Source organism: Apium graveolens, chromosome 4, assembly GCF_009905375.1.
Source record: "Apium graveolens cultivar Ventura chromosome 4, ASM990537v1, whole genome shotgun sequence".
Classification (NCBI taxonomy): domain Eukaryota; kingdom Viridiplantae; phylum Streptophyta; class Magnoliopsida; order Apiales; family Apiaceae; genus Apium; species Apium graveolens.
In genome coordinates this window covers 114,901,307-114,973,395 of record NC_133650.1, presented here as the reverse complement: position 1 = coordinate 114,973,395, position 72,089 = coordinate 114,901,307, and the positions used below count along the sequence as shown (strand labels likewise).

The 72,089-nt window shown below is 37.2% G+C and overlaps 1 protein-coding gene across 1 annotated transcript; it reads left to right on the top strand.

The window, feature by feature from the left end:
- The first annotated feature begins 56,258 nt into the window (after window positions 1–56,258).
- LOC141716862 (abscisic acid 8'-hydroxylase 4-like) lies at window positions 56,259–59,126 on the top strand. Its single transcript, XM_074519033.1, has 9 exons — window positions 56,259–56,484; window positions 56,678–56,999; window positions 57,195–57,344; window positions 57,424–57,672; window positions 57,779–57,871; window positions 57,963–58,041; window positions 58,434–58,540; window positions 58,629–58,747; window positions 58,841–59,126. The coding sequence occupies exons 1-9, from the start codon at window positions 56,285–56,287 to the stop codon at window positions 58,956–58,958; spliced, it is 1,437 nt and encodes a 478-aa protein (XP_074375134.1). The 5' UTR covers window positions 56,259–56,284; the 3' UTR covers window positions 58,959–59,126.
- The last annotated feature ends 12,963 nt before the right edge of the window (window positions 59,127–72,089 follow it).

Below are 72,089 nucleotides of genomic sequence, written 5' to 3'. Positions count from 1 at the left end.
TGGTGACACTATAGCTAGTATGTAGGTGCTTATTATAGAATAAGTTTACTGAACATGACTCACACAGCTGAACAACTGATGAAGTTCACTCACGTGTCAGCAGTTGTTCATATAGTGATAGTTGTACAAGTATCCTTAGACTTGAGGTCATCATAGTCATCTTGTGTATACTGAACTATGCTTTGGTTTAGTTCTTAGTCTCCAGGGACAATTATAAGGGCTCTACTGGGTATAGGAATTTGTACACGAAGATAGTGTATGATCAATAAAGGATCTACCCCTTCCAGTGAAGGAAGAGAATGTTCAATGCTGATCTACTTATGCTAGTTCAGGAATCTCTGGCCAGAGTGAATGAAATTAGAAAGCATTTTCTAATTTACATTAAATAGAACTAAGCATAGTGAATGGGAAAGCAAGTGATTAAATAAGATAGGCTTGACACAAGTTCCATGCCTTGTATTTAATCGTGACATTGCAGGGTAGAAGGAATTGATTGTACGGTAACTACTCACTGAATAGGTTCTTGGTATTCTAAGCAGTGAATTCGTATTATCCGGATAGTCGCGATATGCTGAAAAGTATCCCTCACGATGTAGAATAAATATGATTAATTAATTAATCATTTTTAATGAATTAGAGAATTTATATAAATAATGATAAAATAGTTTTATTATTATTTATTTCTACTACCGGCTTAATATTGAACCTACAGGGTCACACCATAAGAGAGAATGATTTAATGGTGGAGGAATTAATTAATAATGGTTGATAATTATTTATTTATGAAATAAATAATTAATTGGAAAATTTAATAATTGATTAAATGAGATTTAATTGATTATAAATTAATTAAAAAAAGGTTCTTAATATTATTAATTAAGAATTTAATTTTTGGAAATTAAATCAAGTGAGAGAATTATTTCTAAAGAGTTTAGAAAAAGGATTAATAATTAAAAGGTGTTTTAATTATTAGTGAGAATAATAAAGGGTCAATAATAATAATATTTTATGGGAAAATTTTCAGCTGAAAATTTTGCCTATAAATATACTATTATAAACCCTATTTTTGCCTCAACCAAAAGATTTACAAAACCCTAATTCTCTCCACCTCCTCCTCCATTACATCATTTTCTTGGTGGATACCGGTGGAGTGTTTCACACTTGAGGAGCAGCTGCTAAGGATCTCCACTCGTTGTTCTTGGATCGCTATTATAGACCTCCATCTGAAGCCCGAATAGCTGGTCTCAGCCTAGCAGGGACACTGAGAGTCAAGAACTTAAAAGTCTGCGGGGACTCGAAATTGGTCATATCCCAGGTCAAGGGAGAGTTTGAGGCGAGGGATGATACAATGGCTAAGTATGTCGGCCTAGTAAGAGCTATGATGACTCAATTCGATAAATGCCATGTTGAGCATATCCCAAGGGAGGAAAATGCTAAGACGGATGTGTTGTCAAAGTTTGCTTCATCTGAGATAGAGGAAAGTTCAGGAAGCGTGTACTTTTATGTTTTGAGAACAAGGAGCATTGATGTTAAGCTTGTAGCTCCTATAGGGATGGGGACGTCATGGATAGATTTCATTAAGCCCCATATTCAAACTGGTTGGCTGCCAAATGATGTGACTGAAGCACATAAGTTGGCTGTTCGAGCACTAAGATACTCCTTGATTGATGGAATTTTGTATAAAGATCTTACGTGGTTCCTTACTTAAGATGTCTCAGGCCCGATGAGGCATGTTTGGCTCTAGAGGAAGTACATGAGGGAAGTGGCCAACACTGGGGGGTAGAGCACTGGCTCATAAGATAACCCGACTAGGCTTCTATTGGCCAGAGATGATGCCCGATGCCAGAGAATATGTGAAGAAGTGTGATCGTTGTCAGAAACATGCGCCTGTTGTTCGAAAACCCCCCAAGATGTTGACTTCCATCAACTCTCCCATCCCCTTTACTATGTGGGGAGTGGATATACTTGGGCCTTTCCCCATGGCCACAACACAAAAAAAGTTCCTGATTGTAGCTATTGATTACTTCACTAAATGGATTGAAGCCAAGCCTTTGGCCAAGATCACGGCTAAGCAGGTTGCACAATTCTTGTGGGAAAATATCATCTACCGATATGGAATTCCCCGTATCCTAGTTACCGATAATGGAACACAGTTCAACAATGAGGAACTCAAGAAGTATTGTGAGGAGAATGAGATTGAGTTTCGGTTTACCTCTGTAGCACACTTGCAAGCCAATGGGCAAACGGAAGTGGCAAATCGCATAATCCTGGATGGACTAAGAAAAGGATCGAGAAATCAAGGAACAACTGGGGGGATGAAATACTCCCAATACTATGGGCTTATAGAACTACTTGTAAAGTCACGACTAGAGCCACTCCCTTTATGTTAGCATATGGGGCGGAAGCAGTTGTTCCCGTGGAAATATCACACTCATCTCCGAGGATCCAAGCTTTTAACGTTGAAGAAAATGAGGAGTGTTAGATATATTTGTGATGTCATGTGTAATATGATTTGTGTTTAGTTTTCAGATCTTAACTAACAGGACAAATCAGTACTTAACTGAAAATCAGCACTTATATTGAAGACAGAACTTAAGATATCAGAACTTAAGTTATCAGAACTTAAGTTATCAGAAGATATTTATTAGGAGATAATATCAGGATTTAAGGTGACTTTCAGATAAGGCAGGCGGCTGATTGAAATGAAAGAAGATCGAGACTAAGACATGAAGAAATATGCATAAAGAAGGAATTCTATGAAGAATAGAATACTTGGAAGAAAAGATAACTAGTTGATATATTTTAGGAAGCAGAATTATATTCCCTATCAATTAGAACATTATCTTGTAACTGTGTAGTATATAAACACAAACATAGGGTTTACACTATATGTGTTATCATTATCGAAGTTATTATTCAATATAACCCTAGCAGCTCTCGTGATAATTTGTTCATCACTGAGAGAGAACAGTTCCATATTGTAACAAAGTTTATTATGTTGAATAAAATCTGTTTTCTGTTACTTGAGTTCTTATATTCGATTTGATTATAGTAAACACTGTATTCAACCCCCTTCTATAGTGTGTGTGACCTAACAAGTGGTATCAGAGCAATCTGTTAACACACAAACAGTTTAAGATCCATAAACAATCATATCTGAATAAGAAACTCCAACCAAGCCCACCAAAACTGAAGAACCTCCAAAAACCATAACCCATAGTCGATATGAGACTATAAGAGTTCCTATGTTGAAACCTTCTGAGTATTCCATATGGAAAGTGAAGATGGCTATGTTTCTGGAAGCTACAGATCCAGAATATCTCGACAGGATTAATGAAAGACCACATATGCCAACCAAACTCTCTGTGGAAGTTGCAGGTCAGCCATCAAATCCTGTACCAAAGGAGAAAAGTGATTACACTGCTGAAGATATCTCATCGATTGCGAAGGATGCAAAGGTAAGACACTTGCTGCATAGTGCCATTGATAATGTCATGTCAAACAGGGTAATTCAATGCAATACTGCAAAAGAGATATGGGATGCTTTGGAAACAAGGTGTCAGGGAACTGATTCAATCAAGAAGAACAGGAAGACGATAATCACTCAAGAGTATGAGCACTTTGACTCAAAACCTGATGAGTCATTAACTGATTTATATGACAGATTTGTCAAACTCTTAAATGATTTGTCATTAGTTGACAAAGAGTATGATATTGAAGATTCAAATCTTAAATTCCTGTTAGCTCCTCCTGAAAGATGGGATTTGAAGGCCACAATAATAAGAGACAACTATAATCTTGATGAAACAACTCTTGATGAAATTTATGGGATGCTCAAGACTCATGAACTTGAGATGGAACAAAGAAGCAAGAGAAATGGAAGAAAGTCAAGGACAGTTGCCTTTGTGGCTGAGGAGGAAAGTCCCAAAGAAGCTGCCTCAAGGAAAGGCGAGGGAAAAGCTCTCATCACAAAGTCTGATACTGAGTCATCAAGTTCTGATACTGATGATGACTCAGAAACTAAAAGTATACCTGAGATGGACCCTGATGAAGAGATGATGAAGCTATGTGCTCTTATGGTGAAAGGAATCACAAAGATTGCATAAAGGAAATTCAGGAGAGGAAAGAAGTTTTCCAGGAAAGGTGCAAGTTTTGATAAGAAAGGTTTCAAAAATCTGAAGGCAAAGGAGGAAAGTCTGACAGAGGAGATTACTCAAATGTTAAATGCTACAACTGTGGTGAGAAAGGCCACATATCTCCTGATTGCAGAAAAGGGAAACGTGACAAAGGCAAGGCTCTTGTCACAAAGAAGAAAAGCTGGTCAGATGCTTCAGATTCTGAGGGTGAGGAAAACTATGCCTTGATGGCAAATGCTGATAGCAGTTCTGATACTGTTGACTTAAAGGTACCTCAAACTACTTATGCCTTTCATACTGTTGATATTAATGAGTTGAGAAGATATCTTAAAACCATGTTCATCAGTTATAAAGATCAAACTTTAACATGTGAAAGATTAACTTCTGAAAATCTTGCTTATAAAAAGAGGAATGATTATTTAGAAAAAGAGTTAGTCATGTTCCAGTAAACTCAGAAACATAGAGATGATGCCTTTTATGTTAGGGATGAAGTGCTAAAAATGAATGAATCTCTAAAAACTGAGTTAGAAAAGGAAAGAGAGATTATCAGGACTTGGACTAACTTTGGTAGAGCAACTCAGGATATTCTTAGTAGTGGAAACTGGAAAAAGGGCTTAGGTTATGGAGATGATAAGAACAGTAAGGGAACTGTAGAAACTGAGCCTATAGTTGTTAAACAAAAACCAAAGGTAAATCCTGTTAAGTTTGTAACTGCAAAGTCTGATATTGAGAAATCAGAAGTTAAGGAGAAAGTAACTTCTGACAAACCTAAACAGGATAAGCCAACTGAAGTTAACATAGGCTTAATGACCAAGAAGTAGCTTAAGCATAAGCTGAAACAGGTTAAAAATGTAAACAAGGTAAAGCCACCTAGGAAAAATAGGAATGGAAAGGAAGGTGTGAATAAAAGTAACAATTGTAAGCCTGTTCCTAATGCTCCTAGAAAAACATATCATAACTGTGGAAACTCTAACCATCTGGCTTCTTTTTGCAGGAAGAATAAGAACATAAACTTCTTACCTTCAAAATCAGGAGTTAAGAGTCAGTCTGTTAGATATAAGCCACAAAATCCTTGTTTTCATTGTGGTAGTTTATGGCATTCCATTTATACTTGTAAGGAATATCATAGTTTGTACTATGATTATTATCAAATAAAACCTTCTGTAAAGAAAGGTAGCATTATTCCTTCTAGTGTAAGTTCTGATGCAAAGTCTGATATTGTAAATTCTAATAAGAAAACTGTTAACATAAACTCTGATGCTAAATCCACTGCAAATGTTAACAAACTTAATAAGGACAAAGGATCCAAGCAAGTCTGGGTCCTTAAAACTAATCATTAGTGGTCTTTGTGATTGTAGGGTAACAGGAAGAACATCATAGTTCTGGATAGTGTATGCTTAGGACATATGACTGGAAATAAAGCCCTGCTATCAGACTTTGTGGAGAAAGCTGGCCCAGGTGTTTCTTATGGAGATGGCAATATTGGAAAAACTCTGGGATATGGCAATATCAATCTTGGGAATGTCATCATTGAAAAAGTAGCTCTGGTCTCAGGACTTAAACACAATCTGCTGAGTGTTAGCCAAATTTATAACAGAGGTTATCATGTGGATTTCTTTGAAGAACACTGTGAAGTTGTAAGCAAATCTACAGGAAAAGTTATTCTGAAAAGATACAGGCATGGTAACATTTATGAAGCCAAGCTTTTAACAAGTACTGATGGTTCTGCAATATGTCTGTTAAGTAGAGCATCAATTGAAGAAAGCTGGGATTGGCACAAGAAACTCTCTCATTTAAATTTCAACAATATAAATGAACTAGTCAAGAAAGATCTTGTGAGAGGACTGCCAAAATCAGTATTTGCTCCTAATAGCCTTTGTGATTCCTGTTAGAAGGCAAAACAAAAAAAATCTTCATTCAAGAGCAAGATTGAATCATCAATTCTTGAGCCTTATCATCTACTACATGTTGATCTATTTGGTCCAGTGAATGTCATCTCTATTGCAAAGAACAAATATGATATGGTCATAGTGGATGAGTTCACCAGATACACATGGGTGTATTTCTTGCACACAAAAAGTGAAACTGCATCTATCTTGATTCATCATGTCAAGCAACTGGATAAATTGGTCAAAGATTCTGTGAAGATCATAAGAAGTGATAATGGCACTAAGTTCAAGAATTTGATCATGGAAGAGTTCTGTAAAGACCATGGAATAAAGCAGGAATTTTCTGCTCCTAGAACTCCACAGCAAAATGGAGTTGTTGAAAGAAAGAATAGAACTCTTATTGAAGCTGCACGGACTATGCTTGATGAAGCAAAGTTATCAACCTACTTTTGGGCTGAAGCTGTGCAGACTGCTTGTTTTACTCAGAATGCTACACTCATTAACAAGCATGGAAAGACACCATATGAGATGGTGAAGAAAAAGAAGCCAAATCTGAAGTATTTTCATGTATTTGGATGCAAGTGTTTTGTTCTTAAGACTCATCCCGAACATCTATCCAAATTTGATCTAAAAGCTGATGAAGGAATTTTTGTTGGATATCCACTTTCCATAAAAGCCTTCAGAGTCTACAATTTCAGAACAAGGGTTGTCATGGAATCTATCAATGTCTCTTTTGATGATAAGAAGATTACTGGACTTGAAGATTTCAATGATCATGATCAGCTGTGATTCGAAAATGAAGTGTTAAATTCAGATTCTGTAAATCCTGACAGTCTAAATCCTGATACTACAAACTCTGATGGATTAAACTCTGATGTTATTGAAACTGTGGTGACTACGCCAAAGCAAGATGCACCTGTGCAGGGGAGCATACTGAAGATACAACCACATCTCAAGAAGCATCAGAACCTACAACAGGCTCTTCAAGTTCTGATGAGCCAAGTTCTAATAATTCTGGAAACTCATGTTTTGATATTTCTGGAAACTCAAATTCTGAAGGATCCAACTCAGAGAGTATAATTTCAGGAGGATCATCAGAAAATATTGATGGAGATAGCATGGATCATGGGAGAGCATCCATCTAGAGGTAACCTTCCATCTGAAAGGAAGTGGACTAAAGCACATACACCTGACTTAATTATTGGAAATCCTGATGCAGGTGTCAGAACTAGAACAGCTACATCAAATGAATGTCTCTATCATTCTTTTCTTTCTCAGACTGAATCAAAGAAAGTGGAAGAAGCTCTTCAAGATGCTGATTAGGTGCAAGCAATGCAGGAAGAGTTAAATGAATTTGAAAGAAATAAAGTCTGGACCCTAGTGCCAAGACCAAAGAACAGGTCTGTTGTTGGTAGAAAGTGGGTGTTCAGAATCAAAACTGACAGTGATGGCATAATTACATTGAATAAAGCAAGGCTGGTTGCAAAAGGATACTCTCAACAGGAGGGAATTGATTATGATGAAACATTTGCACCAGTTGCTAGATTGGAAGCCATAAGGATATTTTTGGCTTATGCTGCTCACAAGAAGTTTAAAGTCTTTCAAATGGATGTGAAAAGTGTTTTTCTTAATGGAGAATTGGAAGAGGAAGTATATGTTGAACAACCTCCAGGCTTTGTAGATTCTAAATTTCCAAATCATGTCTATAGGCTTGATAAAGCACTTTATGGCCTTAAGCAAGCTCTAAGAGTATGGTATGAGATATTAGCTCAGTTTCTTCGGGAAAGTGGATTTAATAGAGGGACTATTAACAAAATATTGTTCTACCTCAACCATGGAAAGGACTTACTTTTGGTGCAGATATATGTTGATGATATCATTTTTGGTTCTACAAATGACAGACTTTGTAAGAAGTTTGCCAAGCTGATGTAGTCAAGATATCAAATGAGTATGATGAGAGAACTTAACTATTTTCTGGGCCTTCAAATCAACCAGAATGAAGAAGGAACTTTTATTTGTCAATCTAAGTACCCCAGAAATTTGTTGAAAAAGTTTGGAATGCAAGATTGTTCAAATGCATCCACTCCTATGGCCACTGCAACAAAGTTGGATAAGGGTACTGGTAAATCAGTAGATATTACTGATTACAGAGGTATGATTGGCTCTCTACTCTATCTAACTGCAAGTAGACCTGATATCATATATGCTACCTGTCTTTGTGCAAGATTTCAAGCAGATCCAAGAGAACCTCACTTAACAACTATGAAAAGAATTTTCAAGTACCTTAAGGGTACAGCTGATCTGGGATTGTGGTATCCTAGAGAATTAGACTTTAAGCTAATAGGTTACTCAGATGCAGATTTTGCAGGATGCAAAATTGACAGGAAAAGCACAAGTGGAAGCTGCCAATTTTTTGGAGACAGATTGGTTTCTTGGTTTAACAAGAAACAGAAGTCAATTTCCACATCAACTGCAGAAGCAAAATACATTGCTGCCGGAAGCTGTTGTGCACAGATTCTTTGGATGAAGAATCAGTTACTGGATTATGGGTTAGAATTTTCTAAAATCCATATTTACTGTGATAATGAAAGTGCTATTTCTATGACAGGTAATCCAGTTCAATACTCAATGACAAAGCACATCAGCATTAGGTACCACTTCATAAGGGAACATGTGGATGAAGGTACAGTGGAATTATATTTTGTTCCAACAGATCAACAACTAGCAGATATCTTCACAAAACCACTGTGTGAAGCTACTTTTACAAGATTGGTAAATGAACTTGGAATGGTTTCAGGTTTTTTCTCTAAATCTGCCTAGTTTATGTTCTGATACATCAGACTTTATGATCAGTATTTACAGATATTACTATCTTTGTGTATTCTGTGCTTAAATTAAAATTTTCTAAGTGCTGATTGATTGTCTGATGTGAATTCTAAACTCTGATAGTGATATGAATATTTCTGTGACTATTCAATCCAATGAGGATAACTGTGCTAGATGCTGACCTAATAGTCTTTAATATACTAAAGATCCCATGTTTGAAGTAATTGTTTATATGGAAATCTTTTAACACAAGCAAATTCTAATATTGAGCTTAGTTAAGTTTACTTTGTGTATCTTATTACTAAGTCAAAAACTGGAATAGTGCTTCTTATCTGTTAAGTTCTGATGTTAGTAAATCTGATGGATGTACTAAGTGCTGATAAGCCTCACTTATCAAAAGAAAAAAAAGAATAAAAATAAAAATCAAGTACTCCTTTGAGATCTAGAGTAAAAATGTGGAAGGGAAGACCCAAGTGCATTTCTGGTATTAAGTAATATGCATTAGAAAAGTAAAATAAAATTTTCTTGGTGACTTTTCACACTCTATGATTACTGGAAAAATACTCTGATAACAACATAAATTCTGATAAGCAGTCGTGACTCACTTACACTGAGAAGCCACTGTAAAATAGAATTTCAAAAGATGCATAAAATGAGCACAAAATAGTTGAGGTGGACTCATGCATGAACTCATTCTAAAGTAGACTTCAGAATGATGACAGATTCTGAGCAAAATTCTTAGTTATGCCTTATTTCGAAGATGTACTGAAGTGAATCAGACTTTACTCTTTGTCTGATATTTAGCTTAATACACACACATACACTCCATATGAATGATGAAAATTACTGTGGTGATAAATGTTGTTTTAGATGAATAGTTTATATTTCAGATTGCATAAATTCTGAGGACAAGTTCTGATGATTAAGTTCTGATGAAACCATATCAGTATTTATGTGAAGAATTACAGGAATAAACATTCATTTTTTGAGTTAAAGAGCCATATTCTGATGACTTTTAAATCCTGATAATAATCAAGTTCTCATGCTGACGTGGCAGTATTTAATTTACTTGATTTATTTTTGGTCATTACTTGAACGATAATATTTTTAAAGAATATTGGTTAATATGAGATAAAATAGTCATAATCATTATGGGTTAGTGGTTAACGTGTATGTCCTGAAAAACTGCATGTGCACGGTAATTATTGCTTATTTTGCGTGCCCATTAACTCTTGTTCTAACCATTTACTGACTGTTCACATGGTGCTAGGTGTAAAGTGTATCTCATGCTTCAAAAATACAACTGTTGAGTGGAGAGAGTATATATATGAGAGATAAAAGATTTTCTAATCTTTTACTTACTTTTATATTCTAAATCTCTTTTATTTTCTCTCTCTCTCTCTCTCTCTCTCTCTCTCTCTCTCTCTCTCTTATTTTCTGAAGTTGTTTTCTCTCTCAGGACTTTTTACAAACACTTTGCAAACATACTCTTATTCACTTAATTTCTTACAGAGATGGCACCAAAAGACATAATTTTCAATGGGGCTAAGTTTGTTCTTAATAACTTCTCCGCTATTCTTAACAAGTCAGAAGCTCCATCAGAACTTCACTTCATTCAGGACTTTCTTACTAGTTCTGATATTGGGTACGCTCTGACCGAACCGAATGAAGTCTCTGGTACTCAAGTGCTGGAGTTCTGGAGAAGTGGAGTATATGATGATGGTGGTGCTCAAGGGTCCCCAAGTTTAAGTTTTTCATTAGGGGAGGATGAGCATGTCGTGACATTGGCTACGGTTCGACAAGCACTACAGCTGCCTGAGAACTGTGTTTTTACTTAACTGTTGAGGAGCCAGTTCTTCAAAACATGATGGCAAGTCTGGGGTATGAGAGGACATTGGAAAAACTGGGTCAGTTGAAGAGATCTTACATAAGGAGGGAATGGAGTTTCTTCTTTGACTGCATAACCAAGGCTTTTGCAAATAAATGTTCTAATTTCGATGCAATCCCCATATTCAGCCAACAAAACGGGTATGCTCTCATTAATCAAACTGATTTTGATTATGCAAGTGTTGTCTTAGGTTTCATTGGGGATTGAATGACAGAAGACATAAATATTGTTTACTTTGCTAGATTATGTAAGCTTATCTATAGTTTTTGTTGTGATGATAAGCCCCAATCAGCTAGTGAATTAATTTCATCATTCAGACTAGCTAAAAGAGCTTTTAATGATTTATTGTCTACTGATAATAAGAAGGCTGTGTTAAGACCCCTCCAAGTTCCTTTATCTGTCAAACAAGCCTTAATAACCTATGATCCAGTTAAATACACTGAACTATATCCTGATGTCCAACCATCAGAACCTCAACCATCAGCACCTACAACCTCTACACAAACACCTCAAACTTCTCAACCTCAACCTTCAGCACATACTGTGAAGCCTTCATCTTTCAAACGAAAGAGGACAAAGGCCGTGCCTCAGTCTCAACAGAAGAGGAGGAGAATGATTCTGAGAGATGAATCAGATATTTAGGAACAGGTTCAAATATCAGAACCTGTTGTTGTAGAAGCTGAGAAGGTTTCTTCTAAGAAAGATACTGTAACTGGGAATTCTAGGCCCCTCAAAAGGCTTAGAAAGTTAAATTCTGATGATAAAGCTCCTAAAGTGTCTCCACCTTTGAAGAAATTAAAGAAACTGATAGCTCACAGGGACATAGTTGCGTCAGATTCAGCGGATGTAGTGGAAGCAGCTAAGGAAGGGGATCAGGAATCTCTGATCTCAACAGAACCAATTGTTATTAAATCACTTCCTTCTGCACAACCAGAAACTGCTCAAGACAGAATACATACACCTCATATGTCACCTATAGTTGATCAAGTACATACTGAAGAACCAGGTACAAGTGCTGAAATTGATATTCATAACTTGATTATGCCTGAGGTTCTATACTTGGAAGCTCCACAAATTCAACTCACTCCATCAATAACACCAATTTTGGATGTTGATCAGAACCTGGCTGTAGATCAGAATTTAGAGGATGATGTTGAAGCCTCTAGAGCCTCACATACTGCTATTTTATCAGAGAATGCTGATACTACAGGATCTACAAGTTCTGATGCTGCCATGAGGATATTACTGGTGAAGCTGCTGTTAATTTAGATGTTGATGCAGCTGGTCCATCAGGACATGCACCTCAACAAACAGTTAATAAAGCTGATTTAGTCAAGAAGTTTGTTACAAGGGAAACACCAGTACCTTGGAGTGAAACTCCTAGAGGAAAGGAGTGGACTAAAGAATGGAACTCATTTAGTTTTTTTCCTTCTGAAAAGATTCTTGCTGAGCATCTGGCAAAAGCTGATGAAATGCTGATAAATGATGATTTTAAGGCACAGCCGAGAGTTACTATATTGAGTACTGGGAACCTTCAAGGTCAACACTCAACAACTCATGCCAAGGTGAATAAAATTCAAGAAACCTTGATCCAGCAAGATATGAATGTGAAACTTGAAAAGAACAGATTTTTCAAGCCAACCTTTGACAGAATTGCCTACATTGAGAAAATTCAGGAGAAGCAACAAACTCAGATTTCTGAAATTCTAAAGAATCAAGCTTCTCATCAAACTCAACTCAATGAGATCCAATCCTTAGTGGAATTTATTGTCTCACTTCTTTTACCTATTGATGACAAAAAGGGGGAGAAAGTGATTAAGTCCAAATGCAAATCTATACAGACACTGAAGGGAAAAGATGATGGAAATGATGACCAGGGAAACCCTGATAAGGGTAGAGGTCAAGGTCAAGGCAAAGGATTTTCATCAAGTAAAGCTAGAATTACAAGTCAAGGAACAAGTTCTAATACTGGGAGAAGAATAAGTTCTGATACTGGTAAAAGGATAAGTTCTGGTGAACATCTAAAACTTGATGAAGAAATTTCAAAGCAGTTATTTCTTAAAGAAAATCCAGAAATGGACTTTGAGAGTCTAAAGGAAGAAGAAGCTAGACTCAAAGCAGAAGGTGTCAAGACAAAATCTAAAGCTTCTGTTGTTGAAAAAAAAATTCCAAAGCCTAAGGGTATTGTGATAAAGGAAAGAACAAATTCTGAGGCGACCAAAGCCAAATCACAAGTGGAAACTGATCCAAGGTCCAAGGGCAAAGAAAAAGCTGATGAACCTGTAAAGGTTTATATGCCAGTCATGGATGAAGAAATAATTGATGAAGAAGATACTAGTCTTGCTCTATTGCAAAAGAAGATTTCTCAAACAACCTCTGACATGGCTCATGTTGTTCAGAGTCAAGACTTAGTAAGTTCTGATATGACGGTGAAGCAAGCAACCTCTGACATAGCTCAAGTTGGCTTGATATCAGAAGATAAGGAAAAGGAAACCTCTGACATTGCTCATGTTAAATCTTCAAAGATACTCCTACCAGGATTCATCAAAGCTAAACAGACTCAATCTTTGAAGAATGCAACAAGTGGTTTTGAATCAATAATTGTTACAGGAAAGGAAGCAAGAGATAAATCTGGATTGGGTAGTTCTGATGAAAGAAGAGTACATAACACTACCAATGATCCAACTTCCTTAAGTGAACCAGGTGTTGGAGCAACTCCTGAAAGATTGAATCGACTTAAATTTGTACAAATGGTTTACCATACCTTTTTGAAAGAACATATCTTGTTATATTTTATGACATATGGAAGGGTATACCATATCAGGGAGAATGCTATACCACTGAAGTATTTTGAGGAACTGGAACATGTTCTATTCCTACTTCAAGTGAAAGACAGATTAACAGATAGTGTTGTGGGTTATTTAAAGTCACAAATTCAAAGACAGAAGAAGCTTTATTCTGTAAAGTCTGACAGCACATACTGTCCCAAGTACAGAGATCACAAAGGTGATATTGTCGAAATGAAGCCTAACTCTGCTAAGATTATAACTACTTTTCTGGGTTATAAGGCTGTGGAATTCAATTTAGAGTCTGACAAGGCATATCTGATTAGACTAGATCATGAGATAATAAAAGCTAAGATAAATGATCTCAGAGCAGCTATTTTTCAAACTGGTGAAGATACAGCTGAATCGATAAATGCTAAAAGGAGGATGGTCAATGAACTTGAATATGCTGAGAGATGTTTGTTGAAGAACTATCTCAGAACAACTCCTGACATCAAAGATATCAGAAATTGAAGCCAAGTTAAAGATCTACAACTGCTTAAATTCTAAAGTGTATACAGACTGAAGCTGTTATCAGAAGTTAAAGATGGTAAAGCTGAAAGGACTGTAAGTTGTAGTTATCTAGTCAAATTCTCATGCATTTGTACTTAATGTTTTTGACATCATCAAATATCTGTTGAACTTGTATATTATGCTAATTTACAAGTTGGGGGAGATTGTTAGATATATTTATGATCTCATGTGTAATATGATTTGTGTTTAGTTTTTATATCTTAACTAACAGGACAAATCAGTACTTAACTGGAAATTATCACTTATACTGAAGACAGAACTTAAGGTATCAGAACTTAAGTTATCAGAACTTAGGTTATTAGAAGATATTTATCAGGAGATAATATCAGGACTTAAGGTGACTTTCAGATAAGGCAGGCAGCTGATTGAAATGAAAGAAGATCGAGACTAAGACAGGAAGAAATATGCATGAATAAGGAATTCTATGAAGAATAGAATACTTGGAAGAAAAGATAACTAGTTGATATATTTTAGGAAGCAGAATTATATTCCATATCAATTAGAACATTATCTTGTAACTGTGTAGTATATAAACACAGACATAGGATTTACACTATATGTGTTATCATTATCGAAGTTATTATTCAATATAACCCTAGCAGCTCTCGTGATAATTTGTTCATCACTGAGAGAGAACAGTTCCATATTGTAAAAGAGTTTATTGTGTTGAATAAAATTTGTTTTCTGTTACTTGAGTTCTTATATTCGATTTGATTGTAGTAAACACTATATTCAACCCCCTTCTACAGTGTGTGTGACCTAACAAGGAGGGGCAAATATTAGCCTAGGATCTAATCGATGAAGTACGAGATGAGGCACATGAGAAGATAGTGGAATATCAGAAGAAAGATTCATTCTACTATAACCTAAGGGTTAAAGAAAGGTTCTTCAGGCAAGGAGATTTAGTCCTTAGAAAAGTGGAAGCCTCTGGAGTAGGGCAGAAAGGAAAGCTCGCCCCAAATTGGGAAGGGCCATATAAGTTTAGGAGCGTTCAAGGGAGAGGAACTTATAAACTAGAGACTATAGAGGGAGAAGAAGTTCCTCGGACTTGGCATGCTCAAAACCTGAAAGTTTACTACCTATAGTTTATACATATTGTAGGGGAAACAAGGTTGAAAAGCACCTTGAAGCTTTGCTTGCTTAGGATTTCATGTTAATAAGACTATTGCTTTAGATTCTAGTTCTACACAAAATTATGTAAGGGATGTATCCCAAGAGTTTCCATAAACTTATTTTAGAACTGTTTGGTTCATCTCATCCTAGAACTGTTTGGTCCATATTATATATGGTTGAGTTTAAGTACGAAAAAATGAGAGGGAAAGCTACGAAAAGGCAGGAAAACTATCTAGCTCTCGTAAATAGTGCAAGTACTCGAAAAAATTAAAAGGCAAATAAAAAACTGGGAAATGACATAATAAATCCCCGAAGGAAATAAGTTTGAGGTACAATAAGTTGATAAAAACAACAAATATAAAAAAACTACTCCTCCGGGTGGGAGCCTTCCTTCCCCTGCTCCTTCTCAGCACCATCCTTTTCAGCATCCTTCGCGGGAGAAGTAGGAGGTGAGGTAGTGCTGGGATCCAGAATGCGATTATCAGGATAAGGGGAGTTAAAGAGGGCATCCAAGCTATCCTCCGTCTCTGGCTACTCGGGACTTATAAAGTCCTTAGGATCAACTAAGCCAGGATGCCTCTCCGAAACCGCCTGCACGGCCGTATCCCATCCCTGGGTAAACTGCAGAGAATAAAGACCCTCATTATGAATCTCCATGAGATTCTTGAATTTATTCAATGATGGTTTCCTTATCACTCCGAAGCTTAACCAACTCGGAATGAGCCTTAGACAGCTCCCCCCCCTTGGTCGCCAGCTTTTTCTCCAGAACCTCAGCCCTCTCTTTCCACTTCTTCATCTCCCTCTCGAACTCATCTGAGTTCCCCTTCCAGGACCTAGCCTGATGGAGGGCCTCCTGAAAGTAGGTGTTGCTCTGCACAAAGAAACATGAGTTAACACAAGTTTATAAAAATAGGGAAGTTGGAACTAAAAGAGAAAACAAAGGAATGTTACCGCATCTTAGGCTTGAGAACCTAGAAGCTCAATGGACTCAATGTCACTCACCGTGATAATGTCAGTGAAGTCGTGAGGAGTGATGGAGTGATACGATCAGTCCTTGACATGTTTGGTGGATCCAACCACCGTATCACTTTTCCTGAAGCCCCAATTGGGCCTAAAAGAGTGTGCCCTGAGTGGAGGATCCACATCATCCCCAGCTCCACCATCGGGATATGGGGCCTAAGGAAGGAAGGAGCATCAGGCTTGCTCCTGGGGTCTCTGTTCAGCTTGGCCCTCTTCTGGTGGCCAGATCCCCCTCCTTAGACCTGTTGATGTTATTAATGACCTCGCAAATTGAAAGAAAAAGAAGGAAAGTATTAAAGTTCTGGAAATAATAGAGTTGCAATAAAAGAGGGATTGAAATAGTTGCGCAGGTAAAGTTACCCTTATCACTAGCCTGAGAGAGATCAACTTTCTTCAAGGAGAACTCCTCTAAAAGGGTCAAAGTATATGTTTTCCTATCATCTGAAATAAGGGCTTGATAGGCCACCTCCTCCTCATCAGTTAGCCTAATGCTACCGGGAATACCATCTGACACTTTACAATAAGGCCTACGGAAGAGCGTGGCCCAATCACCCCCAGCCCAGGTCAGGCTAACAAATTTATCTCTCCATTTGGGGTTATTCTCACCTATGGAGTTACCATCGAAAATATGGGGAATTTTGGGTCGTTGACGTATTAAAACCCGGCCCGGTTGAGACAAGGAACTGTTATTAAATTGGAATTTTTTCCTAAAGACAACTACGGAAAGGGAAAAATTATTCCTAAGACATAGGATCATAAAACAAAAAATATTCCTCCATGCATTAGGAAGTAGCTGACAGGGGTTTATTTTTACATCTGCGAGCAAACGAGGAATAAATTCATGAAATGGGAACCTAAGACCTGTAGTCAGGGCTCCTCGATAAATTAACAGAGTGTCACCCTCCCAATTACATGTCCAATCCCCAGGGGCGGCCGGGGTGATCCTAAGGTGGGGAGGAAGTCTATACGTGGTGTTGAAAGCCTCAATTCTACCCTCAAACTCGTGAAAAGTGTTATCATGATTGTATGAATCTAAGTCAGATAAAGAGGGATATTCATCACCTCTAGAATTTATCATATCAATTAGAAAAGTGTAGGGAGATTGGATTTGAATTGCAGTACCTCTCTTAGAAGAGTTCATCTTTCCCAGTCGAGCTAGATCACGATCCACCATTGAAATTCTTGGGATGAAGGCTTGAAACTCAGAAAAGTTTGAAGATGGTGGAGCTGCGGTGGCTGAGATCGCCGGAAATCGCCTTTTCTAGAAAGAAACTTGAGAGAGTTTTGAGAGAAGTTTGAGAAATGAGAAGTGAAATGAGGATTCTCACTTCTCACTTCTCTTTTATAGCCGAAAAGCTTGGGATACGAAGCGCCTAAAGCCCATAATGCAAGGCCCAATTTGAGAAAAGCCCACCAATTGAGAAGCTTCAGGGACATTCTAGAAGCAGGAAAAGAAACTGAAAGGTCAAAAATCGACCAGAATCTTGAAGAAATTATTCGATCAGAGTCCTGATCGAAAAATGGAGCACTGTGATTGAAATTTCATTCGATTACAGGGGTAAAAAAATCACTTAGTTCGATCAGAGTTCTGATCGAAAGAGGGGAGCACTGTGATCGAAATTTCATTCGATTACAGGGGTAAAATATCACTAAGTTCGATCAGAGTCCTGATCGAAAAAGGGAAGAATTGTGATAAAAAGTCACTTAGTTCAATCAGAGTCCTGATCGAAAAAGGATAAATTCCTGATCAAATTTTCATTCGAACAAAAAGGAAGAAGCATGTTTATTTCGATCAGAATCCTGATCGATTTTGATCGGGATTCCTAGCCTACTCCACCTCGGACCTCACTGTCAAAAATAGACTCAATTCGATCAGGATCCTGATCGATTTCGATCAGGATTCCTGGTCGAAATTTCATCGACTAAGAGCGAGGAATTGTAAGCTAGTTCGATCAGGATCCTGATCGATTCGATTGAGATTCCTGATCGATTTTACAGAAATCCTGGTCGAAATTCCATCGACCAGAGGGATAGATTGGAAGCTAGTTCGATCAGGATCCTGATCGATTCGATTGGGATTCCTGGTCGATTTTGCAGAAATCCTGGTCGAAATTCCATCGACCAGAGGGACAGATTGGCAGCTAGTTCGATCAGGATCCTGATCGATTTCGATCAGGATCCTGGTCGATTTCGATCATGATCATGAATCCTGATCGATTTTGCATATTTCCTGATCGATTTTGAGTCAAAAATTGAGAATAAATCCAAAAAATAAGGATAAATTCTGAAAATTAAGGGAAAAATTCCTGGAAAATACCAGAAAAATTCTAAAAAGAGGGGAAAAGGTAAGAAAATAATAGGGAAGTTCTAAAAATAACCCTGAAGCTGTGTGCAAGGCAAATCGTTGTGAATGTGTAGGTCGCTCCACACTTTACGAAAAAACGATACCTTGTCAGGGAACAAATGAACTTAACTTCTGCGAAATCTTTTACGGTTTCCCAGAAGTTGGGGGCAAATGATATGGGCCTAAGTATAGCCTAGAAAAATAATTAATGTTGAATTAATTAGACCTGATATGGTCCAGTAACGAAGCCTAGCTAACAAGGCCCAAAAACCTGAATATTAATTAATTTCGTAATTAATTAATAAGGGTAAAAACAGCTATTAAGATGAGTCCTAGTACGGATAAAATTCTTGTAGATTGGTCTCCAAGAAACCTCATGGGATAAGGAATCAGCTTCCTATTTCATAGGACTCCAAAGTCCATTCTAATTCAGAGACTTTCCCACCAAGTCTCCTAACTCAAGTCCAATTCAAGGACCCCCAACGTCTATATAAGGGACCTCACCCCACAAATCAGAACTACGTTTTTGGCTTGATTCTCTAATTCACAGAGATACGTAGGCATCTCGTAAAGGTAAAGTTAAGATACCAAACACGAGAGCAGCCATTAAAGGCCTTGAGCTCCCGAACCTTAGTAATAAATACAGCAATTAATATACCTTAGTTTTTAATTCATAATAGTATCCCAAGTCACTAAACAGAAAAAAGGTAAATAAAATGGGAGTTTCCACTAGCACTAGGCCACACAAGCATTCTAATAGTTGTAAACAATACTAACACAAGATGATATATAAATTAAATATCTTTATTTTACAATATTAATGTGGGACAAAATCCTCATAACTCATGTCAAACAAGTAACTTTATCTCAATATATTCATGGATTCACTAAAAAAATATCTTATATCCAAATATAAAAGTTTAAATTCTCATGCTAAAAAACAACAAACTCCAAGTATTAGTTTCCGAAAATCATATTAAGAATATATATATATATATATATATATATATATATATATATATAATATACCCAAACTTCCAACATTTTACGTACCTCAGAAATGAAAATTTAAATGTATAGTGACTTTTTGGTCATATCATGTATTTCACAATCAACAATGACAATTCAGTCGAGTTAAGTTAAGCCGATCTAAACCACTAAATCAAAGTTTCATGGGCCAGCAGCACTAATTCTCCATCTGGTTGTCGGAGAAACGGACGGGTGAAGCACTGCAGATTGATGAAAGTAGCAACGGTCCTTTTTACTCGCACAAGATGTGAAGGAAGTTTCACGTGAAGTGATGTTGCTAATGGGCCTAATTCGGTACTTGAGTTTCCTCATCACCAATTGCAAAAAAACACCGACCGACCTCTTTGAGACCAATAATTTCAGTTGGGCCTTACCCCGACAATGTTCTCCGGTCCATATATTATTATAGTACCTATCAAAGACATTCTACTACATTTTGCCAGAGGTTTACAAATTATTTTCATCATTTATTTGATATTTTGGTTAAATGTTAAAAATTATTCTTTTTAATTCAAAAAAACTGAAAAATATATTTTAATTGTGAGGATTACATGTATTAGTTTCAACTAGAGCTGGCAATTCGTGTAGTTAGTATACTTTCGTGTCGTGTACTTTCATATTTCATGTAGTGAAAGACAAACACGTATCCGATCCGTGTAGCATTCGTATACTTACATATCCGTAACTAATCGTTTCGTGTATAAAAATAAATAAATAAATTAATTAATAAATATATAAATATTATATATTTGGATATAATTTTACATATATATATATTTGCATATAACGATATATTTTTGGATATATTTTTATAAATATATATGAATTTTATGTATATATACATATAATATTAAAGTAAAATGTATATTTACATAAATGAATATATAAATATTAATAAATTTATTATTTCGTGTACTTAAGTGTCGTGTCATGTATACAAGGGTAAACACATATTCGTACCATAAATTTTGTCTTGTGTATTTTCGTGTTCGTATGCTGACAAATTAAACACATATTCATTTATATCGTGTCATTCTCGTGTTATTTTATCGTGTCATATACTGAATAGTCAGCTCTAGTTTCAACCAACGAGAGTCTCCTGTCTCCCCGACTAATTTATCACTTGTTTGGTAACAGTTAACCAAGGAGTAGAGAAGTGAACGTCGGTACAAAATGAAACTAATATTAAATATAAGAAAAAAGATGGATCAAGTCATAAATACAGTGTAATCCGACAGATTCTTGTTCAGTTTCATCCAATTTTTTATACTGAAATATCCTATCTAATTCTTTAACTCGGGGACATGGCTAATTTTTTTTATCCAGAAATATCCCACCCAATTCTTCTTTATATAAGGGGAATAGGATTTTCAATGGATCGGATTTGGATCGGATCAGCCTTGATCCATATCCTGATCCATTTAATTTTATCGGATTCGGATCCGGATCGGATTTTTGTCGGTTTTTTTATAACCCGATCCATATCCAGATCCATTAGGATCACCGGATCACGGATCGGAACTCCGATCCGTTTATATTTAAAAAAATGAAATACAAATATAATTTTTTATATAAATCCATGAATCTGCTTTCTGCAAAAAGATGATGAGAAAGTAAGTAACTTTTATATTTCTCGTTATCCAGATATCAATTTCTTATTCAGAAAAGGATTACATACTCAAATAATATTTCTTATTTCGCCTTCTTGTCTTTCTTGGGAGTACGAAACCCATTGATAAGCACTGATGTTGCTGAACCACTTGGATATTGTTATGGATTAAAAATTAAGATATATAATTGTTGTATTTATTACTGAGGAACGTGAGCTTCAAGGCTCGATTTGACTGCTCTTGTGTTTCGTGACTCAATCCGCCTTAACAAGATGCCTACGTACCTTGCTGTATACCAAAGATCAAGTCAAAAACGTAGTTCTGATTTGTGGGGTAAGCCCCTTATATAGATGTTGGTGGTCCTTGAATTGGACTTGGTATAGGAGACTTGGTAGCCAAGTCTCAGAATTAGAATAGACTTTGGAGTCCTAAATAGTAGGAAACTGATTCCTTATCCTTCTAGGTCCCTTAGAGGCTAATCTGCAAGGATTTATGTCCTTATTGGGACTCTTCTCAATAGCTGATTTTTTTCTTATTAATTAATTACGAAATTAATTAATATTCAGGGTTTTTGGGTCTTTTTTGTTCCATCAGGCCTGATCTGGTCCATCAGGCCTGATCAATGTGTTACCCTTTTTGGTCTGAATGTCATACATCTTCTTATTGGGCCTAGCAGCCCAAATATAATATTTAATTTACACAATCAGGATTTATTAATCCCTACATTTGCCCCCCAACTTTTGGAAAACCGTATAAGATTTCGCAAAAATTAAGTTCATTCATTCCCTTACAGGGTATCGTTTTGCGTAAAGTGTGGAGCGACCTACACGTTTACAACGATTCGCCTTGTACGCGGCTTCAGGATCGTTTAAAAACTTCCTCTTGATTTTTTTACCTTTTCCCTATTTTTAGGAATTTTCTGGTATTTTTCAGGAATTTTCCCTTTATTTCCGAGATTTTTCCAAATTTTCTGCAATTTTTCACAAACATTTTTCAATTTTCAGCCCTTTTTCGACCAGGATCCTAGTCGAAATTTTGACCTGTATCATAGTCGAATTTTGGGCCAGCCTTTCAATCCTGGTCGAAGGATTTCGACTAGGATCCACGACCTGGATTTCGACCAGGATCCTAGTCGAATCTTCGACCTGGATTTTGGTCGAAATTTGTGTCTTTCTTTGCTTCCTAGTCGTAAGGTTTCGACTAGGATTTACGACCTGGATTTCGACCAGGATCCTAGTCAAACCTTCGACCTGGATCTTAGTCGAATTTTGTGTCTTTCTTTGCTTCCTGGTTGTAAGGTTTCGACTAGGATTCTCGACCTGGATTTCGACCATGATCCTAGTCGAACCTTCGACCTGGATCTTAGTCGAGGTTTCTGTGCTAATCCTCAAAAAATATTGTGCTTAATTCAGGAATATGACCCCAATCCTGGTCTTATTTACCTGGCTTCTCGACCTCAATCCTGTTATTTTTTACCCGTAATTTTCGGGTGTCTGTTCGAAAGAATTCGAATAGAAGTCACAACCTGGAATTCGACCTCAATCCTGGTCTTTTTTACTCATGATTTTTGGGCACCTGTTCAAAATAATTCGAATAGAATTCACGACTTGGAAATCGACTTCAAACCAGGTCTGTATTGGGCTTCCTCCTAATTCAATTTGGATTGGGCCTTCATTTTTTTTGTTTTTTTAGGGCTTTGATTTGGGCCTATATTCTTCTAAATCCTATTTGGATTTGGGCCTTCTATTTTTCCAAATCCTAATTGGATTTGGGCCTTCTGTTTTTCCAAATCATAACTGGATTTGGGCCTTCCGTTTTTCCAAATCCTAATTGGATTTGGGCCTCCCATTGGGCCTCTTCCATATTAATCTAGACTTTAATATATTAAAACACCTTCTTTAGAATTCTCTAGAATTCTCGGGAATTTTCATTTATTCCTTTGGAATTCCTTGGAGTATTCTGGAACGTTCCATTTCTGGGCTTTCTTCTTTGGGCCTTTAATCTTACTGGGCTTTTTTGTCCCTTCGACTTCACTTTTTCTTCTATATAAAGGAGTGAGTAGAGCTATTGCTCCTCACTTTCTCATTTCTAAATTCTCATTCTTTTTTCTTCTGTTAAGGATCTCAGAGAAATAACTGTAGGTCGGAGTATTTTGAGCCTCAAAGCCTCCGTTTAGCAAGCCAACCCCTTTTAGCAGCATTACTTCAGGTAAACACTTTTCCCTTTTTCTTCTTGTGCTCACTTTGGCATAGTTTGCGTTTAAAATTATCTTCTTATGTGCCCTTTTTTCAGATGGCTGATAAGAAAATGACTCGTTTGGCCAAGATGAACGTGGACAGAAAGTCCAATAAATTCCCCATTCGATCAAGGTACACTTCCTTGATTGATATGATCAACACCCGAGGGGACGAGTACCCGTCTGATGCGCATTTAGATGCGCACGACTATATCAGTGTCTTGCGGGATCCAAAAGAGCTGGACAAGTTGAGTGGTTGTTTCAAAATCAAGGAACCTTTCAAGCTAGTTCTTGCGGGTCCGGCCGACAGGGCCTGTCAGTTAAGGAAGGACGCACTATGCGTCTACAGGGACACTCTAAGGGTAGGTATCAGACTCCCCTTTCACCCATTTATCCCTGTTTTGCTAGCTGATGTGGTTGCCAACTCCCTCCTAACTCTTGGAGGTTGATTCTGTGCTACCGGTCGCAATGCGCCAAGCACAATGTCCCTACCCCGGTTGCTGTTTTTAGAAAGATTTTTCAGTTCAAGAACAGTCCTGACAAGAATCCGGGGTGGGTTTCTTTGAACCAGCGCCCAACCGTTCCCTACATAGTGAACGGGAAGTCCATCCCTGACAATAATTTGGGGTGGAAGAAAGATTTTCTGTACGTCCTTTGGGAAGGTGGCGATTGGGGCACCCTATTTCGTTCGTCTTTTGGGCTAGCCGTAGATGGGAGCCCTAATGATGGGACTTCCCACTCTTGGGATCTTATCAGGGAGACCGTTCTTGTAGAACGTTGCCTTTCTCCCGTTCCTAAAAAGAGTATGTTTCCTTCCTTCTCTAGTTGTCTTCATTTCTTCCACCTTTTACTTTGTTAATTTCTCAACTCACCTATCTTATTTGTTGCAGTGGCTGAGAAGATTGAGGAAGCTACAAAGCCTAAAGACCTGGAAACGACCAGGATGAAGCGTACTGGAAAGGTCTTCAAAGACCCGCGCCTCGGGGATCATTTCTCGGAGTTCCTACTCCAGGTGAAGGAACCAGGCGAGGAAGGCCCCAGCCAACTTTTACGTACTAAACAAAAACCAGGGGCTTTCTTCCAACCCGCTTGGGGAATTCGGGGCAAGGATTCGATTATTGACAACACAACGGTTGCCAAGGAATGGTCTATGCATTCCATTTCCCCGGTTGACTATCATGACCTTGTCCTTCAACAGGACTTGGAGGCTAACGAGCTTTTCGGAGCTCAGGCTTTGGCGACGGTACATCTTTCTCTTTTGGCATTCATAGCTTTTTGCCGTAATTTTTCTCATTTTTGCTTTGTATCTTGTAGGCGAACGTCCATTTTCAAAGTGCGATTCACCAAGCCAAGGCATGGAAAGTTGGCCTAGAGGATGCAAACAAGAAGCTGGAGGAGGCCAACCAGAGGATAGAGGCTCTTGAAGCCCAACCTGCCTCATCAACTTCTGACCTTGAAACGGCCCGGGCTGAGAATGTTATCCTCAAGGCTAAAAAAGACAAAGATTTTGACGGCTGGATGGATACTCAGGAATTTAAGGATTTAATGGTGGAGCATGACGCCCTCCTACATCCAGTCAACTATAAGGAAGGTTGGGACGCTGCTGTGGAGGCTATCCAGGAAGAATTTCCTGAGGTTCTTGAACAATCTCCTTTCCCCTGCCCTGTGAAAGTCCCTTCACTTAGGGGCGTTGCAGATAAGCTCGCCGATCTGATTAAGGACGGCCCATCGGGGAGTCAAGGCCAAGGCCAAAAAAGGAAGGAGCTTGAATCCAGCTCTGAAGAGGAGGAATCTTCTTCTGAGGAGGAGCCTGAGCCCGTTATAAAGAAGGCCAGGGTAGAAGAGCCTCCAAAGCCAGCGTCTCCTAAAACAGCGTCTTCTGCGGCCTCCAAGACTTCCGAGGATAGTTCCGAGGGAACCTCTGCGGAGACTTCCGAAGAGACATCCGAGGGACCGACTGGAGAGACATCCGAGGAGACTTCGGATAGTGGTTCCGAAGAATCTGAGCCTTCCAAGGCCTAAGTTTTATGTATTTCTTCCTTTTTAGACAATATTTGAACTTTGTAATTGACTTTTATTATTTTCAGTTGTATTTGCCCAAGCATCATCGTATTTTTTCCTATTTTTCAAACTCAAGTTTATAACTGAAAGGAATATGTCCTAAGTCCAATCATGTATGAGGATTTAAGAATAACTTTTATGTAATATGTTTTGATTTCATTGATAAAAGACTTGTTTTATTTTTATTACGGGCTCTATCTATTTAAGTGTTTAAATAAGATATACCATAGTTTAGAGTAAAGCTTTTTATGGATTATGATGAGAAAATAATAGTGAGACCTAAAAGATGATAACTCTAAACTTAAATAGTTCCTGGTCATAGGATTACTAACTGGTAATTAATAATCCGCAAAGATCGGTACATACTATGCTTGCTTCATTATGAAGGATGTCTGTTCTCATAGATATTTTGTGGTGACACTATAGCTAGTATGTAGGTGCTTATTATAGAATAAGTTCACTGAACATGACTCGTACAGCTGAACAACTGATGGAGTTCACTCACTTGTCAGCAGTTGTTCACATAGTGATAGTTGTACAAGTATCCTTAGACTTGAGGTCATCATAGTCATCTTGTGTACACTGAACTATGCTTTGGTTTAGTTCTTAGTCTCCAGGGACAATTATTAGGGCTTTACTGGGTATAGGAATTTGTACACGAAGATAGTGAATGATCAATAAAGGATCTACCCCTTCCAGTGAAGGAAGAGAATGTTCAAGGCTGATCCACTTATGCTAGTTCAGGAATCTCTGGCCAGAGTGAATGAAATTAGAAAGGAGTTTCTAATTTACATAGAACTGAGCATAGTAAATGGGAAAGCAAATGATTAAATTAGATAGGCTTGACACATGATCCATGCCTTGTATTTAATCAAGACATTGGAGGGTATAAGGAGTTAATTGTACGGTAACTATTCACTGAATAGGTTCTTGGTATTCTAAGCAGTGAATTCGTATTATCCGGATAGTCGCGATATGCTGAGAAGTATCCCTCACGATGTAGAATAAATATGATTAATTAATTAATCATATTTAATAAATTAGAGAATTTATATAAATAATGATAAAATAGTTTTATTATTATTTATTTCTATTATCGACTTAATATTGAATCTACAGGGTCACACCATAAAAGAGAATGATTTAATGGTGGAGGAATTAATTAATAATGGCTAATAATTATTTATTTATGAAATAAACAATTAATTGGCAAATTTAATAATTGATTAAATGAGATTTAATTGATTATAAATTAATTAAGAAAAGTTCTTAATATTATTAATTAAGAATTTAATTTTTGGAAATTAAATCAAGAGAAAGAATTATTTCTAAAGTGTTTAGAAAAGGATTAATAATTAAAAGATGTTTTAATTATTAATGTGAATAATAAAGGGTTAATAATAATAATATTTTATGGGAAAATTTCAACTGAAAATTTTGCCTATAAATATACTATTATAAACCCTATTTTTATTCTAACCCAAAATTTTTAGAAAAACCTAATTCTCTCCACCTCCTCCTCCTCCTTAGCATCGTTTTCTTGGTGGATACCGGTGGAGTGCTTCACGTTTAAGGAGCAGCTGCTAAGGATCTCCGATCGTTGCTTTTGGATCGCTATTAAAGGTTAGTAATCGATTCATATGTTTTAATCACGATTTATATGCTTTTATTTGGATTTCATATGTGTAAAAGTGTTTTACCATGCTTCCGCTGCGATTAAATCCAACAATGGTATCAGAGCATAGGTTGTATGCATATAGATCTATGGTAAAAATTTCAGAATTTTATGTGCTTGTATGAATTAATTATGATTTTTACAAGTTATATTATGGATTAATTATGACTGATGAGAAATCGTTTCTCAGAATAATTTTGAATGTTGATCTGGGTTCTACAAATGTTGTAGATCGTCTGGGTATTTTTCTTATAATTTTATGATGTATAGATTATTTATTTTGAATTTTTGAAGTTGTTGCAATTAAATTCGTAATTAAATAATCATATATATATATATAAATTGTTAGTATGTATATATATATATACATCTGTTGAATGTTTATGCTGATGGCACGGAAAGAAGACAAAGACAGAGAATTGCTGTGTTATGATTGGCACGGTTTTCCGTGCAAGAGAAAAACGGCTGTCTGTCAGGTACTGTGCACGGAATTCCGTGCAAGAATAGTCAGCGGCGATGTTCGAAGCAGAATGGAGGACCGCGCGTCTGGCGCGCGCGCGTGGGGCTCACGCGCTGGTGGGCCACGCGCGGCGCGTGTCAGACATGCGCTGGTCAAGCTGTGCTGACGTCATGCTGACGTCAGCGTAGGGTTTTTTGGCGCGTGAGGCGCGTGGGCGCGCGTGGGCGGCGGTGTGACACGCGCCTGACAGCGCGTGTGCGCGTGACGGCGCGTGGGTTACCTTTCCGGGGCACGTGAGGGCGCGTGTGAGCTTGAAATTGGGCATGCCTGGTGCCGTTGGATTCGTCTTTTCGAGACGCTTCTAATGGTATATTATATGATATTTTATGAAATTGTTTCGAACTGTTTATAGCTAACAGAAGTGTTTTAAAGTTGTTTTTGATCGTTTGAATTGCTTTTAAATCCTTCATGTGATACATAGAGATGTATAATGCTTAGACCAATATGCTAGATGATGTAACATGCCTACCTTGACGTTTATTCATGTTTATATATGTGATATATGCTTACTTTATCATGCGATGATAGATTTAGGTGAACTTAAATGAATATAAGGCGTTGTTTAGACAATCTAGTATAGTAAAATTGTTTCATTACCTTAATAATAATATTATGAATACAATCATGAGATTCTTGTGTTTATGAAACACGTAATTGAATATGAATTTTCAATATGAGAGAAAGGATGATTCTGTCAACAACAGATTTCTATCTGTAAGAAAGGGTTATTAAGTGACGCCTCTTGACAATGCTCCACCCGATCTGGGAATCAGCTGATTATTGATTATTGATTTGAAATATTTAATTTAAAAGGAAGAATCTCTTTATAATATGATTATGATTGTAACGTAATATAATCCCTCTAAAATTAAATAATATCAAGTAGTAATTGGCCAATGACATAACGGGCTTGGTTCGGTCATAGCCTTCCAACATGATAGAAAGTAGTTCTTATTTTTGAATCATTGTCGGTTCGTGCTATAGCCGAGGGCTTTGATTTTGAAATAATAAATACTTGTCTATTACATAGAGATGTGTACATTGAATTAGAATCTAAAGGTCGGTACATGCCACAGCCGTGGGCCATTGGAGACTGATTCAATTGTACGAAATGTTGGGTTAGACTTGACTTAGAATATTGATTTTGTCGTGCCACAACCGTGACTCAATTATTCAAGAGGCTAAAGTTTGATTAGGGAATAACATAAGATGTAATTGACAAGAGTTGTCTGCCTATTGAATATTACATGGCGGTTCGTGCTACAGCCGGGGTTGTGTAATGGAATGTAGGATCCCTATTCCCACTAGCATTATGAATGCTTAATTTTTCACGTAGGGGTTTGAATAAATTAGATAAACTAGTGAGAGCCACTTATGAATAAAGACCTGATTCATATAGTGCTTTGAAATAAAATTGAATATTTGCTAAGTGTTGTTATGTGTTTATCATTTACAGATTTACTATATACATTATGTCTTCTGCACTATCACTCAGGAGCATACCAGATGCTCACAAGTTGACTGGTCCTAATTATGCTGAATGGCTTCGAAACTTGAGAATTGTTCTCAGGGTTGAGAAGCTGGAATATGTGCTTGACTCACCTAAGCCTACTGAACCTGCTAGCGATGCACATAATGATGAACATGTTGTGTATCGTAAGTGGATAGATGATGCAAATGTTGCTCAATGCATCATGCTAGCTTCCATAAACATTGAGCTACAGAAGCAATATGAGCATATGGATGCTCACACTATCCTAATGCTTCTACAAGAGTTGTATGATGTGGCGGGGAGGACAGCTCGATATGAGATATCGAAGGAGTTGTTCAGTTGTAGGATGTCTGGGGGATCATCTCTGAATGACCATGTACTTAAGATGATCAATTTGATTGAACGTCTTGGACAACTTGGTTTTGCCATGGATGGGGAGCTGAGCCAAGACTTGGTCTTACAATCGCTTCCGAGTTTGTTCTCGCAGTTTGTTGTGAACTTTCACATGAATAAGTTGGATGTCAGCCTGCCTGAACTCCACAAAAATGTGAAGACTGCGGAATCGAATTTTCCCCCTAAGAAGAGTTCTGTTCTTCTAATTGGTGAAAGTTCCAATCCTAAGAAAAGGAAGAGGAACCCTTCCAAGAAGAAGAAAGTAGGTGAAGAAAAGCCGGTTCCACCAAAAGCTGAAGACCCCAAGAGCAAAGTTGTTTGCTTTTACTGTAACAAGGTGGGGCACTGGAAGAGGAACTGCAAGGTTTACCTTGCAGAATTGAAGAAGAAGAAGGGTAGTGAGACTACCGCTTCTGATTCAGGTATGTTCATGATAGAAGTGAATATGTCATTAAATCAAATTTCTACTTGGGTATTAGATACTGCCTGTGATTCTCATATCTGCAATTCGTTGCAGGGACCAAGGAGAAGTAGGACTCTTAAGTAAGAGGATGTGATTCTACTGATGGGAAATGGAGCAAGAGTTGCTGCTGAAGATGTAGGATCATTTCATTTACATATGCCTACGGGAAAGACTATTGTTTTTTTAAAAATAATTGTTATTTTGTTCCCTCGATTGTGAGGAATATTATTCCCATGTTAGACTTGGCTGAATTTTCATTTATTATTGAGAATAATGAATGTTCTATTCTTAGAGATAATATTTTTTATGGACGTGGTACTTTAAATAATGGTCTGTATGTATGTGACATAATTTACTTCAGATTGAACAAGCTAATAAAAGAAAAGGGATGATGAAAATCTCACTTTCTTTTGGCACTGCAGACTTGGTCATATTAGTGAAAATAGACTGCGGACATTGCATAAGGAAGGGTTACTTGACCCCTTTTGATTTTGAATCATATCCTACATGCGAGTCTTGTCTATTGGGTAAAATGAATAAATCTCCATTTAGTGGACATGGAGAGAGGGTTACAGATTTGCTAGGATTGGTACACACAGATGTATGTGGACCAATGTCTATGCAAGCCATGGGTGGATTTTCGTACTTCATTACTTTCATAGATGATAGATCTAGATTCGGATATGTGTATTTGATGAAACACAAGTCTGAAGCCTTTGAAAAGTTCAAAGAGTATAAGTATGAAGTGGAGAAACAAACCAAAAATGGTATTATAACTCTTCGATCAGATCGAGGTGGTGAATACTTGAATGGAGAGTTTCTGGATTATCTCAAAGAAAAGTGTATAGTCTCCCAGTGGACTCCTCCAGATTGGTATCTGAAAGGAGAAATCGAACTTTGTTAGACATGGTTCGGTCCATGATAAGCTATGCAAATCTTCCAGTATTCCTACGGGGTTACGCATTGGAAACCTCAGCATATTTACTGAATAAGGTGCCTTCCAAATCTGTTCCTCAAACTGAGATAAGGAAAGAAAGGAAACCGAGTCTTAAACATGTTAAGATTTGGGGATGTCCAGCTTATGTCAAGAAAGTTGACCCAGATAAGCTGGAATCTCGATCCGTAAAATGTAGTTTTGTGGGATATCCTAAAGAGACTTTAGGGTATTACTTTTACACCGATCATCGGGTGTTTATCTCCAGACATGCTACCTTCTTGGAAAAGGAGTTTATCCTTGAAGGAAACAGTGGGAGCAAAATTGAACTTGATGAAGTTCAAGAAGCACAAACTACTACGGTTCAAGTGGAAACACCTGTTCAGACTGAACAACCTTCTGTGGAACAGCCCATTCATAGGTCAGAGAGAGTGTCTCGCCAACCTAAGAGGTATTATGGCCTTGTCATTGAGAATGACAATGAGTTGTCAATCATCGATGAAGACGACCCTGTGACCTATAATGAGGCTATGAGTAGTATTGACTCAGAGAAATGGCAAAGTGCCATGAAATCCGAAATGGAATCTATGTATAAGGTATATAAAAGAAAGATTAGAGCAGATGGCCAGGTGGAGACCTTTAAGGCCAGGCTTGTGGCAAAAGAATTCAAATAAAGGTAATGGATTGACTTTGATGAAACCTTTTACCTGTAGCCCTGTTAAAATCAGTTCGGATTTTGCTTGCGATTGCTGCTTACTACGACTATGAAATCTGGCAAATGGCCAGATGGTTTTCTTTCCAAGGGAAATGAAAACCTAGTGTGTAAGCTGCTGCGAACCATATGTGGTTTAAAACAAGCTTCTCGTAGATGGAACATCCGTTTTGATGAGACAATCAAAGAGTTTGGTTTTCTCAAAAACGTAGATGAACCATATGTCTACAAAAGGGTTAGTGGGAGCGTGGTAACATTTCTTGTATTGTATTGAAAGAGAGTTGACACACATAACAACATAGCAGACCCACTCACAAAGCTACTTTCTGAAAGTCACTTTGATCATCATAAAGACAAGATGGGTATTAGATACCAGAGTGATTGGCTTTAGTACAAGTGGGATATTGAAAGGAATATGTCCTAAGTCCAATCATGTATGAGGATTTAGGAATAACTTTTATGTAATCTGTTTTGATTTCATTGATAAAAGACTTGTTTTGTTTTTATTACAGGCTCTATCTATTTAAGTGTTTAAATAAGATATACCATAGTTTAGAGTAAAGCTTTTTATGGATTATGATGAGATCATAATAGTGAGACCTAAAAGATGATAACTCTAAACTTAAATAGTTCCTGGTCATAGGATTACTAACTGGTAATTAATAATCCACAAAGATCGGTACATACTATGCTTGCTTTATTATGAAGGATGTCTGTTCTCATAGATATTTGTGTGGTGACACTATAGCTAGTATGTAGGTGCTTATTATAGAATAAGTTCACTGAACATGACTCGCACAGCTGAACAACTGATGGAGTTCACTCACGTGTCAGCAGTTGTTCATATAGTGATAGTTGTACAAGTATCCTTAGACTTGATGTCATCATAGTCATCTTGTGTACACTGAACTATGCTTTGGTTTAGTTCTTAGTCTCCAGGGACAATTATTAGGGCTCTACTGGGTATAGGAATTTGTACACGAAGATAGTGAATGATCAATAAAGGATCTACCCCTTCCAGTGAAGGAAGAGAATGTTCAAGGCTGATCCACTTATGCTAGTTCAGGAATCTCTAGCCAGAGTGAATGAAATTAGAAAGGAGTTTCTAATTTACATAGAACTGAGCATAGTAAATGGGAAAGCAAATGATTAAATTAGATAGGCTTGACACAAGATCCATGCCTTGTATTTAATCAGGACATTGGAGGGTAGAAGGAGTTAATTGTACGGTAACTATTCACTGAATAGGTTCTTGGTATTCTAAGCAGTGAATTCGTATTATCCGGATAATCGCGATATGCTCAGAAGTATCCCTCACGATGTAGAATAAATATGATTAATTAATTAATCATATTTAATAAATTAGAGAATTTATATAAATAATGATAAAATAGTTTTATGATTATTTATTTCTACTACCGGCTTAATATTGAACCTACAGGATCACACCATAAAAGAGAATGATTTAATGGTGGATGAATTAATTAATAATGGCTAATAATTATTTATTTATGAAATAAATAATTAATTGGCAAATTTAATAATTGATTAAATGAGATTTAATTGATTATAAATTAATTAAGAAAAGTTCTTAATATTATTAATTAAGAATTTAATTTTTGGAAATTAAATCAAGAGAGAGAATTATTTCTAAAGTGTTTAGAAAAAGGATTAATAATTAAAAGATGTTTTAATTATTAATGTGAATAATAAAGGGTTAATAATAATAATATTTTATGGGAAAATTTCAGCTGAAAATTTTGCCTATAAATATACTATTATAAACCCTTTTTTTATTCTAACCCAAATTTTTTAGAAAAACCTAATTCTCTCCACCTCCTCCTCCTCCTTAGCATCGTTTTCTTGGTGGATACTGGTGGAGTGCTTCACGTTTGAGGAGCAGCTGCTAAGGATCTTCGATCATTGCTTTTGGATCGCTATTAAAGGTTAGTAATCGATTCATATGTTTTAATCACGATTTATATGCTTTTATTTGGATTTTATATGTGTAAAAGTGTTTTACCATGCTTCCGCTGCGATTAAAATCCAACAATAACTTGGTTTTATCCTTCATAATGCATCAATCTAATAGGCTAAGATTAAGCCGAACGCTTTTTATTATAGCTTGGTATTCTTGATACTTTACATGAAATGGGTTCAACCCTGATAAAATCTAAAACATATCTTCTATATAAAAAATCCTAAGCAAGCAAAGCTTCAAGGTGCTTTTAAACCTACTTGTCACTCTGACAAGTGAGAATCGTACTTTAACTGTTCTACACATAGTAAACCTTCAGGTTTTGGGCATGCCAAGTTCTCGGGACTTCAAAACCATCCATAGTCTCCAGCTTGTAGGTTCCTCTACCCTGAACACTCTTGACTTTGTATGGCCCTTCCCAATTTGGGGCAAGTTTCCCTTTCTTCCCTACGCCAGAAGCTTCCACTTTCCTCAAGACTAACTCACCTTGTTTGAAGAACCTTTCTTTAACCCTTAGGTTGTAGTAGAATGAAGCTTTTTTCTGATATTGCACTATCTTTATATGTGCCTCATCTCGTACTTCATCAATTAGATCCAGGGCTAACCTTTGCCCTTCATCATTTTCCTCATCATTGAAAGCTTGAATCCTGGGGGAGGAATGTGATATTTCTACAGGAACAACTGCTTCTGCACCATATGCTAACATGAAGGGAGTTGCTCCAGTCGTGACTCTACAGGTAGTCCTATAGGCCCATAGTATTGGGAGTATTTCATCAACCCAGTTATTCCTTGACTTCTCGATCCTCTTCTTTAGTCCATCCAGGATTATTCGATTCGCCACTTCCGCTTGCCCATTGGCTTGCGGGTGAGCGACATAGGTGAATTGTAACTCAATTTCATGCTCCTCATAATACTTCTTGAATTCTTCATTGTTGAATTGTGTTCCATTGTCAGTGACTAGGATGCGGGGAATTCCATACCGGCACATAATATTTTCCCATAGGAATTGTGCAATTTGTTTAGTTGTGATTTTGGCCAAATGCTTGGCTTCAATCCACTTAGTAAAATAATCAATGGATACAATCAGGAACTTCCTCTGTGTCGTGGCCATGGGGAAAGGTCCCAGTATATCCATTCCCCACATAGCAAAGGGGATGGGCGAGTTGATGGAGGTCAGCATCTCGGGGGGTTGTCTAACGACCGGTGCATGCTTCCGACAGCGGTCACACTTCTTCACATATTCTTTGGCATCAGCCATCATTTCTGGCCAATAGAAGCCTAAACGGGTTATTTTATGAGATAAGGCCCTGCCCCCCAAGTGTTACCCACAAATACCTTCATGTACTTCTTCAAGAGCCAAGCGTGCCTCATCGGGCCTGAGACACCTTAAGTAAGGAACCATGAAAGATCTTTTATACAGAATCCCATCTATCAAAGAGTACCTTAGTGCTCGAACACCTAACTTCCGTGCTTCAGTAGGATCGTTTGGCAACCAACCAGTTTGAATGTGAGCCTTAATGGGATCTATCCATGACGTCCCCAGGCCTATAGGAGTACAAGCTTAACATCGATGCTTCGTGTCTTTAAAATGTGGAAGTATACACTTCCTGAACTTTCTTCTATCTCAGATGAAGCAAACTTTGATAATGCATCTGCCTTAGCATTTTCCTCCCTTGGAATGTGCTCAACATGGCATTCATCGAATTGGGTCATCACAGCCCTTACCAGGCGGACATACTTAGCCATCGTATCATCCCTTGCCTCAAACTCTCCCTTTACCTGGGATATGATCAGCTTCGAGTCTCCACTGACTTTTAAGTTCTTGACTCTAAGTGTTCCTGCTAGGCCGAGGCCAGCTATCAGAGCTTCATATTCTGCCTCATTATTTATGGTTGGGAAGTCTAACTTCATGGCATACTCAATTAAGAACCCATCAGGGCTTTGTAAAATCAAACCTGCTCCACTTGAATTTATTTTTGATGCTCCATCAAAGTAGAGAACCCAATATTCTTTCTCCTTATCATCCTTTTCTTTGCCCCCTTATCAACTTCCTTGTCTTGAGGTATGGTATCTTCCTGCCCCCAACTTCTTGGTTGGGTATGGTACATTCCACCACGAAGTCATCTAACACCTGGGCTTTTATTGTCGTTCGTGGCTTATACTTGATGTCGAATTCTCCCAGCTCTATTGCCCACTTGATCAACCTCCCACTAGCCTTGGGACTATGAATGATATTTCTCAGGGGCTGATTTGTTAGCACCTCAATTTGATGAGCCTGAAAGTAAGGACGTAACTTTCTTGAAGCCATTACCAAGGCTAGAGCATATTTCTCAATAGTTGAATAATTCAACTCAGTGCCATGCAGAATTTTGCTGACATAGTATACGGGTTTCTGGATTTTTAGTTCCTCCTTAACCAATACAGCGCTCAAGGCACTTTCTGAAACGGCTAAGTACAAGTATAAAACCTCATTCAAAACTGGCTTGGCCAACAACGGGGCCTGGGCCATATATTTCTTTAATTCCTCAAATGCCTTCTGGTTTTCCTCACTCCATACAAAGTCCTTAATGTTCTTTAGTGACTTGAAGAACGACAAGCACTTGTCTCCTGACTTGGAGATGAATCGTCCCAGTGCAGCAACCCTTCCCGTGAGCTTCTGAACATCCTTGACATTTTTTGGTGGCTCCATGTCCAGGATTGCCTTTATCTTATCGGGGTTGGCCTCGATCCCTCTTTTGGAGACCATCAACCCCAAAAATTTTCCAGATCCTACTCCGAAAGCACACTTCGTAGGATTTAACATCATTTTATGGTACCTCAGGACCTCGAAAGCTTCCCTCAAATGGGTTATATGATCAATCTTTACCAGGCTCTTGACTAACATGTCATCAACATAGACTTCCATAGTCTTGCCAATAAGATTCTTAAAGATTTTATTTACCAACCTTTGATAGGTGGCTCCTGCATTCTTAAGACCAAATGCTATAACAAGATAACAATAAACACCAAAGTCAGTGATGAATGATACCTTTGGAATGTCATCCTTGTGCATCTTAATCTGATTGTATCCACTAAATCCATCCATAAAGCTTAGCATCTCATGCCCAGCAGTGACATATATCAAAGTATCAATCCTTGGTAACGGAAAACAGTCCTTAGGGCATGCATCATTCAGATCAGTGAAGTCTATACACATCCTCCATTTTCCATTGGCCTTCTTCACCATTACAGGGTTTGCTAACCATTCAGGAAACTGTATCTCCTTAATGAAACCAGCTTCTAAGAGCTTCTCAACCTCCTGATTTATAGCTTCTTATCTTTTCGGGGCAAAGTTTCTTTTCTTTTGCTTCACCTTCTTCCGATTTGGGTCCACATTCAACTTTTGGGTAATCAGTTCTGGGTCTATGCCTGGCATATCAGCTGCTGACCATGCAAACATATCACTATTTTCTTGCAAAAATCTCACCAACTTCCCTCTAAGGGGCTCCTCGAGTGTGGCTCCAATGAAAGTCACCCTCTCAGGATTCTCGGGGGATAAAGAAATCGAGGCCTGGTCTTCTGCTGGCTTTCCTCTTTTCTCATCATTCTCTCGAATATCCATATCTTCAATAGGAAGAACCTGCCCCCAACTCTATCTGCCCTTAAAGAGGCTACATAACAGCTTCTAGCCATTTTTTGATCTCCTCTCTCTTCTCCAATCCCATTCCGGGTGGGAAACTTCATAACGGAATGGTAGGAAGAAGGGACTGCCTTGAAGGCATGTATCCCTATTCTCCCCATGATAGCATTATAAGTTGAACTAGCCTTTACCACAACAAAGTCCAACATCTGCGTTGCTTTCCTTGGTTCCTGACCTATAGTGGTTGACAACTTGATTATCCCTTCCACGGGACACTCTACTCCCGCAAATCCATATATCGTCATGTCGGTTGGGGTAAATTGGGAGTCGGTATATCCCATCCTTAGAAAGGCGTCATGGAGCAAGATATCCACTGAAGCACCATTATCCATAAGGACCCTCTTGACCGGGCTATTTCCTATTATCGGTGTTATGACCAGCGGGTCGTCATGAGGGAATTTCACACCCTATAGGTCAGAATCATCAAAAGCCAATGTTACTTCTGTCCTGGCCCTCTTCGGGGCCTCTCCAACAATATGCATAACCTCTCTAGTATATGCTTTTCTGGAGTTCCTGGATAATCCAGCAGCAGTTGGTCCTCCAAAGATTGTGTTTATCACAGGCCCTCGAGGTCACGGCCCTCAAAAAATTGCGTTTATAACCGGTCCTCTAGGCTGGGGATTCCGCCCCTTATCGTCTTGGTCCCTCCTACGATCTTCAAAGTTCTTCCTTCCATTATTATTCTTATCCCCTCCTTCTCTAGTGTATTTGTTCAATCTTCCTTTTTGAATAAGGAACTCAATTTCATCTTTCAGCTGTCTACACTCATCGGTGTCATGACCAACATCTTTGTGAAATCTGCAATACTTGCTCTTATCTAGCTTGGCAGGATCAGCTTTCAAGGGCTTAGGCCAACGAATATCTCGATCTTTCTCGATCTCCATCAAGATCTGGCTTCTAGAAGCATTCAGCTTAACGTATTCAGTGAACTTTTGTCCAGGTCCTCCCTTCTTGGGGGCTGAATCAGGGTTTTGCTCGGTTCTAGGATACTTGTCCTTAGCGATATACTCCAGATCAGTCTTCCACTTCTTGCCTCCAGTGGGCTCATTACTCACTACGGTCTTCCTCATGCTCTTTTCTACCTTGATGTACTTCCCTGCCCTATCCTGGAGCTGCAACATGTTTTCAGGGGGCGTTTGGCTAAGGATATCTTGAAAAACTCATCCCTAGTTTCTTATTGCAGTGCTATCATGGCTACCTTATCATCAAGGTCTGGGACTTTTAAAGCCTCCTTTGTGAAACGATTCAGGTAGTCTCTCAAGGATTCCTTTGTTCCCTGCACAATGCTCATAAGAGATGCTGAACTTTTCTCATGTACTCTCCCGCTGATGAATTGCTTAATAAAAGCCTGACTTAATTCTCTGAACGACCCAATAGAGTTCGGGGGCAAACGACTATACCACCTTTGAGCCATACCCGACAGGGTTTGAGGAAAGGCCCGACACTTAATAATATCATTCACGGGCTGCAACATCAGTGCATTAGAGAATGTCCTAACATGATTAGCGGGATCTCCCGTGCCATCATAAGCTTTGATAGTTGGCATCTTGAACTTCCTTGAGATATGGGAATTCATTATTTCTTCAGTGAAGGGCGGAGTAGGATCATCAGGATCTCCAAGGGGAAGAAGATTGCTTGGATCAGCCCTTGGGACAACAACCCTTCTCTGTACTGGACCATCCAGGTCTATGACAGGAGGAGGATTTCTCCCCCTAGGAGGTACTGGGGGTCTGGCGGACTGGTGCGCCTCCAAGTTGCGCCTCATCCTTTGAATCTCAGCCTCGTGAGCCCTGACTTCTTGGGGATTCGTCCCTTGGGTGCTCTTAGGACGTTGGCTACCATCAGCCATCGGCTTCTTGCCAGCACGTCTCCTTCTTGGGGCTACTTCATCATCCGAAGATTCAGAGTCTCTCTCAATGTAAGGATTAGAAAATTCCTGATCCTCAGGGATAGGAGCCAAACCTCGTATGTAGGGGGAGATCGCCCCCGTGCTTCACTCCGTCCAGCACGTCCACTTCCTCCAACCTCGGGGTAAAGGGGTATCCCATAAGGGGGGTTAGTAGTCACAATAGTTGAATACTCGTACCCAATGGGTCGAGAATTCACAGGTGCATGTAGTTGTTGAACTTGGGGATTCGTACCTTGAGTAGCCGAGGGAATCGTCCCTTGTCGCTGAGGTTCAGTTGCCCCTATCCGGGCTTCTCCTTGTGTGGCTGCATAAGTCGAATGAGGAGGTACCTCCACAGTGGACGAAATCACTTGGGTTGTCCCTGTAATAACCCCAATTTTTGGAAATTTTTTGAAACCCTTATGAATAGTGTTTTTGCTGAATGAGAAAACTGTTCATGCCACGCTATGTAGGGGTTCTGTTATTGATCTTATGGGATATTATTAGTACTCTATGTGGTATATAAGTGTATGTAAAGATCGTCAGAATCCAATTCTGAACACTTTGATTTTTCCCGGAAATCCACTAGATACGGAGAGAATTGAGTATAAGGTAACAGGATAAAAAGGATTTAAATTAAAGGATTATAAGAGAGGATCATAAAAGGAATACAATATAGTGAGAAAGGTTAAGGGAACCTAAGTAATAAGATCCCGGGTATGATCCCTCAAACGATAAACGAGAACGAAAGATAAGCGAACCGTAAAACAAATAAGTGACCAAGAGACAAGCTTGTACAAGAAGCCAGGGATTGTGACATCATCAAACCACAAGGTGTGGACAAGTGGGAGCATTATGACATGTGCAAGGTGACATAGGCATGACAAGAAAGGAAGGAGATGTGGTGACTTTTTAACCACACAAAATCAAGGGCAACTAGGTAATTTACTAAATCAAACACAAAAACCAAGCCAACCAAGCCAAGCAAAATCATTTTCATCAAAAATCAAAAAGAAACCAAGGCATGGTTCATCATGCTCTCGGCTTTTACTATTGCAAATGGGCAAAAATTTCAAAAATTCAAGATCCAAGCTTCCTAAATTGGTGAGTAAATTCCCTAATCATCTTCATGCTTAGTTAGGGCTATATCATGAGTTTAAGCCATTAATTCCTTCTCAATCTTCTTCATTTAATCAAAGAAGAAGACTATGAATAGTGTTTTCAAGTTTTTAACTTGAAGTTTTTCTTGTTTTTCTTGAAGATCCAAGCTTTCCTAAGACTTCTCAAAGCTTCTTAAGGCTTCCTAGCTCCTCCCACCACTTCAAGGAAGGTATACCATCTCCAAACCCTAGATCCCTATGTATTATAAGATGATTTTAATTAGTAGGATGATATTGTAGCTTGTTGTTGTGATTTAGAGTTTGGGATTTGGAACGGTAGTGAAATGGAATGGTAAATGTTGTGGTTTTGATTAAAAGAACTTAAGTATGATTAAAGTTAAGCTTAGGCATAAGTATGAATGATTAAATTGAATTGGTTGGGGTTGTTATGATGTGATAAGGATGGATGTTGGTTGTATGTTGGATTTGAGGTTGGTTTGTGGTTGGTTTTGAATGGCTTAAAATTGGGAAATCGCGTAAACATAGCCGTCGTAACGTCCGATTTTCTTTGGACTGTTTTTGTGCATAGCATTAGGACCCGAGAACCCCCTGCTAGATTATGACCACTGCCATGTTTAGATAGCTCATGTTACGAGCTTCGTTTTGATATGTAGTTCGTTCGATTCCGATGCACGGTTTAGGAGAAACGACCGTTTCAAGTAACGGCGTTTCGCGAACGAAACTTTTTCCCTCGCCTTACTTCGAAACATAGGTTAAAGACCAAAAAGGGTTAATTAATGTATGAAACATTTATGGTAAGTGTGTTAGGCAGTTGGTAAGACACTCGCGAAGGAATCGCTTTAAAACTCGTAAAGGTTAAATTATTAAAAATGGTGGAGCCGAGGATACCCGAGTGACTTAAGCAAATCAGTGAGCGCAAAACAAGCGTTAGAGTCTAAGTTAGTTAAAGTATAGATTTACAAGTGATTTTGGTTTAATTCCAACTTACTTGTTGTTTATAGGTTACCAGACTCGTCCCGAGCCTTTTATCACCCCAAGTCGCTCAGGCAAGTATTCTATCCGTTATACTGTTGTTGTGATGTATACATTTGTATATGCATGATCTTGCGATAAATGCATATTGGTTAATTAGCAAATGTTGCGATATATTGAAGCATGCTGATATGGTATATATATATATATGCATGCCTGTCTCATATTCTTGAGTTATATATCTGTTGGTTCAGTTGATAATACCTATGCTAGAGGATAGCGGTAACTTGCATATACCCTTAGTATAGGGACCCAAAGGTGAAAATATTTTCTAAAACCGGGAGTCGAGGATCCCGAGTAGATTTTGTATATATGGATATGGATATATATATATATATATATATATATTTATATATATATATATGGTTATAGTTTTCCAAACTATTAATCGAATAAGGTTTATTCGATAACTTTAACTTTATTTTATTATTGAATATTATTTCGAATATAATTCGAAGGCGTATGACTCCTTTTATTTATTTATTTGAATATTATTTGAATATTCATTCGAGGACTTATGACTCCTTTTATTTTATTAATGAATATTATTTTGAATATTCATTCGAGGGCTTATGACCCTTTTATTTATTTATCTGAATATTATTTGAATATTCATTCGAGGGCTTATGACTCAGTTTATATTATTTATTGAATATTTTTGAATATTCATTTGAGGATCTATGACTCCGATTATTTGCTGAGATATATTCTTTATTTTATTAAAGAATAAGGTGTAAATAATCAAACTTATTTTTGATTATTCAAATAAAGATAGTACTTTTATATAAGTATATCTTTGGTTATTTAATATCCATTTCAAGTATAAGTTTTAATACTTCTACTTCGATTATTTTTATAAGGATTATCTTTATGAGAATATTATTTAAATAATAATATTCAGGCATTTTTCTAAATATACTGGGGACTGATTTACTTCATTAAATCAGCTTTACTCCAAACACTCTTTAAAGTGTTTTCGAGTCTTCAAAATGATTTTTAAAAGTTAGAGCGGATCCCAAAACTCATTTTTATATTTAAGATCTTCCTTTTTAAGGGGATTTAAATACTCGCTCAAAACCTGGGGAATCCGGCTCTGTGGTGTATTTTATATTCGCAACAAGGTTGCTGTTTTGATAAATGAATTGATTACTTACCCAATATTCGGGAAGTAAAATTCTTGGAACAAGTTAATCCATTAACAGGCATCGCCTGGGAAATATCGGTGAGTTTTCCTTTCCAACTAGATACGACTTCTTGGTGAAGCCGTATCAACAAGTTTCTACTTGGGGAAAGGGGGAACGAGCTTTACGTTTCAGAGTCATGGATTTCATCTGAACTAGGAGTGGCATAAGTGGCCGAGTAGCGCCGGCCCAGCCTTATTATATTGGCCCAAATGGCCTGGAAGTTCCGCTAAGGCGGTCCATTCCTTAGGAGTTCAGTGTTCGGTTGACAAGTAAATCCGACAGGTTCTCCTCTACATGTAGAAAATGGTGGGGTTGTACTACTACGACTGATCATCGTAAGTGGTCTTCCTGGCGCGGCAAACTCCCGTAATGAGTTCATCATCCAATTGGATATTTCTGCAACACTACCCAGAGCATTTCGATAGAAAGGCTACGGTTGGGCGATTGTTGAGTGTTGGCAGGGTCAAGTTTTCAAAATGATGTTTGCATCAAATGAAGTATCTCGTAACTTCATTTTATTTTGATGATATTTTAAAGATTTAATCTATTCAAATCTTGTCTTGTAGTCTCATCTATGTGATGAACTGTTGAAAGCTCATTATACTAGCTTCATAAATGATATAAGTATAGTGAAGTATTTGGTAACTTCATCCCTTGTTTCTACTTATATCTAGTAAGTAATTATCTTACTCGTGATAAAAGATTCTAGTAAGTATCCATTTAGATACTTATATTATTGTTATCACTACATATTATCTTGCGAGCTGTAAGGCTCACTCTTGCTTTATTTCTTCATCACACAACAACAGTTAGAAAAGATGGCCAGACTCCAGCAGACCCAGCGCAAGCACGTGGGAAGCATCCCGCGTCTTCCCGATGATGTTGTGGCTGCTATAGCTGCAGAGGTAGATCTATTGGTAGATCAGGCATTCTATTTTTGAGAATCAAATTATGTATAATTATAACTTGTGGCAGATAATAGCAATTAACTGTAAATTTATCAAGTAATCATTTTGGGTTGTAATAACTTTTAAATTGTGGATTCAAAGACTTGTACTTATTTAAATTTCATCTCTGAGACTATAACGGGTTGTGGTGTGTGTTAGTGTGGGGTCACAGTATAAGGTTATTATTATTAATTAAGTGAAGTGATATTGTGGAAAGAAAGACCGTGACGACCCGGATCCCCGACCCCGGATCTGGGGGTGTTACAGAAATGGTATCAGAGCTAAGCGTTATAAACCTCAGAGATGATGGGACGTTAAGATAATAAGTTCACTAAGATAATAAGAACTCTTGCCAAGTTCATAGTCGGACTACCTAACGTAGTACTGACAGTTAAAACCCTTATGGGAACCCTTATAAATGTAGCGATAGAAGCGTAGTTCGTTATCGTATATGGTAGCGGGACTCCAAACCCTGAAGTTGAGGAACATCAACGCGATGATGTTTTATTACTAATTGGAGATCAGATTGTGGATCCAATAGAGCGTCCTAACGCAGGACCGGATGATGTTGATATTGAGGATGTAGCGGTTGAGGATGTTGTCCTAGAAGGGAAAGTTGCTGAGGAGGATCCCATGGAGGATCCTGACGAGATTGGATAAAGGACCACTGATGAATTGATGACCCTGGTTGGGTCGACTACCAGAGGTAGGATTGGCCGGTCACTACCAGAGGATCGTTCAAGTTTGTAAAGATAGTAGCCCCTTTAACGCGGCTTACTCGTAAGACTGAGAAGTTCGAATGGACAGAGAAATGCGAGAACAACTTTTAAGAACCGAAGCAAAGGTTGGTGACGTTCCCTATGTTGGCGTTGCCGGATGGAAAATGAGATTTTGTGATTTGTAAGTGACGCTTCGCATAAGGAATTAGGGTGATTCTTATATAGCACAGCAAGATAATTGCGTCTACGTCAAGACAATTAAGGGAATTTAAAATTCGATATCCCCACCCATGAGCTTGGGCTCGTGGCAATAGTTTTGCCCTAAAGATTTGAGGCACTACTTGTATGGAGAGAAGTGTGAGATTCACAAACCATAGGAGCTCTAGTACATTCTTACGTAGAAAGAGCTCAACATACGCCAGAGGAGGCGGTTAGAGCTAATCAAGAATTATGATTGGGAGATTCTTTATCATTCGGGGAAAGCCAATATGGTGGCTGATGCCCTTAGTAAAAAGGAGAGACTCAAGATGATAATGTCTTTTGGAGAGTTTATAAGAGATTTTGAGAAAATGGAAATAGTAGTGAAGGTAACCGGAGCCGGTACCGAAAAGCTGTTTGAGATAGCAATACAGCCCGAAGTATTGGAAAAGAACATATTGTGCCAATAAAAGTGATGAATGAAGGCAGAGAGCCAACAAATAGGTATGAGATTAATACCGAGAGTGATGATAAGGGAATAATGAGGTATTCCTATAGAATTTGGGTTCCAAAGGTTTAAGAGCTTAAAGATGAAATCTTAGATGAAAGCTAGTTTGAGGAATAAGAGTTAGAGCAAACCCTGAACGTGATAGTCAGGGAGGTTGCCACCAAGACAAAAGGAACCCATAACATGATGAAGTGGAAAATGAGGATTTAAATTATGTAAGATGACCCCAATTATGGGGAGTAGGAAGAAATATTTAGACTGAGGAAAAAAAAGTCGAGTAAGGACAGGAGACCCGAGATGGTACCCCTATACGGCAATTCATGGACCTGTCTAATTAGAACTTAGACTATTATCCCCAACCACCACCCTGAGGAGACAGTGCGGTGGGAAATTCTTTCATGACCTTTAAGTCGCTAAGCTCTCAGAGTTCCAAGGAACAAGCTGACCCAGTCGAGGCAAGAGCCTGGCTAAAGGAAATAGATGAATCATTTGAGACTCTAAATGATTGACAAACCACAAAAGACTGTTTTGTCACTTACCCTCCTAAGAGAGAGACCACCCGCTGGTGAAAGACCAAGAAAGGCACGGAGCAAGAGATTATAATAAACTGATTTAAGTCCAGTCAATTGTTTTCGGGAAAGTAATTCCCAAAGATAAGGAGATAGTGTAAAAGCTTTAGAGCCAGAACAAAGGCAGACAAGTATGATAAATTATGAATCTAAGTTGTAAAAGTTGTCAAGATTCGTTCTGAGGACACGAATCCAGAATGACGGGATGTTTGAAATCAATGCTTATATTGTGATTGGTTTGTGAAATAATGATAAGAGAAAGGAAAATAAAAAGAAACTGAAGTGGAAAGGAATATAAAGGCAATAGAGTTTGAGGAATGATAAGGGAGTTGGGTATGAGGAAACCCTAAAGACTCATAGCAATAGAAGGTAAAGTGTAAGACCAGTGGCATGATACCCAGAAAGGGAGACGCCAGATATGAAAGATATCCCAACATTGAGATGACTGTTGAGATAAACAACAAAAGTAAATAAGGAATTATTAAGAAGAAGTTCACGTTGAACATGACCAATATCTTCCAGAACATCCATGTTATCATTACCAAATCAGGAAAGAAAAGCAGATGACCATTGTTATCTTTTGGAGGCCATATGGATTGACCTCAATTTGAATAAGGATGCTATTATGAAGTTAGGTATAGACTATCGAGGTGGGAATGATGAATAAGATAATCTATCAAGGATATATGACTTGATTTATCCATGGAAGGATGCAGGTACCTTTTAAAGGTGGAATTAAGGATAGAACATTGGTAACTTAAAATGAATCCTAGGGGAATGCATACAGGTTGGCATTTCACCCTTAATAGGGATAGTATGAGTTTTGACAGTATGAATTGGAAAATATTAAGGTAATGATGACCTTTAAGTATCAGTGGAGAAAATTTTTCAGAAACATATAGATAATGGTTCTAGTATTAGTAAAGGGTATGTTGATATGCCCTGTATCTAGGGAATACAGGAGGAACGAATCAAGGATAACCTTAGAGGTTTTACAAGGAGAAAGGTAATATTCAAAATTCTCAAGAATAGAAATGTTGATAAAGGAAATATGACGTAATTATAATGTTGCCAAGTGGGGCACGTGTTAAACCACGAGAAAGTATGGATCGAACCAGTAAAGGTCGAAATTGTTCAGGGCAATTAGGACCTAAGATAAAAGATGTTCTAAGTATGATTGAGAGTAAGTCATGACAAGTGATTAGCCTCTAAAGACTGAGGCAATAACTTATGGAAAAATGGTGATATTTTTTTCCCATCTGATTTTAAGGAAAACATCTTCACTCAAGCAGTGATCGGAAATAAGGTAGAAAATTTATTTGGAGGTGATTAAAATGACATCGACTGTAAGGAAATTTTACTATCAGGAAAGGCCAAAGAGGTGGCCGACACTTTAAAGGTAAGAGGATAATTATAGGCGCTTGTGCAAAAGGAATGCAGTGATGATGGTTACAGCTATGAAGGTTGTATTATGGTTTGGAAGATTGACATTCCTTCTGATGACTGTGCAATACCCAACCGTAATAGTAGTTGGTAAAGGTTTAATTCGTGTAATTGCCATGAGCGGGCTATCTATCTTAGAAGGTCCTATCTTGAGAATAATCCAGGACCATGTTTCAAAAAGGACTAGATGAACCCTTGAGTTAATTCTTCTATTTAGGGCGTATGATTAAGAATGGTATTAACCTGCTATCGTTGCTTTGATTGAAACTCTTCTGCACTTTTATCTGCTTCATGTCATGAAGGTACGTCAGAGTTTGGAGTGTTCTTCATGAATTGTGATTGATGGTTATTATGTTACCTCCTTAGAAGAATTCGATACGATATGTATGGACTCCGTATAGTTAGCTATTAAGACTTCAAGGAAAATGAATGACTACAGTAGGTCAGTGGTGGACCATAGTAAGGCAGCAATGATTCTGCGAGTAATGAGCTGATTACAACCGTGAGAGTTGTATTGGAATGGTTGTTGAGATTGAGTATCACTAATCGGGTCGTGGTAGTGTATAAGTTATCATTGATAGACTAATTAAGTAGAGTGTCTACCTATTGAATATTTATTCTTTCTTATCAATAGAGAGTCGTATTATTATACGAGGAAGGTTGCGGTGCAAGCATAGAATTCAAGTAACGATGATGTCTAGAATGAGATCCTAGATTCGATTTTCGATGTCGAGGGAGTTTCAAAGGTAATTGTGTATAAGCTCGAGGAAGGGCATGGGTCCATAGAATGATGGACGGGATAGCGAAAATATTTAGGCACGTGAAATGCGATGCTATAATACTTGATGTTGATATAAATACATATATGTTTTGTTCTTCTATGACAAACCTCTATAGTTCAGAGGTAGATCCCAAGCCAGATATTTTATGGCAATAAAATTTTTTTTATGAATATACAATTCTCTTCAATTCGTTCTTTTCTCTTCTTTTCATTTCATGTAAGCTGAGAAGAACAACCCTTCCAGAAGGGGAGGTATTGCCGAATGACTATCTATCTGTGTGATAGAAGCCGAGTAGGATACCAGCTATTGTTTAATTGCTTGTCAAGTACTAAAGGCTGGCCACCTTCTGTACTAACTATGCGATATAACAAGTGTTCATGATCATAGTGATCTCTCAACAAATTCCTTTACTTCTATTTGATTGATCAAATTTTGGAAAATAGAAACAACTGAAAAAGGAGTAATAAAATTGTGATAGTATTCGGGATGGGAACACATTCGTGATACTAAGGTTGACGTGGTTATTAAAAGGTTAAAGAACGCTAACGAGCAAAAGTATAACCAGTATAATATTAGAAACGGAAGGTGATAGCGATTACGAACTGGAAAAGAATGGGTATTGAGAAGCAAAAGCTATAATGATTAGAAGCTATGATGAGAGTCTGTGTAATAGACTTGAAAGAATTTGGAATGATCACTTAACGCGGATTAAGCTATCTTACGACAATAGATCATATGTCATTATCGAGATGTTGCCTTATGAGATCCTTGAGGGAAGACAATGCCAATCTCCCTTATGTTAGGATGAAGTTGTAGAGCGCAAGATGCTCAGACCAGTAGTGGTCCAAAGGACCAAGGATATAATAGATCTAATCAGAGGATGGCTGGTAGTAGCCCAAGATGGACATGATAAGTATGTTTATTTGACACGAAAGGATAAAGAGTACGAAATAGGGGACCTAGTAATGTTATAGGTATCCCTTGGAAAGGATTGATGAGATTCGGAAAGAAAGGAAATCTAAGTCTACAATTTGTTGGACCTTTGGATATATTAAGACGTTTGGGAAGTTAGCATATGAGCTAGCCCTAACCCCTTACATGTAGCAGGTCGTAACGTGTTCCACGTATTAATGTTAAGGAAGTGTAATTCAGATGCCAGACAAATAGGGGCATATGAGCGCATAGACATGCAACCAGACGTAACCTATATGGAGCAACCAGGAAGGGTTATAGAGTGAAAAGGAACGAGTGCTTAGGAGAAGGGTTATCAAACTAGTAAGAGTTTGATGGTAAAACCACAATGTGGGAAAATTGACTTGAGAGTTAGAAAGTGCAATACTAAGAAAGTATCCCTATTTATTTCTATCTAATTCCGGGACGGAATCCTTTTAAGGAGGGGAGACTGTAATAACCCCAATTTTTGGAAATTTTTTGAAACCCTTATGAATAGTGTTTTTGCTGAATGAGAAAACTGTTCATGCCACGCTATGTAGGGGTTCTGTTATTGATCTTATGGGATATTATTAGTACTCTATGTGGTATATAAGTGTATGTAAAGATCGTCAGAATCCAATTCTGAACACTTTGATTTTTCCCGGAAATCCACTAGATACGGAGAGAATTGAGTATAAGGTAACATGATAAAAAGGATTTAAATTAAAGGATTATAAGAGAGGATCATAAAAGGAATACAATATATTGAGAAAGGTTAAGGGAACCTAAGTAATAAGATCCCGGGTATGATCCCTCAAACGATAAACGAGAACGAAAGATAAGCGAACCGTAAAACAAATAAGTGACCAAGAGACAAGCTTGTACAAGAAGCCAGGGATTGTGACATCATCAAACCACAAGGTGTGGACAAGTGGGAGCATTATGACATGTGCAAGGTGACATAGGCATGACAAGAAAGGAAGGAGATGTGGTGACTTTTTAACCACACAAAATCAAGGGCAACTAGGTAATTTACTAAATCAAACACAAAAACCAAGCCAACCAAGCCAAGCAAAATCATTTTCATCAAAAATCAAAAAGAAACCAAGGCATGGTTCATCATGCTCTCGGCTTTTACTATTGCAAATGGGCAAAAATTTCAAAAATTCAAGATCCAAGCTTCCTAAATTGGTGAGTAAATTCCCTAATCATCTTCATGCTTAGTTAGGGCTATATCATGAGTTTAAGCCATTAATTCCTTCTCAATCTTCTTCATTTAATCAAAGAAGAAGACTATGAATAGTGTTTTCAAGTTTTTAACTTGAAGTTTTTCTTGTTTTTCTTGAAGATCCAAGCTTTCCTAGGACTTCTCAAAGCTTCTTAAGGCTTCCTAGCTCCTCCCACCACTTCAAGGAAGGTATACCATCTCCAAACCCTAGATCCCTATGTATTATAAGATGATTTTAATTAGTAGGATGATATTGTAGCTTGTTGTTGTGATTTAGAGTTTGGGATTTGGAACGGTAGTGAAATGGAATGGTAAATGTTGTGGTTTTGATTAAAAGAACTTAAGTATGATTAAAGTTAAGCTTAGGCATAAGTATGAATGATTAAATTGAATTGGTTGGGGTTGTTATGATGTGATAAGGATGGATGTTGGTTGTATGTTGGATTTGAGGTTGGTTTGTGGTTGGTTTTGAATGGCTTAAAATTAGGAAATCGCGTAAACATAGCCGTCGTAACGTCCGATTTTCTTTGGACTGTTTTTGTGCATAGCATTAGGACCCGAGAACCCCCTGCTAGATTATGACCACTGCCATGTTTAGATAGCTCATGTTACGAGCTTCGTTTTGATATGTAGTTCGTTCGATTCCGATGCACAGTTTAGGAGAAACGACCGTTTCAAGTAACGGCGTTTCGCGAACGAAACTTTTTCCCTCGCCTTACTTCGAAACATAGGTTAAAGACCAAAAAGGGTTAATTAATGTATGAAACATTTATGGTAAGTGTGTTAGGCAGTTGGTAAGACACTCGCGAAGGAATCGCTTTAAAACTCGTAAAAGTTAAATTATTAAAAATGGTGGAGCCGAGGATACCCGAGTGACTTAAGCAAATCAGTGAGCGCAAAACAAGCGTTAGAGTCTAAGTTAGTTAAAGTATAGATTTACAAGTGATTTTGGTTTAATTCCAACTTACTTGTTGTTTATAGGTTACCAGACTCGTCCCGAGCCTTTTATCACCCCAAGTCGCTCAGGCAAGTATTCTATCCGTTATACTGTTGTTGTGATGTATACATTTGTATATGCATGATCTTGCGATAAATGCATATTGGTTAATTAGCAAATGTTGCGATATATTGAAGCATGCTGATATGGTATATATATATATGCATGCCTGTCTCATATTCTTGAGTTATATATCTGTTGGTTCAGTTGATAATACCTATGCTAGAGGATAGCGGTAACTTGCATATACCCTTAGTATAGGGACCCAAAGGTGAAAATATTTTCTAAAACCGGGAGTCGAGGATCCCGAGTAGATTTTGTATATATGGATATGGATATATATATATATATTTATATATATATATATGGTTATAGTTTTCCAAACTATTAATCGAATAAGGTTTATTCGATAACTTTAACTTTATTTTATTATTGAATATTATTTCGAATATAATTCGAAGGCGTATGACTCCTTTTATTTATTTATTTGAATATTATTTGAATATTCATTCGAGGACTTATGACTCCTTTTATTTTATTAATGAATATTATTTTGAATATTCATTCGAGGGCTTATGACCCTTTTATTTATTTATCTGAATATTATTTGAATATTCATTCGAGGGCTTATGACTCAGTTTATATTATTTATTGAATATTTTTGAATATTCATTTGAGGATCTATGACTCCGATTATTTGCTGAGATATATTCTTTATTTTATTAAAGAATAAGGTGTAAATAATCAAACTTATTTTTGATTATTCAAATAAAGATAGTACTTTTATATAAGTATATCTTTGGTTATTTAATATCCATTTCAAGTATAAGTTTTAATACTTCTACTTCGATTATTTTTATAAGGATTATCTTTATGAGAATATTATTTAAATAATAATATTCAGGCATTTTTCTAAATATACTGGGGACTGATTTACTTCATTAAATCAGCTTTACTCCAAACACTCTTTAAAGTGTTTTCGAGTCTTCAAAATGATTTTTAAAAGTTAGAGCGGATCCCAAAACTCATTTTTATATTTAAGATCTTCCTTTTTAAGGGGATTTAAATACTCGCTCAAAACCTGGGGAATCCGGCTCTGTGGTGTATTTTATATTCGCAACAAGGTTGCTGTTTTGATAAATGAATTGATTACTTACCCAATATTCGGGAAGTAAAATTCTTGGAACAAGTTAATCCATTAACAGGCATCGCCTGGGAAATATCGGTGAGTTTTCCTTTCCAACTAGATACGACTTCTTGGTGAAGCCGTATCAACAAGTTTCTACTTGGGGAAAGGGGGAACGAGCTTTACGTTTCAGAGTCATGGATTTCATCTGAACTAGGAGTGGCATAAGTGGCCGAGTAGCGCCGGCCCAGCCTTATTATATTGGCCCAAATGGCCTGGAAGTTCCGCTAAGGTGGTCCATTCCTTAGGAGTTCAGTGTTCGGTTGACAAGTAAATCCGACAGGTTCTCCTCTACATGTAGAAAATGGTGGGGTTGTACTACTACGACTGATCATCGTAAGTGGTCTTCCTGGCGCGGCAAACTCCCGTAATGAGTTCATCATCCAATTGGATATTTCTGCAACACTACCCAGAGCATTTCGATAGAAAGGCTACGGTTGGGCGATTGTTGAGTGTTGGCAGGGTCAAGTTTTCAAAATGATGTTTGCATCAAATGAAGTATCTCGTAACTTCATTTTATTTTGATGATATTTTAAAGATTTAATCTATTCAAATCTTGTCTTGTAGTCTCATCTATGTGATGAACTGTTGAAAGCTCATTATACTAGCTTCATAAATGATATAAGTATAGTGAAGTATTTGGTAACTTCATCCCTTGTTTCTACTTATATCTAGTAAGTAATTATCTTACTCGTGATAAAAGATTCTAGTAAGTATCCATTTAGATACTTATATTATTGTTATCACTACATATTATCTTGCGAGCTGTAAGGCTCACTCTTGCTTTATTTCTTCATCACACAACAACAGTTAGGAAAGATGGCCAGACTCCAGCAGACCCAGCGCAAGCGCGTGGGAAGCATCCCGCGTCTTCACGATGATGTTGTGGCTGCTATAGCTGCAGAGGTAGATCTATTGGTAGATCAGGCATTCTATTTTTGAGAATCAAATTATGTATAATTATAACTTGTGGCAGATAATAGCAATTAACTGTAAATTTATCAAGTAATCATTTTGGGTTGTAATAACTTTTAAATTGTGGATTCAAAGACTTGTACTTATTTAAATTTCATCTCTGAGACTATAACGGGTTGTGGTGTGTGTTAGTGTGGGGTCACAGTATAAGGTTATTATTATTAATTAAGTGAAGTGATATTGTGGAAAGAAAGACCGTGACGACCCGGATCCCCGGCCCCGGATCTGGGGGTGTTACAGTCCCCGTTGGTGTTCCTCCTTCAAGGGCTCTAACTGTTCTCCGTGTTTTCGCCATGGTTGTTGTTGTACTTTCCCACAGACGGTGCCAAATGTTATGGATTAAAAACTAAGATATATAATTGCTGTATTTATTACTAAGGAACGTGAGCTTCGAGGCTCGATTTGACTGCTCTTGTGTTTCGTGACTCAATCTGCCTTAACAAGATGCCTACGTACCTTGTTGTATGCCAATGATCAAGTCCAAAACGTAGTTTTGATTTGTGGGATGAGCCCCTTATATAGATGTTGGTGGTCCTTGAATTGGACTTGATATAGGAGAATTAGAATGGACTTTGGAGTCCTAAATAGTAGGAAACTGATTTCTTATCCTTCTTGGTCCCTTAGAGGCTAATCTGTAAGGATTTATGTCCTTATTGGGACTCTTCTCAATAACTGATTTTTCCCTTATTAATTAATTACAAAATTAATTAATATTCAGGGTTTTTGGGCCTTTTTTGTTCCATCAGGCCTGATCTGGTCCATCATGCCTGATCAATGTGTTACCCTTTTTAGTCTGAATGTCATAAATCTTCTTATCGGGTCTAACAACCCAAATATAATATTTAATTTAAACATTCAGGATTTATTAATCCCTATCAAATATGATAACTTACAGCTACCTGGTGGATTCCCCTCTGTCTTAACCCCCTGCTTGCTGATATGTCTTCTTATTTAGTCCCAAAACATAAGAACCCAACCCCCTAGCAATACCGCATCAAATTCATTTAGCAAACTAGTTCTAAGCCATGAAAATAAAGACTTTACCTTCACATTTACATAGAGCTATTAAATATTGCACAAGTATCCGGATAAATATATTATACTCCCTCGGTCCTTTCCAATTATTTACATTTCTGAGTAAGTGTCCGACACACATTTTAATGTGCATAAAAAGTATAGTTATGTAACTTATTTTTACAATTTTCTTTTTCTGAATAAAAGTTGAATGTTTTAATTTTTATTCAGAAAAACAAAATTGTAAAAATAATTACAGAACTATAATTTATATGCAACTTAAAATACGTGTCGGACACTCTCTAAAAAACGTAAACAATTGAAAGGGACGGAGTGAGTATATTTATATATATAATTTATGATAATATATATATATATATGATATATAATAAATAATAAATTATCCGGATCGGATCATTAACGGATCAGATCGGTCTAAATTCATATCCGATTCTTATCGGATCGGATCGTTACCGGATCGGATTTTTTTCAAATCGATTTTTTTTTAATTGATCCATATCTGTTCCATTATCCTTCGGATCAGACCGGATCGGACCGGATTTTCGATCCATTCACAGCCCTCGACAGGAATGTCGTCTAACCAAATTCTTGTTTATATCATGGACCTCACTACTTGATATGTACCTTAAGGCTAATTGTTAAATATTTTTAATTTTCGATTAGCAAAAAAAGAATATATTTTTAATTTTTTTTAAAAAAATATAATGTTTATTTCTTTATAAAAAATGAAAATTTTAAAATTATAATTTATAATAACCATAAAATGTATATCAAAATATGAGAAAAAAAAACTATAAAAAATTAATGCGACGGAGTGAGTAATATTTAACCAGAAAACAGATATATTTAATTCAAAATTTGGATATATGTAGAATATTATCAGCAGATACATTGTCAGATTTGAGATAGTTGACAAATTAGTGTATCTAGAAAGTATGACAAATTATGAGAAAATCTTTTTTTTTCCTGTTAAGATGATAGAATTTATCTTAATTTATAGAAGTATAAAGCAGATTCTTTTTTTTTTTTTTGACAAAATGTTTTTTATAAATTGTATCAACCAAAATTACAACTTAATTTCAATAGGAACAAAACTCCCATCGAAAAAAACACAGTCAGGATTAAACAAATAAACGAGCTAAGCAAATAGTCGCTTATGTTTTCAGACTATTTAACATAATGAATCTCACGATTCTTTGAATGAAAAAAGATTAAAATGGCTTCCCGATCAATCATACATGCATCAATTCTGGAACTAGTAATATAACAAATGACCTTCACATACGCACCACCTGTAGCCCAATGTTCAGAAGCACCCAAGCTATCTACATGCCAAAAACCAGCTATAGACAAGCCGAGGGTGAAAGATCTCAAAAGATGAACACATTTTAGTTCTGAAAAGTAAGCTCTTGTAATAATCGGCACCAACCCAAATTTAATGCACGGAAAACAGATCTCCCACAAAACCACATAAATCGTTTTCAAAGTAGTCAGATTAACCCAAGCATGACTAAGCAAAAACATAACAAACACTCCAAAAGTAAACACATATACACACTCCAAGAGGAGAGACACACAAATATCCAAAAAAATTGGGTTTTATTGAAAAGAAATAAACGAGAATAAAAAATGAAGGGATTGGGGCTTTCCACTGGAGAAAACCAGTAGAAGCCCCTCGATTTACTTGAAAATCTGGATATGTTTAAACAATTTTCACGGATAATAAATCTATCCAATTCGAGTAATTCAAAAATTGGGTAACAATGTTATTCCAAATAATGTGGAAATATGACGTGGCAGGTAAATGTAGAAGGTAGATTTAGAAAATCAAAATAAAATACTAAAAAAATCAGAAAAAATCCGAAAATATTATCTCACATCTCATATATGTTTGTTAATCAGTTATGGATACAGAAAACACTTTAATAAAATATTTTTAATAATTAAATATGATGGGAGACCTTGATATTTGGAAAATGTTTTGAGACTTTGAATATGAAAAAAGTTTTTTAACATAATTAATTTGAAAATTTTAATAATAAATAATATCCAGAAGATTCCAGGCATACAACATCCGTTTCAAAAGTAACTGCCGGTGCAATGGTTGACAATCCGAGTGTAGCTAGATATAAATTGGGCACAGGGGACACTTCTGTTGCAGTCAAGTGGTAGAGAGTGAGATATGGAAGGTGCTTATGTATTTCAAAGTTTTCTCTTCATTTTACTTGCCATTTTCTCCTACCTTCTCTTAAATCACAAGAATAAGGCCTCTAAAACAGATTCAAAACTTCCTCCTGGTTCCTTGGGATGGCCTTATATCGGAGAAACCCTCAAGTTATTCTCGCAAAATCCTTCCCTTTTCTTCGACTCCAGATGCCAAAGGTTGTGAGCATTAATTAGTACTTATAGAAAGCTACAATTATTTTTAAATTTTATTTGCTAGCTAAACACACACTCCTCTTGTATTTGACAAGGTTCGAATCTCAAATTCCCCTCGGAGGTGTTGGGTAAATTACAATAATGCTTGTACAGTTGTGTTAAATCGTTTGTTTGATTTTGTAATGGTTTGTTTCAGGTATGGTGAGATATTTAAAACGCACATTTTGGGGTACCCCTGCGTCATGTTGGCTAGTCCAGAGGCGGCTCGGTTTGTGTTGGTCACACATGCAGATTTGTTCGAGCCAAGCTATCCCAAAAGCAAAGAAACATTAATCGGACCTTCAGCTATTTTTTTCCATCAGGGAAATTACCATTCTCAGGTTAGAAAATTGGTTCAGAGCTCGCTCTCTTTGAATATTATCCGCAGCCTCATCCCAGCTATCGAGTCTATCGCTCTTTCAACATTAGAATCCTGGTGTAATGGCACAACGATCAATACTTTCCACCACATCAAAATGGTAATCCCTTTTGTATAAATGTGTTACTCTTTTGTTCTTTAGATTTGGTTTTAATTACACTCAAATTATCCATACTTTAATATCTCCATTACATAATGGATCCTTTGGTATAATTATCTCTAACCTTTACTATTGTCTCATCTATAAATTGCACTGCTTCTGACTAAACTTGACTTAAATACGTACTACATGCAGTTCACTTTTGACGTAGCTGTTCTGTCTATCTTTGGGGAGCTGGATGCTAAATATAAACACATGCTAAAGTATAATTATCGTATCCTGGACAAAGGATACAACTCTTTTCCTTTCAACCTCCCGGGGACTCTATTTCGCAAGGCTCTACTAGTAAGTTCACACACATACACAAATTCGCCAATAGTATCAAGTTTTAAATATGAAGCATTGTATATGGTGATGTTTTTAGGCAAGAAGGAGGCTCGAAGGGATGATCCACGATAAAATTACTGAGACGAGAGAGAAGAAATGGGAACAGAATAATCTTTTGAATTATTTTTTGAACTACAAAGATGAAGATGAACAGGTCTTGAGCGATACTCAAATTGCGGATAATATCATTGGGGTGTTGTTTGCTGCTCAAGATACTACCGCTAGTGTCCTCACATGGATTATCAAGTACATTAGTGATCATCCAGATATTCTAGTAGCTGTTGAGGTAACATTACATATACAACATACATAGTTTCACGCACTTTGTTATTAAGTTTCCCATCTATATAGTATATATACGTGTTGCGCTGATGCATGATGTCAAATTACAGAGGGAGCACGAGGCTTTGTATGTGTCGAGTGAAGGAGGAACCCAAACATCACTTACATGGGCTCATACTAGGAATATGCCATTTACTCAGAGGGTACATCTTTTATCTAATTAATAGTCTTATTAATTTTAATAATAGTACTTCTTTATTTCTTATCTTGGTTATGTGTGTGTGTGTGTATTAGGTGATCTCGGAGAGTTTAAGGATGGCCAGCATTGTAGCCTTCACCTACAGGGAAGCAGTTGTTGATGTTGAATACAATGGTGAGCACCACATGCATGTTTCCAATTAGCAAACAGTGCTTGGCACTTAAATTTTTAGTACAAGTAGGTGAAAATGATATTTTCACCACAGGGCAAACTAAATGCATTAACAGTACACGAAAGTTGACGCTTGCACACATATCCACTACATGTCTAGCACTAAAAAAATATGAGTAATTCTAAGTGCACAAAAAATGACTACACAAATGTTCACAAAATGATGGGGGCAGGACACCTATCTATCATTAATAAGATTGTCATTTTCTGAACAACGCTGTCATTTTCTGAACAACGCAGTAACCGTTTTTGTGCACCTAGTATTACTCAAAGCATATAGTTAAACAACAGTCAACATATCAGATTATCTGTGAGTATTGGCTTATATTTGGCAGGTTTTCTAATACCAAAAGGATGGAAGGTCTTGCCTTTGTTTAGAAACATTCATCACAATCCAGAATTTTTCCCTCAACCAGAAAAATTTGATCCATCAAGATTTGAGGTAAACGAATGAGCTTTCCTCTCACCTCGATAATCTAATGAATTGAAGTATTTGTTTACATCTAATGATGTTGTGGTTTTAATTAAAGGGAGTACAAAAGCCAAACACGTACATGCCATTTGGCAATGGAATGCATGCTTGTCCTGGAAATGAGGTTGCCAAACTAGAGATGCTTATTCTGATTCATCATCTTGTTAGAAATTTTAGGTAATGCAAGTGCTTTGTCTTCTGCAATAACTCCAGGATTTTGCAATGCAAAATCTTGATTATTAATCTTCGCGAAAATCGCTGATATGACAGGTGGGAATTGGCGATCCCCAAAAGTGGAGACAGTGGAGTTGAGTATGCGCCATTCTTGATACCTGCGGAAGGGCTTCGCGCTAAGTTCTGGAAGAAATCGGATGCTGGACATGCATGATTATATCATATTAGTCGCCCTAAGAAAATGACTGCATCCAAAAGTTTCCTAGTCCTTTATAAAGTTTAGTCCCAAATCAGACTATCTGTTTATATAAATAAGATGGATGCGAGTTTGCGCCAAGCTGTGTTGTTAATATATCCAAACTTTACAAGGAGCAAGGCGTTTGTTGTTTTTTATTCTAAATGATGAATTAAGAGTTGTCCCAAATCTATCGGACATACAGCAGAGAGAAACAAAGTCTAAACACGGCTGTATATATTACTAAGTAATAAGGAAATTTGCATCAAATTAATCACCCAAAACTATTACAAGGAATTTAAATAAAACAAGATGCATAAGTCGTGGCTAATTTTTAGGAAAAAACTAAGGACCTGTTTGGATTGGGGGTTACGGGGGTTGGGTTAAGCCGGGTTGGAGTGAGTTTTAACAACCCATGTTTGGGAAATATTTTAATCACGAGGGTTGAGCGGGATTTATCGGAGGGTTAAGAAGGGTTCATAACTTATAACAAAGCCTACCATTTTCGACACCCCGATTAACAAGTCCAATGCAAGATGCAAAATAGTTATAGTTATTGTTATAATTTGGCATCAAAAAGTGTCTTTTGATGCTGAAACAAAACTTCAACTCCAATTCCAATGCTAGATACATTTTGAAACCAAATACTTTCTTATTTGCCTAAATTTTGTCATTTTGCCCTAATATTTGTTTAATCTGTGACTGACAAATCTGTCTTGCGTGTTTTTGTTTAACAGACTAATGGAGAACGTGAACAATATGACTGGTAACGATGTGGTTGATCCCAACGCACAGATTATAACATCTGATGGGGATCACCAACCGCCGCTAAACCCTAACGCACAGGTACTGGTACCTGATGGGGCTCAGCCGTCGTTTGGACATGTGCCTTCGGGACATGTGCCTTGGGGAAGAACGCCTCGAGGACATACTGTCATTGGACAGTTCCAGGTGCCTCTTGGACAGAATATTAGTGTACAGACACCTGTTACGAATGTCCCACCTGTTGCGCCTACGCATCCTGTAGCGCCTACTCATCCTGTTGTGCCTACTACACACGCTGAGAAACCTGAGAAGTTTAATGGATCGAACTTCAAGCACTGGCAGCAAAAGTTGTTGTTTTATCTAATCACTCTAAACCTTGATCGATATCTTAAGGAGGAAGTACCATTGCTCACTGCTGAGAGTGATATGCAGACTGTGTATGCTGCGGATGCCTGGAAGCACACCGACTATATCTGTCGGAACTATGTGCTAAACGGTTTGGATGATTCATTGTATAACGCATACTGCTCGAAAACAACAGCTGTAACGACCGAGGAATTACGCTGGTATTATATTATAATAATGATAAATTATGTGTATTATGATGTAATTAAATGTGTAAGTTGTTAAACCCTAACTGCTATGTGTTATGTGTTGGCTGTTTTGATCCAAACGTGTTTTGGATATTTATTGAACGTTTTATCGTCAGTTATATATATTATATCAAAACCTGTACAGCTCAAAACTATGTTTTAAAAGCCCGTATTTCAAACAAAATCATTGGCCATATTTTGCCAAAAATGCCCTATACCATATCGCTATTCTGAATCCTTAGACGTTTTACCAATTGACCTTTTTCGCGAAAAAACGACTTTTCCGGATCCCTTCGGGTACCAAAAACCCCACAAAAATTATATTTTTATTTTTATATGATCATAAAATTATCATATATCATTTTTCTTTGTATTTTTGTATTTTTCACAATTTTTGGGAATTTTTAGTATTTATTTTGTATTTATTGGACATTTAAAAATTCAATAATAATACCCAAAAATTATAAAAATTGGGGCCAAATATTTTTAATAGGAGTGTAATTAGACCCTTAATTTTACTTAGGGGTATTATCTTCATAAATATAAATACCTGAATTATTATTAATTAAATCAGTTAATTACAATTAAAAATCAGGAAAAAAAATAAAAAGAAAAAGAAAAGGAATTAGGGTTAGGGTTTGGTGAAGAACATGGCAACAGAATCAAAGCTGATTTTCATCGTGATTCCGGAGTCCAAATCGTTAGTGTAAGTACTTGTTTTGAAGCTTATGATCTGTAGTTTTCGATTATGTAAGTGTTTTTGATGTTTGATTGATCGAACTGAAAGTTTATATTTTCGGGTTTTTAATCGCGAACTCGGGTTTGATTTTCTGGTTGTTGTTTGATGTTTTGATGATTACGAGCGTGTAGATCGTCGTTTTGTGAGTCGATTTGTAATAACCCCAATTTTGGGAAATTTTTGAAACCCTTATGAATAGTGTTTTTGCTGAATGAGAAAACTTTTCCTGCCACACTATGTAGGGGTTCTGTTATTGATCTTCTGGGATATTATTAGTACTCTATGTGGTATATAAGTGTATGTAAAGATCGTCAGAATCCAATTTCCGAACACTTTGATTTTTCCCGGAAATCCACTAGATACGGAAAGAATTGAGAAAAAGGTAACAGGATAAAAAGGATTTAAATTAAAGGATTATAAGAGAGGATCATAGAAGGAATACAATATATTGAGAAAGGTAAAGGGAACCTAAGTAATAAGATCCCGGGTATGATCCCTCAAACGATAAACGAAAACGAAAGTTAAGCGAACCGTATAACAGATCAGCGGTCATTAGGCAAACAATTAAAAGCTAATCAAAGGGATTAGTGGGGATGATGTCATCCAACCAATATAAAGAGGACAAATGAGGGGTGATGACATCACAAAGTGATGTAGGCATGACATGGGAAGGAAGGAGGTGTGGTTGAATGAGAACCACACAAATTCAAGGGCAACAAGGTAATTGACTAAATCAAACAACAAAAATCAACCAACCAAAAGCAAAACAAGGCAAAACACAAAAAAATCTCTCTTCTTCTTCTTCATGCTCTCGGCCCATTCCTTAAAAAATGAAGATCCAAGCTCCACCACTTACTATTTAGCAAGGTAATTATCTAAGCTTCCCCATGGATAGTTACATACTTCCTATAAGTTTAAGCTTCTAATTCCAAGCCAATCTTTTTCTATAAATCATGGAAGAAGATGGTGAATAGTGTTTTTCAAGAAATAAAATTTGTGTTCTTGAAGTTTTGTTTAGATTAAGCTTGGATAAGGACTTTAAGGGTGATTCCAAGCCATTCTCTTGATTCTCCACTCTCCAAGGAAGGTATAACTTCTCAAACCCTTAGTATTAAGTTTTGTTGGTTTGGATTTCATAATGTTAGATGATGGGTTAGTGTAATGAGTGTGTACTCATAATAGAGCTTTGTTTAGTAAGCGATTTTGTTGATTTTGGAGTTAGGAGTGATGCTTGTTAGATTTGAAGTTCTTGGTCATTTTTTTTGACTTGGTTTAGATGAATAAATTGGTAATATTGAGTTGATTGGGGGCTGTTATAATGTAGTTTAGATGGAGGTTTGATTGGGTTGTGAATTGGAGTTGAAATTGTGGTTGTTTGAATTGGTTTAAATTTGGGAAATCGCGTAAACATAGTCGTCGTAACGTCCGATTTTCTGTAGACTGTTTTTGTGCATAACATTAGGACCCGAGAACCCCCTGCTAGATTATGACCACTGCCATGTTTAGATAGCTCATGTGACGAGCTTCGTTTTGATATGTAGTTCGTTCGATTCCGATGCACGGTTTAGGAGAAACGACCGTTTCAAGTAACGGCGTTTCGCGAACGAAACTTTTCCCCTCGCCTTACTTTGAAACATAGGTTAAAGACCGAAAAGGGTTAATTAATGTATGAAACATTTATGGTAAGTGTGTTAGGCAGTTGGTAAGACACTCGCGAAGGAATCGCCTTAAAAACTCGTAAAGGTTAAATTATTAAAAATGGTGGAGCCGAGGGTACCCGGGTGACTTAAGCAAATCAGTAAGCGCAAAACGAGCGTTAGAGTCTGAGTTGGTTAGAGTATAGATTTACAAGTGACTTTGGTTTAATTCCAACTTACTTGTTGCTTATAGGTTACCAGACTCGTCCCGAGCCATTCGTAACCCCCAGTCGCTCAGGCAAGTTTTCTACCCGTTATACTGTTGTGGTGATGTATATGTGTATATGCATGATCTTGCGATAAATGCATATTTGTTATTAGCAAATTCTTGCGATATATTGTAGCATATGATATGGTATATAGGCATGCCTGATTTATATTCTTGGTTTATATATCTGTTGATTTCGATGCTTATAGTTGCATAATACCTATGCTAGAGATAAGCAGTAGTTGCGTATATCCTTAGTATAGGGGACCCAAAGGTGAACATATTTCTAAACCGGGAGTCGATGTTCCCGAGTATAATATATATATTTTTATATATATATGGTTATAGTTTTCCAAACTATTAATCGAATAAGGTTTATTCGATAACTTTTATTTTATTAATTGAATACTATTTTGAATATTCATTCGAGGGTTATGACTCAGTTTATTTTATTATTTGAATATTATTTCGAATATTCATTCGAGGGCTTATGACTCAGTTTATATTATTAATGATTATTAATTGGATATTCATTTGAGGATGTATGACTCCTTTATTTTATTTAATGAATATTGTTTATAATATTCATTCGAGGTATTATGACTCCGCTTACTATTTATTAATATTCTTTATTTTATTAAAGAATAATGTTCGATAATCAAACTTACTTTTGATATTCAAGTAAAGATATTACTTTCGTATAAGTATATCTTTGATTAATTGCTATTCATTCTAGTATAAGTTTTCCAACTTCTACCTCAATTATTCTTTATGGGAATATTATTTAAATAATAATATTCAGATATTTCTTTCATATTGGGACTGATTTATTTTATTAAATCAGCATTACTCCAAACATTCTTAAAAATGTTTTCGAGTCTTCAAAATGAATTTAAAAGGTAGAGAGGATCCCAAAACTTGTTTCCAAATTCAAGATCTTCCATTTTAAGGGGACTTGAATACTCGCTCAAAAATCTAAGGGATCCGGCTCTGTGGTGTATTTTATATTCGCAACAAGGTTGCTGTTTTGATAAATGAATTGATTACTTGCCCAATGTTCGGGAAGTAAGCCCATCTAATTGAGTCGGCATAAGCGACAGGCCGGGGTACGGTCTATCAATGTGTAAGTGGCTGGGTGACAGTCCATCAACGCGTAAGAGGCCGGGTGGCGATCCAGCACAAGGTCCTTATGTGGCCAGGGTGATGACCGGTGGGGGATTCATCCATCTACTAGTAGAAAAGGTTACTTATTGGTATCTTTGCCTGATCAGCAAGATATCTGGTTTATGCCAAAATTCTTTTCCTTCCAAATACATTGGATATTGCAACTCTGTTCATACTTTACATGACAGAGGTTTTCAGGAAATGTATGGGAGATATATATGAATATATTTATATATCGGGACTTAATGAAGTATTTCGTAACTTCATTATTTATAATGATATTCAAAGATTGAATCTATTCAAATCTTGTCTTGTAGTCTCATCTATGTGATGAACCTTTGAAACTGATTATAACTTGAACGGGGGTAGTTCAAGTAGTATTTGGGAAAGATATAAGTATTTTGGGGTATCTTGTAACTTCATCTTTTAAACTTATATCTAGTTAATGATTGTCTTATGAATGACAAAGATTTTCGGAAAAACGTTGAGACAAGGTTAGATATATGAGATCACCTTGCAACGATATTTTTTTATATATACAGTTATAAACTGGAACTCTGTGTATATTATGGATGGAAGAGGACTTCCAAGATTTTGAAAAGTATATATGTATATATACTGAATATTTTGCGACTTCATCGCATTAAGATATCAAACTTGGTTCATTTCTTTTGACCAAGACTTTCATGAGTACTATGAGAAGGCTCATATATTGTTAATCATTATACATATTATTTTGGTGGGCTTGCTGCTCACCCTTGCTTTCTTCTTTCATCACACAACAACAGATAGAAAAGATGAATAGGACCAAGCTCCCGATTCGCAAGCGGTTAGAAAACGTTCCGCAGTCTTCTGAAAGCGTTGATGCCGCCGTAGCTGAGGTAGGAGCTACCAATAGGCTAGGTTTTCAACTATTGATGAACCAGACTTATGTATAATATGAATTGTAATAATGGCAAGGAATATGTAAATTTATTCAGAACCTTCTTAAGGTGTAACGGTTTATAATTGTGGAATATAAGGACTTGTGTTATTTTTTGAGTGTTCATCTCTGAGACTATAACTTGTGGTGTGTGTTTATTGTGGGGTCACAGTACAGAGTAGTTGATTATTTATTAAGATTGGGTGTTATTAAGGGAAATGGAACTCGTGACAACCCGGATCCCCGACCCCGGATTTGGGGGTGTTAAAGAAATGGTATCAGAGCTAAGCGTTATAAACCTCAGAGATGATGGGACGTTAAGATAATAAGTTCACAAAGATAATAAGAACTCTTGCCAAGTTCATAGTCGGGCTACCTAACGTAGTACTGACAGTTAAAACCCTTATGGGAACCCTTATAAATATCGTAATAGGAGCGTAGTTCGTTATCGTATATGGTAGCGGGACTCCGAACCCTGAGGTTGAGGAGCAACAGCGCGATGATGTTTTATTACTAATTGGAGATCGGATTGTGGATCCGATAGAGTGTCCTAATGCAGGACCGGATGATGTTGATATTGAGGATGTAGCGGTTGAGGATGTTGTCCTAGAAGGGATAGTTGTTGAGGAGGATCCCATGGAGGATCCTGACAAGATTGGATAAAGGACCACTGATGAATTGATGACCATGGTTAGGTCGACTACCAGAGGTAGGATTGGCCGGTCACTACCGGAGGTTCGTTCAAGTTTGTAAAGATAGTAGCCCCTTTAACGCGGCTTAATCGTAAGACTGAGAAGTTCGAATGGACAAAGAAATACGAGAACAACTTTCAAGAACTGAAGCAAAGATTGGTGATGGCCCCTATGTTGGCATTGCCGGATGGAAAAAGGAGATTTTGTGATTTGTAAGTGACGCTTCGCATAAGGAATTAGGGTGCTTCTTAGCACAGCAAGATAATCGCGTCTGCGTCAAGACAATTAAGGTAATATGAAATTCGATATCCCCGCCCATGAGCTTAGGCTCGTGGCAATAGTTTTACCCTAAAGATTGGAGGCACTACTTGTATGGAGGGAAGTGCGAGAATTACCTAAGCCATAAGTGCTCTAGTACATTTTCACGTAGAAAGAGCTCAACATATGCCAGAGGAGGCAGTTAGAGCTAATCAAGAATAATGATTGGGAGATTCTTTATCATTCGGGGAAAGCCAATGTGGTGGCTGATGGCCTTAGTAAAAAGGAGAGACTCAAGATGATAATGTCTTTGGGAGAGTTTATAAGAGATTTTGGAAATAGAAGTGAAGGTAACCGGAGCCGGTACCGAAAAGCTGTTTGAGATTGCAATAGAGACCGAATTATTGGAAAAGAGCATATTGTGCCAGAAAAAGTGATGAATGAAGGTAGAGAGCCAACAATTAGATAAAAGATTAATACCGAGAAAGATGATAAAGGAATAATGAGGTATTCCTACAGAATTTGGGTTCCAAATGTTCAAGGGCCTAAAGATGAAATCTTAGATGAAAGCTAGTTTGAGGAATAAGATTTAGAGCAAACCCTGAACGTGATAGTCAGGGAGGTCGCCATCAAGATAGAAGGAACCCATGATATAATGGAGTGGAAAATGAGGATTTTAAATTAAAAGATAACCCCAAGTATGGGAGAAGGATGAAACATTTCATACTAAGGAAACAGAAAGTCGAGTAAGGAAAGGAGACCGGAGACGGCACCCCTATACGACAATTCATGGACCTGTCTAAAAAGGACTTAGACTATTATCCCCAACCACTACCCCGAGGAAACAATGCGGTGAGAAATTCTTTCAGGACCCTTCAGTCGCTAAGCTCTCTGAGTTCTAAGGAACAAGCTGACCCAGTCGAGGCAAGAGCCTGGCTAAAGGAAATACAGGAATCATTTGAGATTCTAAATGATTGACGAATCACAAAAGACTATTTTTGTCACTTACCCTCCTAAGAGAGAGGCCACCCGCCGGTGAAAGGCCAAGGAAGGCACGGAGCAAGAGATTATAATAAACTGATTTAAGTTCAGTCAATTATTTTCAGGAAAGTACTTCCCAAGGTTATGGAGATAGTGTAAAAGCTTTAGAGCCAGAACAAAGGCAAACGAGTATGATGAATTGTGAATCTAAGTTGTAAAAGTTGTCAAGATTCGTTCTAAGGGCATGAATACAGAATGACGGGATGTTTGAAATAAATGCTTATGTTGTGTTGGTTCATGAAATAATGATAAGAGAAAGGAAAATAAAAAGAAATTGAAGTGGAAAGGAATATAACGGCAATAGACTTTGAGGAATGATAAGGGAGTTGGGTATGAGGAAACCCTAAAGACTCGTAGCAATAGAAATAGAAAGGTATGTAATCGTCAGGATGAGGGTGATTCACCATGAGTTAAAATTGATGGTTGAAGGAATAAGAGATACATATATTTTATCCCCTGTAAGTTGGGAGGATTCGAGGAAACCTTGAGGTAATTCGAAGGATAAATAATGAGACGCGGATAGACTGAGGAGACAAGGAAGTAAGAAATTAGGAAAATTGGATGAAGGAAGTGACCTTCAAGAATATGAAGTGTAAGACCGGTGGCTTGATACCCAGAAAGGGAGACGCCATGTATGAGAGATATCCCAACATTGAGGTGACTGTTGAGATAAACAACAAAAGAAAATGAGGATTTATTAAGAAGATGTTCATGTGAACATGACCAATATCTTCCAGAACATCCATGTTATCATTACCAAATCAGGAAAGAAAAGAGGACGACCATTGTTATCTTTTGGAGGCCATATGGATTGACCTCAATTTGAATAAGGATGCTATTATGAAATTAGGTATAGACTATCGAGGTGAGAATGATGAATAAGATAATCTATCAAGGATATATGACTTGATTTATCCATGGATGGATGCAGGTACCTTTTAAAGGTGGAATTAAGGATATAACTTCGATAACTTGAGATGAACCATAGGGGAATGCATGCAGGTTGGCATTTCACCCTTAATAGGGATAGTATGAGTTTTGACAGTATGAATTGGAAAGGATTAAGGTAATAACAACCTTTAAGAATCAGTGGAGAAATTTTTCAGAAGTATATAGACAATGATTCTGGTATTAATAAATGGTATCTTGATATGCCCTGTATCTAGGGAATACAGGAGGAACGATTCAAGGATAACCTTAGAGGTTTTACAAGGAGAAAGGTAATATTCAAAATTCTCAAAAATAGAAATGTTGATAAAGGAAATATGACATAATTATAATGATGCCAAGTGGGGCACGTGTTAAACCACGAGAAGGTATGGATCGAACCAGTAATGGTCGAAATTGTTCAGGGCAATTAGGACTTAAGATAAAAGATGTTCTAATTATGATTGAGAGTCAGTCATGACAGTGATTAACCTCTAAAGACTGAGGCAATAACTTATAAAAAAAATGGTGATTTTTTTTTTACTCATCAGACTTTAAGGAAAGCATTTTCACATAAGCTGTGATTGAAATAAGGTAGAAAATTTATTTGGAGGTGGTTAAAATGACATTGACTGTAAGGAAATTTTACTATCAGGAAAGGCTAAAGAGGTGGCCGACACTTTAAAGGTAAGAGGATAATTATAGGCGCTTGTGCCAAAAGAATACAGTGATGATGGTTAAAACTGTGAAGGTTGTATTATGGTTTGGAAGATTGACAGTCCTCCTGATGACTGTGCAATACCCAACCGTAATAGTAGTTGGTAAAGGTTTAATTCGTGTAATCGCCATGAATGGGCTATCTATCTTAGAAGGTCCTATCTTGAGATAAGCCAGGACCATGTTTCAAAAAGGACTAGATGAACCCTTGAGTCATGTCTTCTATTTAGGGCGTATGATTAAGAATGGTATTAACCTGCTATCGTTGCTTTGATTGAAACTCTTCTGCACTTTTATCTGCTTCATGTCATGTATGTATGTCAGGATCAGGAGTGTTCTTCATGAATCATGAATGGTGATTATGTTACCTCCTTAGAAGGATTTGATACGACATGTATGGACTCCGTATGGTTAGATATTAAGATTTTATGGAAAGGTGAATGACGACAGTAGGTCAGTGGTGGACCATAGTAATGCAGTAATGATTCCGCGAGTAATGAGTTGTTTACAACCGTGAGAGTTGTATTGGAATGGGTGTTGAGATTGAGTACCACTAATCGGGTCATGGTAGTGTATAAGTTATCATTGATAGAACATTGATAGACTAATTAAGTAGAGTATCTACCTATTGAATATTTATTCTTTCTTATCAATAGAGAGTCATATTATTATACGAGGAAGGTTACGGTGCAAGCATAGAATTCTAGTAACGATGATGTCTAGAATGAGATCCCAGATTCGATTTTCGATGTCGAGGGAGTTTCAAAGGTGATTATGTATAAGCTCGAGGAAGAGTGTGGGTCCATAGAATGATGGACGGGATAGCGAAAATATTTAAGCATGTGAAATGCGATGCGATAATACTCGATGTTGATATAAATACATATATGTTTTGTTCTCCTATGACAAACCTCTATAGTTCAGAGGTAGATTCCAAGCCAGATATTTTATGGCAATATTTTTTTACATATATATACAATTCTCTTCAGTTCGCTCTTTTCTCTTCTTTTCATTTCATGTAAGCTGAGAAGAACAACCCTTCCAGAAGGGGAGGTATTGCCGAATGACTATCTATCTTTGTGATAGAAGCCTAGTAGGATACCACATGTTATTTAATTGCTTGTCAAGTACTAAAGGCTGGCCACCTTCTGTACTAACTATGCGATATAACAAGTGTTCATGATCATAGTGATCTCTCAACAAATTCCTTTACTTCTATTTGATTGATCAAATTTTGGAAAATAGAAACAACTGAAAAAGGAGTAATAAAGTGGTGGTAGTATGCGGAATGGAAACACATTCGTGATACTAAGGTTGACGTGGTTATTAAAAAGTTATAGAACGCTAACGAGCAAAAGTATAACCCGTATAATATTGGGAACGGAGGGTAGTAGCGATTACGAACTGGAAAAGAATGGGTATTGAGAAGCAAAGTTCTAATGATAAAAGCTATAATGAGAGTCTGTGCAATAGACTTGAAAGAATTTGGAATGATCACTTAACGCGGATTAAGTTATCTTACGATAATAGATCATATGTCAGTATTGAGGTATCGCCTTATGAGATCCTTGAGGGAAGACAATGTCGATATCCCTTATATTAGGATGAAGTTGTAGAGCGCAAGATGCTCAGACCCGCAGTAGTCCAAAGGACCAGGGATATAATAGATCTAATCAGAGGACGGCTGGTAGTAGCCCCAGATGGACATAAGAAGTATGTTGATTTAACACGAAATGACAAAGAATAGGAAGGAGGCAACCTTGTATTGTTAAAAGTATTCCCTTGAAAAGAATTAATGAGATTCGGAAAGAAAGGAAAGCTAAGTCCACCAATTGTTGGACCCTTGGATATATTAAGAAGTATTGGGAAGTTAGCATATGAGGTAGCCTTACCCCAGAACATGTAGCAAGTCATAACGTGTTTCACGTATCAATGTTAAGAAGGGGTAATTCGGATGCCAGATAAATAGGGGCATAGGAGCGCATAGACATGCAACCAGACGTAACCTATGTGGAGCAACCATGAAGGGTATAGATTAAGAAGGAACGAGTGCTTAGGAGAAGGGTTATCAAACTAGTAAGAGTTTGATGGTAGAACCACAATGTGGGAAAATTTACTTGAGAGTTAGAAAGTGTAATGCTAAGAAAGTATCCCTATTCATTTTCTATCTGATTCCGGGACGGAATCCTTTTAAGGAGGGGAGACTGTAATAACCCCAATTTATGGAAATTTTTGAAACCCTTATGAATAGTGTTTTTGCTGAATGAGAAAACTTTTCCTGCCACACTATGTAGGGGTTCTGTTATTGATCTTCTGGGATATTATTAGTACTCTATGTGGTATATAAGTGTTTGTAAAGATCGTCAGAATCCAATTTCCGAACACTCTGATTTTTCCCGGAAATCCACTAGATACGGAAAGAATTGAGAAAAAGGTAACATGATAAAAAGGATTTAAATTAAAGGATTATAAGAGAGGATCATAGAAGGAATACAATATATTGAGAAAGGTTAAGGGAACCTAAGTAATAAGATCCCGGGTATGATCCCTCAAACGATAAACGAAAACGAAAGTTAAGCGAACCGTATAACAGATCAGCGGTCATTAGGCAAACAATTAAAAGCTAATCAAAGGGATTAGTGGGGATGATGTCATCCAACCAATATAAAGAGGACAAAGGAGGGGTGATGACATCACAAAGTGATGTAGGCATGACATGGGAAGGAAGGAGGTGTGGTTGAATGAGAACCACACAAATTCAAGGGCAACAAGGTAATTGACTAAATCAAACAACAAAAATCAACCAACCAAAAGCAAAACAAGGCAAAACACAAAAAAATCTCTCTTCTTCTTCTTCATGCTCTCGGCCCATTCCTTAAAAAATGAAGATCCAAGCTCCACCACTTACTATTTAGCAAGGTAATTATCTAAGCTTCCCCATGGATAGTTACATACTTCCTATAAGTTTAAGCTTCTAATTCCAAGCCAATCTTTTTCTATAAATCATGGAAGAAGATGGTGAATAGTGTTTTTCAAGAAATAAAATTTGTGTTCTTGAAGTTTTGTTTAGATTAAACTTGGATAAGGACTTTAAGGGTGATTCCAAGCCATTCTCTTGATTCTCCACTCTCCAAGGAAGGTATAACTTCTCAAACCCTTAGTATTAAGTTTTGTTGGTTTGGATTTCATAATGTTAGATGATGGGTTAGTGTAATGAGTGTGTACTCATAATAGAGCTTTGTTTAGTAAGCGGTTTTGTTGATTTTGGAGTTAGGAGTGATGCTTGTTAGATTTGAAGTTCTTGGTCATTTTTTTTGACTTGGTTTAGATGAATAAATTGGTAATATTGAGTTGATTGGGGGCTGTTGTAATGTAGTTTAGATGGAG

Coding starts and splice junctions, on each gene's coding strand:
- LOC141716862 (XM_074519033.1), top strand. CDS start 56,285: ATGGAAGGTGCTTATGTATTTCAAAGTTTTCTCTTCATTTTACTTGCC. Junction 57,345..57,423: donor TATTTCGCAAGGCTCTACTA/GTAAGTTCACAC, acceptor TGATGTTTTTAG/GCAAGAAGGAGGCTCGAAGG. Junction 58,541..58,628: donor TTGATCCATCAAGATTTGAG/GTAAACGAATGA, acceptor TTTTAATTAAAG/GGAGTACAAAAGCCAAACAC.